The 72,089-nt window shown below is 27.6% G+C and overlaps 1 pseudogene across 1 annotated transcript; it reads right to left on the reverse strand.

Moving 5' to 3' along the window:
- Positions 1–1,519: 1,519 nt before the first annotated feature.
- Positions 1,520–47,256, reverse strand: LOC147816175 (serine/threonine-protein kinase mig-15-like; annotated as a pseudogene). Its single transcript, XR_015431218.1, has 13 exons — positions 47,234–47,256; positions 44,274–44,478; positions 41,821–42,039; positions 40,355–40,566; positions 38,690–38,753; positions 35,431–35,681; positions 29,009–29,087; positions 26,305–26,385; positions 24,946–25,085; positions 19,542–19,633; positions 13,836–14,018; positions 9,014–9,076; positions 1,520–2,061 (listed from the first exon to the last, which is right to left on the reverse strand). The product of XR_015431218.1 is annotated as a serine/threonine-protein kinase mig-15-like (transcript).
- Between the last annotated feature and the right edge of the window lie 24,833 nt (positions 47,257–72,089).

Consider the following 72,089-nt stretch of genomic DNA (forward strand, 5'->3'; position numbering starts at 1 on the left):
AAAGCTGTAACTTAAGCCATTTTTAATCTCACAACTAACATTAATTATTTATATTCTGAAATTATGTAATAAAAACCACACTACATAATTATAAAGTTATATATTTACATTTGAACTGAGTGGAAATTTAAACTTAAAATTTTTTTCTTCTTATAATATTAAAATAAAATTGTTCAGTTTTTAAGTGGTCATTTCTTGTAATAATTGACACAATAAAGAACAAAATTTAAAAATATTCAAATTACTTACTTCAACAAATTTACACATTTTCTGCCCCTTCTTCTTTCACAGAAATTAAATGTAGAAATACTTACGTAGCTTTATTTTTTCAGTATATGAAATTTTATTTAACAAAACACCTGAAACAAAACCCAAACACAACCTAGAAATTTTTCCACGGAGAGAAACCAGGAAAGCAACTAATACTATGAAAATTGTAAATATTTTTTTATAATGTAAAAATAACTTTTATGGGCACTTCAGAAATTTTCATCAATTCGATAATTATTTAAAGGTGCAAGGTGTATGTACTAAACCAACAATCTTTGCAAAAAATTTACGTAACAATTTAATTTAAAAATTGTCAGTAAATATTATGTTTTATCTAAATTAAATTTGTACTAACATATACTTGCATACAAGAATGAGACGAAAATATAATAACATTTTTTACATTATTTTTTAAAAGTTGCTTTCAGCATGAATGATCAAAATTTGACTACAATCCATTACTCTTTTGAGAACGTTGCTATAAAAAAATTCAGATTTTTGTTTGAAACAATTCCATTGCTTTTATTTCGCTGATTATAGATTATGCATTAGGACATAAATAGGTTTAGAAAAAAGCAGGTGTAATATGTAAACATTTTAAACAGAGCTTTTCAGAAAATAAATTTTAAAAAATTAAGCAGATGCTAGAGTCAATTTTCTGGTATTGATCAATTAGTCATAAAAAAAACTATATTATGCATTTAAAAACTTGCTTTGCAAAGAACCTTACTGATGAAAACTTAAACAAACAAGATTCTACTCTACGTTGGTTTAAATTTTTTGCTTTAACAATAATGTAAATAAATGTTCAGCTAAATTTTAAATATTAAGCCAAAAAAATTTTTACTATTATCATTATTTTAAACATCATAAAAATATTCACTTCTTATCTTAAATTTGAACTAAATAATTCAAAATTAAATTAAAAATACAATGCTAGTAGTATAAATGCTCATAAGCTAGAGTTAATGTTTAACAATGATGTTAAAAAAAAATTGTTTCCTAAATGTTGCAAATTTTAAAGAAACCGAATTTTAACTTCATCGAATTTCAAAATACTTAAACATTACTATCGTGACTATAAAAAAATTTCCAACATTGTATCTTACTAAGTTTTATTAATGAACACATATCTGCCTACCCCATTTTCTAAAATTTTGAAGATTTATTATAAAGTTGCTGTATAAATTACCCAATGCAGTAGTTAAGAATTAAAAAAATTTATCAAACCAAGTCATGACAAACATTATTTCACAATTTAATTATTTTATTTTAAAACAAAACACAATATAAACTTCACTCAACTATAAAAGCAATATATTCTTACTGTCATTGTTTAATATAAACATATAATCCTAAACATATAACATGACAAATATGTGTTCTTAAGAACACATATTTGTCATTAAATAAAATAATTTTTATTGCAAAAAGCAACAGTTGGACTATGTGTTATCATTTTTATTATTATTTTCTAATAAAAAGAATTCCAAAACTTTACAGTAATTTATTTCATGCAGTTCTTTTCTCTTCAATTGCAATTTTTTGTTTATGTGCAACTATATTTCAGAGCAATAAACTGATGAATCTGCATTATTGAAAGATTTTATAAAATTGTCAGCAACAGTAACCACACAAACACACAGCAGGGATGAATCACACAGAGATACGCCTTTCTTCAAACTTCTGCACAACAACAAGAGGACTTTCAACTCCGGCAGATTTAAAGAGAATCTAACAGCATATACACATGTCATTTTCCATTTGCATTATCCAGCAGCCCAGGCGAAGCTAAAATTATAAGAGAGAAAAAGTTAAACTTTACATTGAAAACACTAAATTTAAAACTATTAGCATTGAATATTTCTTTAAGACTTAAATCATTTAAAAAAATTTTTAATTGGTCTAAAATTTAATAGGTAGATTTCTGTAACAATACCTAAACCAAAAAATCTCAGTATCACTGAGCAAGAGTCGAAAAATATTTCATTTATAACCACTCTTAAGTAATAATTTTATTCTTTCCTAATTATTTTTTATTAAAAAGAAATTATAGTTCAAAATCCTTAAGCCCTTCTGAATCATTGGAGTTTAAAAGATAATTCCTTCTAGAAATGTTGTTCTTTCTTTCATTTTTTGAAAGAACACCATAATTTAATAAAGAACAGGAAAGGAAAAAAAAAACATTTTATATCTTATTGAAATCTGACTGTGAGTGGGGATTTTGTTACTAATTCAGATATTTGGAGCATAGGAAATCTGTGAAATTGGGGAAGGGGGATTCCGTTTTAAAAAATAAGATTTTTTGGCCACCTAAATCTATGAACTTTCCATGATTTTTTTTTCTTTTAAATAGTTAAAATCATGACATTTCATGACTAATTTTGTTCAATATTGAAATGCCAGACTTTCCTTTATGTAAATTGACAGAGATCTAGTCTAGAATGGCCGGACACAAGATATCAGGGCAGTACTATGAAAAGTTTTAACAGAGTTCAAATACTTTAGGATCTCAGCTCAAGTCATCCATAACCAAAATTGTTCACAGTCAATCATTTGAAATAAATAAATAAATAAAATAAAATAAAAATGAATATCTTCATGTACAAGGATGGCTATTGTACAAGTGAGATATCTTTGTTTCGATTCAAGATGAAAGTTATTTTAATTAATTAATATTATTTAATAACGTAATTATGGCTCATTCTTAATGATACAATTCATGGATTCAGTTGGCTGGAGTTCAATTAAAATATCTTAAAATACATTAAAAATAGTTTGCAAATTCAAATATATATATATGGATCACACTCTAGAACAATGGTTTCCAAATGATGTTAGGGGTTCCGTGAAAGAGTTCTGACAGTTGAGACTTTTTGAACAGTTTTTGAAATCTGTAATCATATTTAAAGTAATATGCCAAAAAATGGGAAATGAAAATTTTTAAAAAAATATATAATTTTTCTAACAACAATTTTATAAAAGTATGAAAAAAACATGCATTTATAAGAATTTGCAATAGTATTTAACATTGCGCTTTTCAAATCAAAATAAAATAACAGAATTTTTTTTAATAAAGAAATATGTTTCCCTAATAACTATTTTCAACATTTAAAAACAGTTTTTAATAGCAATATAAAAACAAATCTTCAGTTAGACTAGATTCATCTCTAAGACAGTGTATATTCAACTGTTAAACATACGAGTAAAACCTAAATTAAGATTATTAAATATAAAACGATGAAAAAAATTTATTTCTCCTTTTAAATATTAAAAGTTCAAAATAAAAATAAAGTTTTTTACCCTAATTATTACCGGACTATTTAATCATTTAGGGCTTCATAGCCAAAAAAAAAAAAATTGGGAACGGCTTTTCTGGAATTGTGCTATTTAATGTCCTGTTAACAGAAGACACAGAAAGAAGTATTTTAATCTAATTTCTGTTTGTATTTATTCGTCATTTGCATGCACTTTACAGAGCTACATGCTATCTTCCTTTAATCAGGATAAATATAAATACTAAAAGGTCTTTCATGCTCTATCCATTCCTTAAATAAAAATTAAAATTGATCATGAAGGAAAAAAAAACTATGATTACCACAAATATTAAAAATATTTTTGCACTGAGTTTGACTTCCTAGCCTTTTCAACAGTTTCATGGCCACTAGTAACTCATTTAGCACTTATTCTCAGTGGCTCTAACGTATAACGCTGTATAGAATTTTTTCTTCTTCAAATATTGGAGTGTTGTCAATAAAAAAAAAAAAGAAAACACTTAGTGAATAGAAAAAATGAATAGCAAATCCTAAAACATTATCAGAAATCAATCCTTTTAAGTTTTTATATTAACAATCTTGTGAAAATTACTTATATCAAAAACTATGGTTCCATAATCATCTAAATACTATATAATTTTTTAAAACCATATTAAGAACAATATATTAACTTTCAAACTAAGAAATATCAAATGAATAACCACTTCAAAAACTAAAGGATAAATAAAAGTCTTCAAAACACACATTAGTAACTCTTGTTTAATTACTTTGGAAACAAATTCGAAAAATATTTCATTTGATTGAAATATTTATTATGAACAAATTATTGCAAAATAATGAAAGTGTAAAAGATTTAAATAAATAAGTTTACATACAATATAAAATAAAAACTTTCAGCAAGATCTAAAGAATAAATGAATTTTCAAAATAAAATTAAAAACTTATCAACACAAACTGCAAGAATTTTTTAAAAAAAAAATCCAAATGATAAAAGAAAAAAAAAAGTAACGTAAACAGCAGTATTAAATTATTAATTCAATGTATTAATACACAAAAAAAAACATACTTATAAAATGAAACAGCCAAAATCTAAAAATATTCAATTAATTAGACCAAAAAAATAATAATAATAACATCTTATAACAAAAACACTTCTCGAATTGGCAAAAAGCTATGTGATGGTTCAAGAATATCTTTTTAAGAAAAACAGTGCTTTTTTTATTTATTCATAATTCATTTTTGAGAAAATTAAATGATAATTACACAGTGGTAAAGTTATCTGAGATCACAGATTTCATTTCATAAGTATCTTTTTTTCCTAAGGGGGTGTATTAATAAATTTAAGTGATTCTAAATTTAATTTTCTGTTAAAATTATAGAAAAAAGCTTTTAAGCTGCTTATTGAAAAAATTTTATTTTACTTTTTATTTTTAAAATATGTATATGGAGAGATTGTCTTTTAGAATGCCTTTCATAAACTACACTTTTCTCTTATTTTGACAATGAATGAGTAATATACACATAAAATAGTATAAGAGAGTAATTTAAAAGTAACGAAAATAAAACAAAAAATATTATTTTTCTTAAAGAAAAAAACAGTGTGAAAAGGGTTAACAATAAATGAAATCTTTTTACAAATCATTTATTCATAATTCTTCCCCTTAAAACTGAAGGGAAACTAATGCCAATTTATTTTTCGTTTTTTGATTTATTTCAACAAAAAGTAATCAAGACAGAGAGTGCACTGGAATAGGTCTCAGTATCCCAGTCCATTGCTGTATGAACTTTTTAAATTCTTAATCTATCAGATATTATTTTAAAGTTATATAAGTTAGGAATAAAATATATTTTCAAATAAAATTCAGTTAAGATAAATTATGTATATTTGTGTGCTTTTGCTATCAATCTCACTTGCTATATCCTAATTAGACTTAAAATCAGGTCTTATTAAATAATTAATCATTAGATTTATTAAAAACATCTTTTTCCAAATCAATTTTATGTATTTAAATAACAAAAAAATTTTTTTTTCATTCCTGGAAGTATAAATAAGTTTTAGTTCTCTAAAGCATTAGGCATAGTAGAAGTTATATATTTTATTTATTTATTATATTTCATGTAATAAATAATATATGCATAGCTGTCAACATGGATATGAAAAAATCCAGCAGATTTTACGAAATAATATAAATTTCATGGTAATTGTTGCACAATGTACTAAATATTTTACCCATAGGGAATTTTAGCAATTTTTATTATCACCAAAATAAAAAAACTGCTATATTTTCCAGTTATGATTGACATTAAACATACTTTAAATGTTATAGATTATGTTTACACATAATTTCAAATATTATTGGCATTTAATTCCTCAAAGATAGTTAAAAGATGTTTTTAATTAATTTAAAAAGAGTGTTCTAAATAAAAATAAATGGAACCTTTTAAAACAAAAACAGTTTTGAATTGATTTCTATAAGTGAGGTTCACTTTATTATGTATTAGTAATACTTATTTAAATATTCAAGTAATAACCTGCGCAAAAATATATTTGAATTGGGATTTTTTTTTAGGAAACTTGCTCAATTTTAGCAAATCAAGAGAATTTTAATTAAACCAGGAGAAACTGCCAGTAGAGTTAGCAGCTATGTATATGTAAATCTTTGTTTAGAGTTAAGCAATTAATAAAACATCCTTTAAATGTAGAAAAAAATAGCAGTTCCAAAGTAGTTTTTTTTTATAGGGAAGAAGTGCAACAACATATCAAGCACGCTAAAATATTGAAACATGCAAGCTAGCATTAGCATATATTTTTTACTCTATTGAAAATCTATTTAATATTAAGCTCTATACTTTTCAATCAATTACTAATGATTATATAAAAACTCAAAAATTTACAGCCAATTTTAAATTAACACATTAAGCACTATTATTCAGATATCATCACATCACAACTAAATATAGATCCGAGAAGGATTGAATAATATTCATAAGCAGCGAAAGTTTTATATGATAAATTTTCCAAAATTACTTAAATCTGAAAAAAATTTTACAATTCAAAAATATATTTCTGGCAAAAGATTTCTACATTAGAAACCAAAAATATTGAACCAAAATGTAAACTTCAGGATGATTAAACCATAGCCACTCTCAAATAAAAACAAACATTCAATGATTTCAATAATTAATATGTTCAGTTGAATGAGTTTTTCTTCAAAATTAATAATGAATAAACTAATTACAATGTAATTAAAACTTAATTGTACCTTAAATATATATAATTTATTAATACCCAAAAGAACATGATCGTTAAGTTTTCAATAAAATTTATAAATACTCGGGTATTTATGAAACTGAGGTATTAACCCGGGTAATTAGCAAGTTTTAAAATCTAAATATATGAGATAGTAAAATAGAAGATAAAATAAATGAATGAGAAATAAGGATTGAAAAATACAGTACGCAGATCCGGCTTGAAATTACTTAATTATTTAAGGTAGTTGATAAATATTCATTTTATACATACTAACTATTTATGTTTTTAAAAAAATATAAAATTTAAGTTACATAAGAAAATATAACTTATAAGCAACTAATCTTGAAACACAAATTTTACAGTATCTTATCAGCTGTATCATATTTTACAGATATGGCTTGAAATTCTATTAAATTATTTAAGCTAGTTGATAAATATGCATTTCACAGTGCTGACACCTTACTTACAACAATTCTGATAGTACATTTTTTATTCCTGTTATAAGAAATAGGGAAGAAGAATTTAATACAAAGTAAAATTAATGATAGGATAATTTTAAACAAGGGATAAATGTGTAACTAATACTATTTAAAAAGTGTTTACATAAGAGGATCTTAAAAATATAAAATGTAATGTATGGTAGTTACAGGTAAGTAGTAAATGAAACATTTATGTGACCTCATTCTTTATTAATTGATAAATTTAGAGTTTGATTTCAGTAGTTATCCTAAATTTTGAAACATACAAGAGAAGGAATATTGGAAGTTGTTTTTCAATTATTCTTTGCAATGTAAATGCTTTTAACAGCCTACTGTAAATTCTAGTGAGTAGTTTTTTCCTTCTAAGCATTCTCCTCAAGTAGGAAAAAAAAGTGTAGTAACAGGAAAAATTGAAAAATAACTTTAGAAAATCAGAAAGAATCTGGCACAAATATTTAAAAAAAATAATAACTTCACATACAAATATCTAAAAACTATTATATTGAAAAATAACTTTAGAAAATCAGAAAGAATCTGGTACAAATATTTCAATTTAAAAATAATAATAAATAAATAAATAACTTCACATACAAATATCTAAAAACTATGTTATTTTATAACCAATAAAAATAAATGTAACATTGTTCCTATGTCCATTCATAAGAGCATAGTCACGGAATGTAATTAATTTTATTGAAATAAAAAAGTTGTACAAACTTTCAGTGTTATGCTAATGTCATATAGTTGCTTATTTGCCTTTAGTTAATATTTATGTTCTCTCATAATAGAAAAAAATAATTAGTAGTAAGTAATTTCAAAAACTGAGAGAATAATATTAACATGTTAATGTCTAGGATGCATTTTTTCTTACATTGATCAAATGCTACAATGTAAAGTAGAAAGCTAAAAGTCCTGCCTGATGATTTCCTTTTAAATTTGTTTAAAACATTTCTGAAATTTATCAATTTATAACAGGGTTAAACTTTTATAAATAGTAAGCACCTTGCATCCTACCTTTTATAAATAACATACCTTGCATCCAAAACACTATTTTTGCACATTCATGATGTTCTCTAGCTTGGATCTTGCTTACTTAGTTTACCCTTACAAAAGTTATGTTACATATAAAGAAATTTTTTTCTTCTTTAACATGAAAATAAGGTAGGGGTGCCCAACCTTTTTAAGTGAAGGGCCACTTGCACGGCAGGTAGATAATAAAGGGCCGCAAGCATATTTAGTCATGTCAGTTGCAAATATAATGATTTTAATCTAAGCATTATGAAGCACTAAATAGTTTTATCAGTAAACTTAATAACATATTTGCAGAAAATTAAATACTTTTAACGATTTTAATTTATTTAAAACTAAAAAAAAAAAAAAAAAAAAACTAATACTTTTTAAAAAAAAAAACTTTTTCCATTTTTCACAATAATTAATTTATCAAATATATATGCATACATAAATATTGGAGGGGGAGATACAAATTCTAACCAAAAAGAAGCTTAAAGAATGAAAGATCAAAAAATATATGCATTTTATAGAGTAATATAAATTTGAATTAAATATTTTAATTAAAGAAAATTCATAATGTTTAAGCAAAAACCAAATTAAAAGAAACTTTTTATTGCATTCAGAAGCTACTGCAGGCCGCACATCAACAGTCAGCAGATCGCAAGTGACCCACCCCAATAATTAGACTAAAGAAAAAAAATTCTACAAATACACATTTTACATACCACAAAAAGAATTCTGTTGTAGAGTCTTAGACCAATATGGAGCAAGCACTGAATGAGCAGAACCTGCAAAGTAATTTAATTTTAATAAAAGGCCAAAACATTTGATTAAAACATGAAAATATGATTAATTTATTTTTATTTTTAATTAAAACAATTAATACCATAGAATTTAAATTAATCTGAACTTGAACTGGAGACAACATATACATAGAAGCAACAGAGTTTCCAATTATACAAGGCAAAAAGGTAAAAATCTTTAACATTCTAAGTTATTGTCAACAATTTAAGATTAACAGAAAGATATATTTAATTGAAAAAGTTACAACCAGGGCTCAAAACTAATGATGGCCCGAGACCATCATCATAAATCCAACCATCATAAAATAAATAATCCATGGCCTCCCTGACCAGCAATCATTGTTAACGAATGGTAAGCTGTTTTAGTTATATGATTTGAAATAATAAAAAATAGCATATAGTGCAAAATAGAATATTTCTTCATTGTTAGGAATGAAGTTCCATTTGACAATTCCATATTCTATTATTGTCCATATTCTACATTATATCATTACAGTGTTTCCACTACAAAGCGAGAACCTCGCATATTTTTTTCTTTTCTCGCATTAAAAAATTATTACCATGAGAAATTCACGCATTCTATACTTCAATTTCAAAAATCGCGAATTTCTCGCATTTTGGAAAAAGCTCAGAATTACGCCATTTAGAATAAAATCCGTTTAACTTTTCTTCCTGGATCTTTCATTATTTTCAACATCTGCCCCGTTATCTAGCTTCCCTATTTACCAGCATTGTTCAGAACTTTTTCAAACAACAGAACACAACCACAGAACTCCTTTCAGAACACATTTCTCTGCAACCACGTGTTTACCGTAGGTTAGGTTTCCTCACGTAATATTCAAATATTCAATGCTTTATCAAAAATATTCAATACTTTAAAAAATAGAAGACGTTAAAAATGTATTATAATTAAAGAAATGATTTTTTTTTCAAGAGTTTTTGTGTTTTTTTAGTTTTTAGTTCTCACCCTGTTTTTGAGAAAGGGTGAGAAATTCTCACCCATTTTTTTTCTATGATGAAAACACTATATTATCCTATCTATGATGAGAACACTATTTAACATTCACACTATTAATTTAAAATAAAAATTCAAATAGAGACAAGCAAGTAGACGATTGAAACTGCGTATGAATTAGGTAGTAATATATTTTACAGGGATGAGAGTAGTCAGAAAGTAAAAAAGAGGAAATCCAAGAATGAATGAATATATATATATATATACACACACAAAAATTTGACAAAAAGAGTGAGATCTTTAAACTTGTAAACCATGTGATTATAAATCCTGATGATTAATTTTAATTTGTATGAATATATAAATATTAATCACATGCCTTAATTTTAAATAGAGAGGATGTGAATCCGGATATGAGGCTTTTAAATCACGTGAATATGAAACTCTATATAGAATTTTAAAATATGCAGAAATACAATCATGATGCGTAATTTTTAGAGCACATAAACATGAATCACGATGCATAATTTTCAAACTGCACAAATACAAATCACAATGTCTAATTTTTAAAGCACGTTTAAGCACGAAAATCGATGTTTGATTTTACAACCGTAAAAACATATCACGACAGAATTTTAAGCTCGCATGAATACCAATCGCTACATAGGGTTTTAAAAAGCGTAAATACAAATTACTTTATTGGATTGGATTTCGTATAAATACGAAATTCGATGTTTGATATTACAACCGCAAAAATGAGTCACGACATAGGATATTAAGCTCACGTGAATACGAATCGCTACATAGAGTTTTAAAACCGCGTAAATACAAATCGCTATATTAGATTTTGAAATCTCGTAAATAAGAATCGCAATGTACGATATTTAAATCGCCTGAATAAGACTCGCAACGTTCAACTTTTAAATCAGGCAAATACGAAAATCGATGTTTGATAATAAAATAGCGACTTTAAAAATGCATAAATGCAAAACGCGATATTGGATTTTTAAATCTCGTAACTAAGAATCATAATGTGCGATGTTTGAATAGCGTAAATAAGAATCGCATAGCGCAACTTTTAAATCAGGTAAATACGAAATCGATGATTGATATTAAAATTGGAGAGACTGGACTTGGGATTTCTAAAAAGCTTGTTTGTATTGTTTTTGTTTAGACACAATAAATGAAAATTTACAAGATTAAGTGAATGAGCAAATAAATATTTTCACCCCAAATCCACCTCTATTTTTTCTTTTTCTTTTGCTTTCACGCCAGAAAACAGGGTCATGACGTCTGAATTGCAAAAATACGAGCTATTCAGCGGACGAATAAAAATACGGAAAATCTTATTTTCTGTGAAGAGAAAATAGCTAAAATAAGTAAAAATACGGAAGGGTTAGCAGCTAGGATGTAGTTTGAATTTTTTGTTTATCTTTGAAAATCGTAAATAAATATGATTATTTTATTTTAACAATTGAATTTTCAAAAAAAAAAAAAAAAAAAAGCGGGATATTTATTTAAAAAAAAAAAAACGAAACTTTTAGAGAATCCGAGTTTTTGATAAAAAGGCTGAAATTCGAAAGGCAAAAGCGAAAAAATATCATCTCTGTATAAAGGTCAACCAGTTTTATCCCAAGGAAATGATTTTTTGAGAAACTTCAGAGGGAAGAATGAGGATTCCAATGCTTTCGCTCCGCGGAAAATTAAATTCCTCATAAAATATTTTAACTTGTTCAAAAAAAATTCCGCGGAAATTAGCGGGAAAAATGGAAAAATCTAAAAAAAAGCGGAAATCCGCAAATTTGCGGTAGAATCTCATCCCTGATTTTAGTTACTTGTTCATTGTACCAGTGATTATATTTCCTTAATTTCTAACCATGATTGCAATAAAGTATCAATCAGAACAAGTTGGAACTGGAGACAACTCTAGAACAATGGATAAAGTGAATAAAAGTAAAAATGATTATGGTTCTAAAAGAAAGTAAAACTTCAGGGTTAAAAAAAAGAAAAAGAATTAACGAAACTAAAATCATACATCTTTTTTAAAAGAAAACTAATTATTATTTGCCTTTTAGTTAATATTATTTTTCTAGCAACATCATCTTAATTCTTTAGTAATAAAACATACCAAAGATGCAAAATAGAAGTGTGTATTCATATTTCACAAAAAATATCTCAAAATTTTTTAAGCAAGCTGTGATGGCTCAGGGGATAGAGCGTTCGCCTTCCAATGAGGTACACCAGGATCGAATCCTTGCAATGGCTGGTCGATTCAAATTCCGCATTCGGCTTGCACCGACCACAATGCTGATGCGAAATATACTGAGTGGCAGATGAATCATGGGATATAGTCCCCTTGCCATCAGGTTAAACGTGGGAGGTTTTACCCTCCATGTAACGCAAATATGGGTTAGCTCCATCAAAGAGTCCTCCAGAAAAGCAAATCTTTCCCAATATTTGATCCAGTAGTTCCCCTGTCTTCTGGGTTGGGTTCAAAATTACAAGGCTACGGAGTTGAACATTAGTAGTCCTAAACCCAAAATTGAGTAGGCTGTTCAACAAGGGTTAAAAAAAAAACTCAGGAAAAAAATAGGACTCTTAAATTTATGATGAAAAGATAAATTCTCTTATAAAAAGATCAAGCAAATAAATAAAATATTAAAAATTATTATCTTTAAATAACCAGACCTCAGATCCTTCACTTCAAAAAGAATTCTTTTTAATCCTTCAGCACCCAAACTGTTCTAAACATTACCCATTTCCATTACCCATAATATGTTTCTCTAGATAAAATTCCTATGCTTCCATCTTTATGACAACCAACATTTAACAAAACCTTCCCCTTCGTTAGTTTGTGGTTGCAAATCATTATACAGATAGTAAATACAAAATACAGTAAATGCAACCAATACTTGTCATCTGCATATTTTTAACATTTACAGTTGTATTATTTCAAAAGAGGAATTTGGAAAAATCAACTACACTGGGTAAAGCTTAAACAGCATTGCATACTATACGAAAACGGAACAAACAAACAAAAGACATAAAAAAGGGAATGAAAAAACTTTAATAGCTTCTGTGACTACTCATTTTATAATAAATCCAAGTAGTAATAGAAGCAATAATATATGTTATACAATTAAAAATAACAATGACCGGAAATGAAAACAATGGCCCTCAGCAGCCAAAATTAGTGAAAAATTGAATAATTTACACTATTACAGAAAAAACCAACCTTATATGTCGGCCTCTCATCTACTCTCTTACTTTCTCAAACATTTAATTCAGTGTGCTGTGACTCACTCATAACACAATTAAAAATTGTTAAAGTATTAAAAGTGACATGTTTTGAGCACTCAAAACATAGCCACCCATTCTCAAGACCCACCAGAATAAATGAGGAAACCAAAAAATTTTTTTTAAAGGAATAAATGTCCAAAAAAGAAATTCATAAATAAAAGTGAAAGACAAAAAAATTTATGGTCGACAAGAGACAAAACAGATAGATATGGGTCTTTATCTGATTTATCTAAAGGCTGGTAACAAGAGTACTAAAATAATTTCAACTTTTCTTATTTTATATTTAAAGGTAATAAAGTTTTTTGTTGTTCATTATGAAATATATTTTCTAGCTTCTGTTTCTTGAGATTATTTATTTTAAAAGAAAAATAGATCAACTGAGGCCTGGTTATATATCATCAAAAAAGCAAAAATTTCAAAATCTCAACTTTTTATTTCATTTTGCATAATTGTAAATTTAACGTCAAATAATTAAGATAAGATAAATACCAGTAACTGGGTCCTCAGTTACTCCCAACCAGGGTGCAAAGTAACGGGATATAAAGTCATACTGATTCCCAGCATCATCTTTGCAATCGAATTTGCCTCTTGCTAGTCACTATCACACCAACTACCTCTGAAGATGCAGATAATAATTGATTTTCATTGCTTTTGAATGATTCAAACTCATGCCTGAAAATTTAGGTACAACATTAATTTGTAACAGAATCATAAAAACTTACAGAGAATATCAAAATAAGTATTTTCAGAATGTTTTTTCTGAATTTAGAACATTAGTAAATTGTAATTGTTCTTAAGATTCTATGAAAATTGCTTAAATAGAACTACTATTTAAAAATATTGATATCAAAATTTTTACTTTAATAATTTGATCTATATTTTATTTTTCTTGAAAAAAATAGATTAATATGGTATAAAAAAATTTTCATCTACAATTAAATAAGAAAAATAATAAACTATTAAAATTTTTTTTTTTGCGTGAAATTATGTTTGAGTAAACAGGTTTTATGAGTGGGTGCAATTTTTTTAAAAATTTCCTTAGTATTTTTGAAAATTGATTAAAAACACAAAAAGTGAAATTAACATTAAGGGGTCCAAACTTTGAAGCGCTCTCCTGGCCAAACTATGGGGACCCTATTTTCTAGACAGGGTTGCCACTCAAATCTGGAAGGAAAAAAAAATTCCCCGTGTTTTCCCTGCACATATACGCAATATATTAAGAGGAAACAACAATTACTGCACTCTTGTGTGAGCTACATGAGGCAAACTATATTTATTAGTTTTAATTGCTGGCAAAACAGCTGAGCATACATAAATAATGCTATAGTATATGAAATAGTTTAGTACAGCTGAAATATCATGGTTAAATATCCCATAGATTACACTTTGAGTGGTCACCATTTTTAAAAGATAAAAATAAGAAAAAAAATTCCCTGTATTGTCCCAGTTTATAAAGAAAAAATAAAAATTCCCTGTTATTTTAGGTGATTTTAAAATTTCCTGTATTTTCCAGGTTTTCCCTGTGGAGTGGCAACCCTGCCAGATTCCGGTTACCTCCTATATTTGAAAGGTTAAGAATCCAAAGATGCAAAAAAACATATATGTTAATGCAGAGAAAATACATTTTTGTGTTTGATTCATAACTTAATTAATGGTTAGCACTTAATAATTAGCATATTTGAGGTTACCCCTAGAAACCATTTAGATTGACACTAAAAAAATGAAAATTTGATCATTAGAACAAAAGCTATTTATCGTGATATCCTTTTTTTGCGCACCTGTACATAGAAGATATTTAAAAGATGGTAATTTTAATGCACAAAAGTAACATTTACAAAATTAAAAGAGATAAAAATTTTTATACAATATTTTTTTCTTATCAACACAGAAAAAAATATAGATATTGAAAAAATTATATAATTACTTCTTTTTCATACTTTATGAGTCTTCATGGCATTAAAAGAAAGATAAAAAAAAAAAGAGGATTTTAAAAACCGTGAAATTTAAGGAAGTAACTGAGATTGATGGTATAGCCATTCATTTGTATTTACTACAAAATCACGTGAACCGATTCCCTTTAAGAAAGGGTTAATTAAATGTATGCAGTGTGATTCAAGTATTGTAATAAATAATATTAATGGGTGCCACTCTAAAAAACTTTCAAGATAAAACTTATTTTTTGACCAATTAACACAGTCTGTTAAACAGAATATTTCAAAAAATTATTGCAGCTCACTTATCATGAGGGTGGTCAGTTTATTATATCATTGAGTATATCAGCGGATATTTCATTGCCAACTTTTTTAAAATTTCTTCAACAAATAAGGAGAAATTTGAGAATATACATGTAAACAGGAGACAGTTGTAAAATATAGGAGTCTTTGTTAAAAAACAGAAGACTTGGAACGTATGTAATTTTACATTCCTTTTTAATTTTATTTCCCTTTTTTTAATAATTTTAAATAAATATTAATAAATTAATTTCATTATTAATTTTATATCCCATATTTTAATTAAAACTAAAAAAAGTGATATTAACATACATATAAAAAGTTTAAAACTATAACGAAATATACTGCAGTTTTAGTAGAAATCATAGTAAATATGGAATATATAGAATAGAGAATAGAATTGAATAGTTAGAATTGAGGTACAATTTACTGTAGTGCTTTTTTTGTAGCCAGAGGAAACATTTCCATGCATTTCACATTCCATTCAAAGTAAAATTTACACAGTAATGCAACATTTTCCAAAATTACTACACTGTAATTTTTTGAAAATGTTGAATTTTTTTCTCGTTTAATTAAACAAGTTTCAAAATTAACAAAATAATTTTTAAAAATTTAACCAAAGTCATTAGGCTTTAAAATAATTATTAATGAAATCTAGCAGGCTTACCAGGAAAAAAAGTTAGAATAAATATAATAAATAAAATAATAAAAAAAAAATATAATAAATAAATGAAGTAAAATATTTCAGTTACTATTCTTAGACTATGTAATATTTTAAACTTAGGTGATCAAGTAACAACTTTAACAGACATATGATTGCTAGAAGAAATTATCTTAAATTTTTTATTCGCAATGTATATTTTTTTTGTATTTAAATTCTTTTTATCCTTTTGTACAAGGATAAAAAGGAAAATCATTATTGATACATAAAAAAAGTATATGTATTGAGAAAAACGACATATTACTCCATTTTCGCACTTTGAAATCGTCAACGCATGAAAAAAAAACTTTAAATTTCCAGGAATAACTGAAAAAAGAATGATTAACCCGAGTGTATTTATAACTAATCGAGAGCGACAAAAAGGGGTTAATTAAATTTATGTTTTGAGATTCAGACATTATCTCGATATTTTTGATATATTTAAAAACGTATTAAAATAAACGAAATTTTAAAAAAATATAAAAAAATAAATAGTGATAAATGGAAAATAATTAGTGGAAAAATTATACAATTATAAATAAAAATACTTAAATGTGCGATTTAAATTTCTCATACTACAATAATGTAGTGATTTAAAAAAAAACGTGAAAATCAACAGCATTGATTTAAAAAAAGAAAAAAATATTAAAAGGTTGCTTGGATTTAGTGATGATCAAATGCGTTTGAAACTAATTACTCAAATGCGCATTCTAAATAATATTGTATGTAAAATTATATGGTATTGCATGTAAATTTCATAATATGAATTAAAAAAAGCACAAGAAATCAGTAGCAATAACTATGACTAAGTCAGTAAAAAAAATTGTATAAGGGACTAATAAATGCACCAATAGAATTTTGCATATCATAACAATGTATAAACAATAAAGGGATTAAAAAAAAAAAGCATTGAGAAAATTTGCAGCATTAATGGCCGATAAGAATGATCGAAGTACCACATGGATGTTATAGTATCACAGTATTTATGATAGTATTCACACAAATCAAACATATCAAAAAGTGATTACTGAAATGTGTGATTTAAATTTTGCGTGTCGTAATAATATTGGAGTTTCAAAAACTATGAGGAAATAACTTTCATGAATTGCAAAAGAAGGGAGAAAAAAAGAAGATCGAAACACAGATTTATTGGGGGATCGCTCACATTGAATGTCAATTGGAAATTTCCATGTTGCGTGATCATATTAAAAATTTATTCAATCTGATTGTAGGCGAATAAATACCATTGAATAGATTAATTCTTCTGTTACAAATCGGAATTCACAACATAACTGGTACTCGTTAAAATATAAGTTTTAAAAACAATGAGAAAGAACTTCTGAATGTTTGCTATTTTGGAATTACTTTTTAGAATATCAATTTTATATTTCAATGCTTGCCTCACTAGCTCACCAATTTGAGACTAAGTTATTATGGAATTTTTTTTTATTACACTCGTGTTCTTCTAAAAAAAAACAAAAGAGGATACTGATAAAGACAGAATAATTTTACTTAAAGCATACCTGTCAATATTGGAGAAATAAAATAACAGAGATTTTACTAGTGACATTTTTTAGGCTAAGAGTAAAGTTTTGATACATCATACATAATCATGTAAGTCAAAAAGAGAAATTCAAAATTGGAAATAATATAAGCACTTACATTTATCTAAGTAAAAAATATGTATATAAATCTTAATCTAAAGAACTTTTTTTTTAAAACCATTAATAATAACTAAAACTATAAATACTCAACATACTGCAGAACAGGCAATAGCACTATTTGTTCAGGAATAAGAAAAGTATTTTCACCATCAGCGGATATTTCATCACCGAAGTTTCATTTTTTAATTTCTTCAACAAATAAGGAAAAATTTTGAGAATATACAGGTAAACAGGAGGTAGTTGTAAAATACAGGACCCTTTGCTAAAAAACTGACTTGGCATGTATGCGCAAGTAACGAAATGTAAATTTTAGATTAGCAGTACTACCATTTTGCCAGAATATAAATTATGGATTCACAGAATTCCGTGAATTAGCAAAAGAATCACATGCCTGGCTCTAAGGATTGATTCTCACGACTCAGCATGGTGCCAAAAACAAAATTTCCGATTTTTAGCATTTCATTAATTGCCTTCAAGACTCAAAGATTTTATTTGTCTTACAGAAAATGTAAGTAAAACTTTGAATTTAAATTAACATTATTTCAGTGTCTGAAACACGGTTTTTAATTTAAAAATTTAGTCTATTTTGAGTAAAATAAATTTACGATTTACAGCAGTCAATATTACAAAATAAAAAGATATTCTTTTAATTAAAAAATTACAAGAGACCCAGCTTCAGCTGTTTTAGGTGTTCAACTCATATTTTGTTTTCTTGTACAAAATCTATAAGATTTAGAAAATTGAATTTGCAGAGGTGTGTAAAAAATGTACAAGGTTAACAAGGAATTTTACATTTGATGCTTAGTTTGAAAATCAGTTATTGCTATATTTGAGTAAAAAGATACCCTTCAAGTTTCTTTGCAACCCTCAGGTATGCAACTAAAGAATTGAATTTTGACATGCTGAAAGAGGCAATTTATTTATGAACTTGAGTTTTTTTCATGAGTTGAGTTTTGAGTAGTTTCTTTTCTTCAAAATTCCAATTTGTTAAAAAATTATAGCAATTTTAAATGCTTTTTTAAAGAAGTTTCCGTTAAAAAACAGGAGACTTGACAGATATGAATAAGCAATGAAGACGCTAAAAAACTTTTTGTTCGTAATAATGTATTATACAAAATTATAATAGTTTGTCACCATGAATAAAGGAAATTCAGAAACAAAAGTGGATTTAAAAAAAATATTTCTAAGACAGAAATTTTAAGTTCCCTAACTCAGACATCCATTTGACAACATTCCGTTTTTCAAATCGCGTTTTCCCGATATTCCCAGTACGTACAAACTCTGATATTTCTATAAGAAAGAGTGCATTTAAAACACACACACATACATATATAAATTTGCAATTACATAAATTATACGCATGAACAATTTAATAATTTGTCTTCGAATTTGACCAACATAAATACATTTAGCAATCCACAGCTCATGGTTAGTAACTGATATCAGGTTATAATGAAGTTAAACTAGCACACTATATATAAAAAAAGAAATAATTAAACAAATAATAAATAAATATTATTTCAAAAAATATATTTATTGCTAATTAGAAGGAAAAAAATATTTAAACTTTTATGTAAAAAAAAAAATGAAATTGACATACTTAAAGCAAAGAATAAAATGGCTGAAGAGTTGCATGCCCACAAAGGTTAACTTCACAGGTTGGAATAAACCATTCCAGACCACACTCATTGCCTAAAAATAAAAAAATAAAAATAAATTCTAGAAGAATAAATAACATGAATTTAACACTTTTTAAAATTTAAATATCATTATAAATTATTATTCAGCATAGGTACTTCCATTAATATGTCAAGAAATAAGATCTATTTATGCAAGGAATAAGGTGCACTACAGTGATTTATAACCCGGCGTTGAACAGCTGACCCAATTTTTTGAGTTTATGACTACTAATGTTCAACTCCGAAGCCTTGTAATTTTGAACTCAATCCAGAAGACAAGGGAATTCCAGGATCAAGTTTTGGGAGAAATTTGTCTTTGTGGAGAGCTTTTTGGTGGAACTAACCAGCATTTGCTTTCATGGAGAGGAAAACCACCAACAGTTAGCCTGAGGGCAAGTGGACACTCAACCCTTTGCTGTCTACCACAGAGGATACTTTATGTTGGTACTGTGGTCAGTGCAAGCCATATGCGGAATTTGTATTGACCAGCTGATGCTGGAAGGCAAACACTAACCCCTGAGCCATCACGGCTCACACAACATTGATTAAACGTGTATAGAAAATCGTTTTAATGAACGACTTAGTACTATTGTACCTTCATATTTATTTTATCAGTTCATTATATATTATTTTATTTTGACTTTATTCTGTAATCAGGGCTTAAAATTAAAGGTGGTCGATTAATGTAGAATTATACTCATTTGTTTAACTTAGACCCTTGATGAGAATAACTATTTTAGTCATATTTCTGCCATTTAAATGCACAATAGCATAATTATGAAATTGCTAAAATAACTCTTTGTAAAATGCAAAGCATAATAAACAATATAATTTGCTTTATAGTTAATGAATGGAATTTCTAGATGCAATGTATACATTCATGAAATTAAATATACATATCTGTTGAAGCATGTGGTATGTTCATTTCTATTTATTAATGTGTGAGTTTCTTATATGTTTTAGAAAGTACAAAAAAAAAAAACTTTAATCTTTATTAAACCATTATAATGCTTTTAAAATGAAGAAAAATCATAATAAATTTTAAATGTTTGTTTCGAAGCATTTTAAGTAAATAGTTAAAGATTTTAATGAACATGCAGAGACGTTCATTATAACTAATAATTATGTATGAATTAAGATATCATGTACTATCAATATCTACAATATATATTTTCATTCCATTAATAATAATTCCATTATATATTCACTATATAATTCAGGGTTCCCACTCATTTAACAAAGCAAAAATTAAGCACTTTTAAGGACTTCTTTTTAAAAAAATTAAGGACTTTTCTGAAAAATTAAGAACCTTAAAAATAGTATTGTTTATTATTGAATATTCATATACCACCAGTGACGAGGCAAATCATTTAACTTTCTTAAAAACAAAATTCAATAAATGGAAGGAAAAAAAACAGTAAACAATTTTACTATGATGTAAGTAATGAAATAATTGTATTAATTAACATGGCTTGCCAAAGTAGGAGTAAGCAATTTCTGCAAACTCGGGTCATTTTTTTTCCTTTTTTAAATTTTTTTTTCCCGATTGAAGAGATCTATTGAATATTCGTAATACAATTTTAATAACTTCATTAAATTGAATTGTAAAATTAAGTGTCAAAATTAAGATTTGAAATTCTTTTCATATATTAAAAAGAAAAGAGTAAATAAAAAAATTTAGGAGAAACAATGAAAATATTATTACAACAATACTTTGCTACTAGATAGGCATTACATATTCAGTTGTGGGCCAAGTTTGCTAAATATTCAGTTATGCCCAAAAATATTCTTTCTTTTCTATTAGTAAAATGTTTCATTTATACAGGAATTAAAACAAAAAGTTGAATTAGAGTTATGCATGAGAGTAGTTTTCTTACAATGTCATGTTTAATTAAGTCCTATTTCAAGTAAAAACAGGCCATACTAACATTCAAGCACCTTAAATTATTCCACTTTTGTTCATTAGGCTTAATTTAATATATTTTTAAAAAAAAATCATTTAAATAAATATTTTTATGAAAGTTTTTATAAAATAAAAATATAATTACGTTTGAAAAAATTTTTACTTTTCAAACCAATGAGTTTTATTAGTTCTCAGTGAAACACATAAATGAAAGGGTCTAGAACGACTTTTCAAAGGTATCAAAACATTTCTATGGTCAGAAAATTGGTAAGGTTCCTTAAGTAACAAATACTGATAAGTTATTTATTTTTTTATCCTTCATAGGTATTTACTAGTAATATTTCTTTATAATCCGCTATGATTCTTAATATTATTCTCTACTATTATTATGATTTAATATTTTATTTTTAACGCAAATTAACAGTTTAAAACTGAAAGCGGTGTACTTTTATTATAAAGTAAGCCAGTAATATCACCTTTATCAGGTAAAGTTTTGTAAAAAAAAATTTAAAAATATTATCAAAAACATATGTCTTTTTTTTTTAAATGGTGGGCACTTGAGGGTTGTCCCATTGGCCACAGAAATGCCGGAACTGCTACTCTCTTCTCGTTACCCAGTGGGCACCTGTGGCGAAGATTTTTGCAAAAGTTTAAAAATTAAAAATTTTCCTTTCGAATTTTCCAATAATTTGAACATTGGAAAGAAAACTGACTTTCTCAAGTTAAATGTATGCATTAATTTTAGTATTTTCAATTTAAAAAAAATCTTAGTTTAGCATAAGAAACTTTAAATTAGGTTCAAAATTATGTATGTATATATATATATATATATACAACAAAATAAATATATACAAAAAAACATGAAGAAAATTAAGAAAAACAATAAGTTTCATTTATTGCGCATAAGCTGCAAGTAAACAGAACTCATTAGATAAGTTCAAAATGAAGATAAAACAAAGGAAAATTACAGACATATGAAAAAAGGGGGGAATAGAAAAATAATAATAAAAAAAAAATAACAAACAACTGGGGGAAAAAAAAGGATAAAATTTGTTTTAAAAATACGGAAAATAAAAGATATAATCGTTTCATCAGCCCACACGATTATATCCGCAAAAAAGAGTGCTTTCTGATATTGTATCAATATAGCCAAAGCAAAATATATTAATACAATAGTGTGAGGAGCACTCAAAAAATTTTTTTACAAAAATTACAACAAATAAAATAGAACACAATAAGTAAAGTAACATGTAAAAACAGAAAAGAAAAAGAAAAAACAGAATAAAACAAAATCTATAAAGCGAGTGGCGAATTCAAATATACTTACATGAACGGGAAATTTTTCAAGAATGATTTAAAAAATATTTTCGCAACAAGATTGCCAGACTGCAAAATATGAAAACAAAAGTGCAAATTGAGCGTAACTAGAGGAGTTTTGTTTTAAAGTGCCGTTCTTACTGCATTGCTGAAGTGCGTTTGATTTGTTAGTTACCAAGGATGGGCCCGAAATGGATGTGTGCAAGGTAATATTATACTGGATAATTTAAAGAAGTTGACCATAAATAATTTTAGAAAATAAATATTTATTTAAGAAAAAAATATGAAATAGAAAAGAGAAACATGAATTGCCTGTTTTGTACATAATTTTAGCCACGGATTTGCCGGAAATGGATTTGCACATAGAAAAATTATATAAATTAACAAAGAAAATTTTTTTAGTAGATAATTTTAGCCACGGATTCGCCCGAAATGGATTTGCACATGGAAAATTGTATAAATTAAAAAAGAAATTTTTAGTGAATAATTTTAGCCACGATTGGCCCGAAATGGATTTGCTCATGGAAAAATTATATAAATTAACAAAGGAATTTCTTAGTAAATAATTTTGACCACGGATTTGCCCAAAATGGATTTGCACATGGAAAAATTATACAAATTAACAAAGAAATTATTTAATAAATAATTTCGGCAACGGATTTCCCCGAAATGGAAATGCACATGGGAAAATTATATAAATTAACAAAGAAAATTTTTAGTAAATATATACACAAAAATATATGATTAATTCAATGATTTTATATAGAATTTAATTACTTAAGTTAGGTATCCATTGTTTTTTTTTATCAAATTTTGAAAGAGTTTATCGATTTGTTTTTTGGATAAATAAATATTACTACATATTCTTTTAATTCTATTCATTTCATTAAAAGTGGTATTACTTGGAATTCTAATGCTTCTAGGAGCATCTATTTAAATACCACTTCTAATGAAATGAATAGAATTAAAAAAATATGTATTTATTTTCAGGATTTTTAAAAAAAAATTTATCCCTTTTTTTCCCAGTTTGTTATTTTTTTTATAATTATTTTTCTTTTCCCCTCTTTTTTCATATATATATATATATATATATATATATATATATATATATATATATATATATATATATATATATATATATATATATATATATATACATATATATTTGATTTTTTGCTATTCCATTTTAAAGGGTAATAAGTTAACTTTTATAATCGGTCCTATTGTTTTGAAAAAATAAAAATCAAATTTGATTATAAACTTTCAAAACTTCAGATAATTCAAAAATGTTAATCAGTTTGTTATATATATATATATACAGTCAGACCTCAATATAAGGTCACCCCCCATATAAGGTCTCTTTTCCAAAGTCCCGGCTCACTGAATAGGAATTCTTTGTTACAGATTATCGGATATATGGTCAAGTTTTAAAAATCGTTATCGCTTATAAGGTCATTAATATCTGAGGCGAGGGGAGCTCTTTTCTAACAAAAGCCTATTTAACCTCTTTACAAGGCAAATAAACCTCTCGAGTTCTAGGAAAATGTTGCAACCTACGAACAAGCTACAATTTCTGTAATTGTTTCACATGTTGTGGACAGTGAGTACAATGACAGAATTAAAAAATCTAGAAAACATTGTTCGAAAAATGAAACGAAAAGGGAGACAGACCTGCATAAATGATTATTTTAAATAAGATAAGATGTAATGTATGTATGTACACTTTGAATAAATTTGTAAACAGCTTTATTTTAAGTTAAAAAAATTTCTTAATTCTTTACTAATTTTATTAAAATTTATTGACATAAATATTTAATTTATGGGCGATCGTTTTTGTTTGTTCGTTACCATTTAAAAAAAATCATAATGTGTACTATTTACATGCTTAGTTACGAACTGCTAATGAATCGGTTAAAAGGTCACCCCGCTTATAAGGTCACTTTTGCGATGTCCCTTAGGGTGACCTTATATCAAGGTCTGACTGTATATATATATTTATAAACTTAGAGTTAAGTTAAAAATATTACATTTCTATAAATACTTTAAAAAAATCAACAAACATTTTAGTATCAAAGGCTACTAAACTTTCATTTGTAGAAACTTACTTTATCATTTCTTTCACACAGGAATTTCAGCTTTTGAGTTTTCTTATGCATAAACACACCATCCAAATAACCAGTTTCTACATTACATATTTCTATCGTTTTATGGCCCCATCCCAGGATATGGCCTGTCCAAATGTACGCTACAAGGAAGAAAAAAATATTTAAACAAATGGAAGATTAAAAATAAATCACACACAAACTTAAAACTACTAATTTTAAGCTACAACCTGAAGTTGTACTTTTTAGATGATAGTAAATGAAAGATCAATAACATAATTTTTAAGAACAAAAATTTGCAATTAATTATTATTTTAAAGGTTTATTTATTGTAAATAAATTCCTTCAAATATTTAGCTTTAACTCAGTTAAAGATGCCAATTTTTTAAAAAAATGCTTCAAAATCTTCATAATGTATGTGTATGTTTTATCATTCTATAATGCTAAATGCAAAAACTATTAGTAAAAGAGATGTCATGTTGTGTTCATTTAACTAACTTTTATGTAAATGACCATACTTAATATGAATAGTAAAAAAATTTTAAAAAAAAATAAGCTCATCCAGTAAGAATTTCATTAATGTTAAAAAAAGACTACAGATGCTAAATTGACTTGATCTGTAAACTTTTCAACTAAATTTAGTTGAAGCTCTGAGGAGCTGCATATTTTAAGCATAATCTAATAAAAAGCAATTTTTTAAACTTCACACTCAGAAACTGTAGCTACTACTCTTGTTTGGTAGTTAAGAACATCGTAAAAGCATAATCTAAATAAAAAGCAAGCATATCTTTGATTATAATAGCTTCATTCCTTTTTCGTCTGTATTATCATGCAAAAATATTTCCTTCAATTGATTAAGAATTCATTTAATCCTCCTCTTTATAAATCATTAATATGTTTTTCTTAATAACTTAGGCATTTGTGCAGAAATCAAATTATTTAAATAGATTATTTGACTACAATTGCCTAAAACATTAACATAAAACTCAAGAACAGTTCAAGTTTTATTACAATGTTTTTACCTTTATAAAATAGCCATTAACTTCCCACTGCTAAAACTGTTCTGCAGATAATACAATACAATTGAAAGAATATTTTTAAAATAGCTTTCAAGATTGAAATTTGGAAATATAATTATACAGGATAATATGTAACTGTTCCTATCATAACTGAATAAAATGTTACATTTAAATCCATTATTTTTTCAATTTACAATAATAATATGTATTGTAAATAAACATTTATAATAATAACATTTATAATAATATTGTAAATAAACTGTTATACATTTCAAACTTGATAATTATTTCAAACAGAATAGATAAATAACGGTAAATTCAAAAAGAAAAAAAAAATTCTTACCTACAGATGTTGGCATCTCTCCCCACTGAAGAACAACATTTTTATTAACTTTCCCACAAGAATTTACATAAACTCCTTCATCTAGAAATAAAAATAAACAATTTATTTTAACTCATAATAAATAATTTCAGTACCTAAACAGAACTACTCAAAAAATAGGATGGAAAAAATTCTACTAAAAATCATTATCTTAAAAGTTATTTCAAAATACAGTAAAAGATAAGTGAAAGAAAAATACATAGCAAATTTTTAAAAAAATGGAGATGCCTTAAGTTTTAAAAGATAAGTATGTTGAGTTCCTTAAATATAACAAAAACGTTAAAGTGAGAACAAGCACTGATCTTGTGACAATTACTAAATATAGTTAATACCACTTTAAAATATAATTATTTAAAAAAAATTGTAAAACATTAAAAACTATCAACACCTTCTTGAATGTTCTGAGTAAATTTTCCATTCCAACTGTTATGCTGCAAACAATTTTTTAAACATCTTAAAACATTTAAGAATCAAACTAATTTATGTACTACTTTGTATTTGCATGTTTTTATTGCTAGAAAGCTAATTATAAACTACTAGCTTATTGCTAATTAGCTTATTGCTAATTATAAACTACTAACATTTTTAAGGATGTTTGGAAAAGAAAGCTCTTTTTCTGTTCAACTCTTAACAAAGTTGTAATTCTTAAATAAAGAGAAGGATCTTGAGAAATCTTATTTTTCGTGATCAACAGTCAGGTTGTATTTTTCTAGCAAAGAAAATAAAGCTCGAAATGGATATTTAAAAAAAAAATGGACAAAATATTTCAAGGAAGATAGGCATTTAAACAACTTAATGTGAGTGTCGAAGAAAACAAGCATTTAATTCAGATTTTTATACTACTGTTATAATTATTTTTCAAAAGAATTATCTGGAACTAAAATAATTTCATAATGCATAAATCTCTGCATATGTAATTTTAATTGTAAGTAATTATTCAACAGACTTTTACAAATTCTCAAAATAGTTGAGTGATTTTCCGAACCTCAGACTTCAAACTTCGAGAAATTAAAAGGTTTTCAAAAAATATATTTGATTTTATTTTTTAACTCACTGAGATCATCTGAAAAGTTACATTTGCAACTTTTCAAACGATCCTAGTCAACCTAACCTAGCAGTCCAAAATCTTAATCCATAAGGATTATTCCTAGTGCAGTGATAAGACATGTGCCTATAATACCAAAATATGATGGAAGCTTAAAGCATTAAACAAATTCTCAATTTAACTTTTCATTTATAACTACTACAATATATTAACATTATCAATGATATATATTTAAAATGAAAAACTAATAAACATTAAAAGTAAATAATAAATTAAAAGAAATAAATAAAAATAATTTTTATTCCCTTTAAGTTTCTTTTTTCCTTTCTTACTGAACACTACTTTTTAAATTTTTTGGCACATGTTCCATCACTGTTAATGTTTAAAATTAATTGAGTGTAATCCAAATTGGTTTAGTTTTATGCCAGAATTTTCGGTTCCATCTTTAATATTGAAAAGAATCATTGTGCTTAAACACCTATTTTGTAAAATGTTTAACACTTATTTTGAGCAATATCCAATTTTGTAAAACATGTCCATCAAATTATGTTCATTTTCTTATATATGTTTTTTAGCTGTATCCAAAACAAACAGCTCAACAATTTAATCTTTTTAATAAATTGCAGATTAAAAAAGTTTTATTCTAATTTTATCAGTTTATTTAATTTTTCATGAAATTCATTATTTTAATTAAATATTTAAGAAAGAGTATGTTAATAAATATCTTTTAATAAAAATTGACCTTTTTTAAAAAATAGTCTGAACATAAAAATTGTCTCTTTATAAAAAACAAGAATAAGAACATTTACATATATTTTTGTAATAAGTATATTTGTATAAGTACATTTAATGTTAATATTAATGGCTCACTATACGTATAGATATATACAAAATTTTTAAAAAAAGTAAAAACTTTCATAATTCATCACAAACAACTTATTCTATACAGGATGTCGGAAATACAACAAATGTGGCATGCATACAGAATTTAATGGTGGGATCTTTCCCAAGTTTTCCTTAAGGAATGCAGTGCCTTGCATTTCTTCAGTTTCAGCTGAAACTGTGCTGACAGCAGGTTCAATACATTCAAAGAAATGAAACTGCAAATTTCAAAAAGTTCTGATTTTATAATAATGAAGACACCACAGAACAATTTAATGTACAATGAAATATTTTAAATAAATACTAAACTTTTATATGTGTGCTGTAAAATACACAAATTAAACTCAAACACATATTAATAATTCAGTTACTTTTTAGTATCTGCTCAACATAGCACATTTTGTCGCATTGTGTGAAAAATTATGAAAATTAAGAAAACCATCATTTTTAACCAAATTAACCTACACAAAAATTATAGAAAACAGAAAGTCTTCTTAATGGAGAACTAGTTGCTCGAGGACATTTTTAAACTGATAATGCAACATATGATTAGCAATAATTACAATAAAACTATAATCAGTAATTTTAAATCTCTAACAATAACAGTTTATACAGTTAGAAAATACTTTTTTCTTAAAAAAATTTGATAAATTCTTAAAATGAGCAGTAAATAGCTGGAATCAAATGTAAAACAATTTATGTTCAGTCATAAATTTTAAGCATTGAAATTATACTCACTATCATAACAAAGAAGAAGTTGCAAGCCTTTGGAATTGGGAAGAGTGACTATAGTGTGAGGTGTAATGAAGCCCTGAGACTAAAAGAAATATAAACATGAACATTAAAAACTTTTGAAATGCTTTGGACAATGACTAAAATAAACTAAACAAAGGAGCAGACTATATTATATATATATATATATATATATATATATATATATATATATATATATATATATATATATATATTCTGCTCCTTTGTTTCTGACACAAAATTACAAAACAATTAATTATATCTATAAAAAATCATACACATAAAAAAAAAGATTCTGCACAATCTAGCAGAAAATATATTGTGTAAAAAAAGGCCCATCAGCAAAAAATAAATAAATATAAAATAAAACAATAATACAATACCAATGTGTAAGATGCAGCAAGTATATAAAAATAGAATAATAATAATAAAAAAAAAATACTTGTATAAATGTCTTTCTAATTTAGGACCCAATAAATGTTTCAATGATACTAACAATTCTTTTTAGTTGTCACACACATTTAAAAAACCAAATTAGTTCATTTTAATATATATTTCATATGAAAAATCACATGTATTCCAAATTAGTTTAAATTTCCTGTTAAAAAAAGTTCTTTGTTACCACTGCAGCAGAATGCTTTAAAATTTAGTGTTTAATGTTAGTATTTTAAGGCTTTTAAAGACAATTTTTGAAGAAAAAACATTATGAATGCAATTTTTGATTATAAAACAGATTTTAATAATATTTTATAAAGTTTGATAAAACCTTAAATAACCCAAGAATACAGGGATTAAACATAGGAACTTCGTATATTAAAACCAAAATTTTAAAAAGTATATATTAACTGACATTTATTATTCTCTATGCATACATGCACACTAGCAAACATTTCAGATTATTTAACATAATTGCAATGAAATACAAATCATGAAAACACTTAATCAGGGAGCTACTTCAATTCCAAACTTCCTTATGATTTTTGTGTATTGTTTACTACAACATTAACTGCTTATCATATCATACTTATTTATTAACCTTTTCAAGAAGGATCAACAAGACAGCTAGGTCTGTAGGGGTATCTTTTTGCGACTGGAAATTGTAAAAGAAAGTTTTTGTTCGTAAAAAAATGGTGATGAGAATGAAACAATTTTATACTCCCACTGTTTTTCTTAAACACCGTTCACTACTTCTTTGACTATCGTATTTAGGGATAATACAAGGGCCACCAGAGAGGGACTCTTGTGCTTTTGTATCACTTTATAAGTGCAGAAATCCTTTTTCAGTGGTTTTATTAGATTCAGCATAAAAAATTAAACAAATAATATTTCACATATCGTTTTCTATAATAAATTATCAGCCTGTCCTATGTTATTATAACTTACGCACCTTCAAGCATTCATTTATTTGCATCATGTAACACTTTGTCAATCTTTTTGTTTTGAAGTTTATCAATGCAGAATCTCAATAAATAATATTTCAATGTCTATACGTACATTTATGTTTAAAAAAATTAATGAATGGAAAAAATAATAGAAACAGCTTTTTCTTTTTTGCTGTTATATCAATCCCTCATTCGCAACAATTTCTGCAAAAGCAAAATTTAAAGAATCAAGTCTTAGTTTACAATAACATACAAAAGTTTTAATAGCTATAATTATCAGTACCTATAATAATAACTATTTAATACATTACAATTAATGTTTGTAATTTTAGTATGTTTATTAAGCATTTCACGTTTAATTTCTACCAAAAAAATTTTACAAGCTGTTTTTTAACATATTTATATTAAAACAAATTTTAAACAATTTGTCTCTGTTCTACAATAAGTCTGAGTAAAAATAGAAGAAATTTAAATAATTTCTGATGCACGAAAAGACAATTTAACTACAAATATAACTATTTGAATGTAATTTTTATCTTTAGAATTGTTAAATCTTTTCAACTTATGAAAATACGTCACTTCAATCAATGATAAATAGTTTTTACCACTTTATTTGCCGGTTTTATGTTTTCACTATTAATGATAACAACAATAAAAACAAGAGGGGGAAACGAAGATAATTCTACTATAATTCCTGGCTAATTTGATTGATCTGTTCTTCTCAGTAAGAATGATCGTTACTATTGAAAATTATTTAATCAAATAAATTCCCTTAATCTTATTTACAATATTATATTAAATAAATTGTGTGATGCATAAAAAAACTATTATTACAATAACTTGGTTAATCATTGACAAAAATTAATACAACATTTTTAATTTAATTTAATTTTCTAAATAGCATATATCGTAATTTAAATCACTAACTCTAAAAAAAAAAAAATGCTTTAGCCAGTTTCTAAATTTATTTATAACATATCACTCAGACCCTTATTCCTCTAATCTCTCAGTTCGAATCAAATATGTGCTTTGGTTTTCAAAGAATTTTCTTTTAAAATAGATCCCCAACAAGAACTACATGAATATTTCAATTATTGTGCTTCAGTTGCAAATGATTCATATAAAATATTCATATTCAAAACATCATGCCATTTTCTTTTTGTACCAAATTTCATAAATGAATGCATCTTACAGAAACTATGTAGAAACTATAATAGAAATTTTTTTTTTTTTTAAAATTCAGGTAATAGATTTATGAAATTTTAATGTTCTCAAAAATTTAGTTCGATCTTATGAAGATAAACCAACGAGATATTATTAGACTTCATAAAAACTAACTTAAAATTAAATTGTATCTAGCGTAATGAGAGGTGAGGAACACGAAAATTGTCAAAAGAAAAAAGATTAGGAAGAGAAAAAAATACAATTTATGATTTCATTACAAATAAAGCATTAAAAATACAGTATTATAAATTACACTTTCAAAATCCGCAATCTTTGAAATCCTTATATAGCCAAAATCATGGATGAAGTTACAGCTAAAAAATGTAAATATATATATAAATTTTTCCTACAAAATAAATATTTTTATTAAAATTCATAGAAAAATATTTTCTTCTTGTCTGCAACAATTACAATCAAAATTTTAAAAAAACCGATAAGCACCACATTTATACCAAAAATAGAATAGAAACCTAAAAAATATTATTTATTTGAGTTTATTTAAAATATTTTACTTCGATATTTATTTCAATTTAAGATAATTTACTTTGACGGCTATGATTACTTGATATTTTTATGTATAACCAAAATTGCTATTTGTTAAATTAAAATAGCAATAAAGAAATTATCTTTGAAAAATAACTTTAAAATATTTTTTTTAAACAAAAAAATGTACAAAATTTAAATTAACTACAAAAAAAAAAAAACAGGAAAGAAAACAGTAGATGTATACCCAAACTTATAATTGATATTTGAAAGTAAGTGGGAAATGTAGAAAACATTTTCTACCCTTATGAGAAAGTGTTGCATAAAACAATAAAACACATCCCACAGCCACCCCTTCCCCCAGAAAAAGGTTAAAGCTGAACTATCTATATTAGAGGTTTATACTTAAAGAGTTTTACAACAAATAGCTTCACAATTGTATAGATTAGGGTTGTAGTAGAAAAATGTGGCAAAATAAATTGCAACACTTAATGAAGTTTCCATTCTTATTCTGCTTAAAAATCCACATTTCATTACTTTTTAGTCAAAGGATACATATTTACACCCCAAGTTGCTTAAATTATTGAATAACTGAGTCAGCTCGTTAAATATAAAAATTAAAGTTTATTTTTAGCTAATTCGCAAAGTTTTCTATCAAGAATAACTTTTTGGTAATAAAACTAGCATTTGATCAGAAAATTATCAGTTTATTTAGGGGAAGTCATAAGATTACAGGGTGGTTCAAAACTATACGTCAAAAATGTGAAGGCAGCTAGAGGTGACCTAAATAAACTGATTTTGTATAGGAATGTAGAATATATGCTCAAATGCAGTGTTAAAAGTGCTAGCATGTAATGCAGTATTACTCCCAATAATTGAAAAGCCAGTTATACAAAAGATTTATTAACAGTTCCTAATATTAACAGATTTATTAACAGTTCCTAATATTAACTGATTTATTAACAGTTCCTAATATTAACAGATTTATTAACAGTCCCTATTAGCTTGCAACCAGTTTACAATTAAATTATAGAATTACTTGATAGAGCGAGTATCAACAAGATTCAAAGAAGTGGCGCATGAATTGGTGTACATGAGCAAAAACAGTCAGCACATTTTCAGTGGCAACCAGATCTTTAGATGCTTCAAGACTATTGATTGTACAGGTTACTTGTTTTATATTTGACCCCACATGAAGAAATCCAAGCACGTCAAATGTGGAGAATGCGGTGGCCAGTTCAGGAATGTGAGAAGAAATATATTAAAAGCAAGCAACAATGATAGTTTTGTCTGCATCAAAAATTAGGATTAGAGCGCATGAAGCCTACTAAAAGCTAAATAATGTATCCATATTTAAAACATACTCAATTGCGAAACTATCCAAAAGGAGCGCAAGAAAAAGATCAACGGAAATATTATTATTCAATTAAAAAATCAGGAAGGTGCTTAATGAAGTGGAAATAGATGCAGAAAATGTTTAACAGTGACTATAAGGCTTTTAAAATGTAAAACTATCATTTAATTTAAAGAAAAGAGCTTTGAAGTAAACTAAATAAAAGATTTAAAAAAAGTTAATTTTATGTAAAATAAAAATTTATTTGTTCAAGTGTAAACTATCAGCAAAAATAAAATACAAAACTTTATGCAGAAAATTTACATTTCCTTGAATCTCTTACAGATTAACTATGTCATCATCATGCCATCAAACCCGACAAAATTAACTCCAATGAATTTTTCCTATGATTTATCTTGGTGATAAGAATTTGTGTGACACCTCAAAATTTTGGCACGTCTAAAAAGATACTTGTATAAGGAATGGGGCAAAATATTAGGTGAACTGCGCCATGCATACATATAAAATTCAGTGACCTGCATACAACTCTGCATTAAATGCAAAGGTCTTTACTTTGAAAATTTGTTATTATATTACAGGCAATAAAGTTTTCAAACTCATTTGAAAGTCTGGTACTGATATTTTGCTACGCATTAAAGTTGTAGAGCATGTGTGTCAACTTATCTCTTAAAACCCTGTAATTTTAAACTATGCAAATTTTCAAACAAACCATGGAGTGAGGGATATTTGTGTTGCAGTATGCCACTTATTGTAAGTTTTTAAGACTAATTTCGTATAATTTATAATAAATATCTTCCACGTTATTATGCACATCATGACAATCAGCCACAAAATGTCAAGATATGAACTAAAGTGATCTTCAAGAACACAGAAACAGATTCCTGTGGCTAAATATTATATTAAAACTATTAGTCTAGTAAAAATAGCATGTAGTCTAGTACTCTAATAAAAAGAGTACAAGCTTTACTCACTTAACTATACTTTTACTCTAGTTACATCAAGAAAAGAATAAGGTAAACTACTAAGAAAACAAAGACAAACAACACACAATTCAATGATGTCTTGATAACTACATGCTTGAGAACTAAATTTAACATCAATAAAACAGGTCCTAAATAAAGCAAAGAGAAAACTTTTGTTACTTTTAAATCTATTATGTGTTATTAACTCAGAAAAAAACTTCTTTTTATTTAACCAACATATTAGTCATTGTGTTTCTTTGGATTATTATTTTCTTAAGTTTACTAAAGTTGCAATTTTTAAAATACCATATTTATAGCAATATAAGCCACCCTTTCCTTTTCAATGATACTGAAAATCGAATGCAGCTTAGAGTTGAAGGTGTAAAAATTTGTTGAATGGGAGAAATTTAGTTACCCCTTTCAAATGGAAAAATGTCACGATCCATTCTGGTCACTGCACTAGTCACGTTCCATAGGTATATCTTTAGTGTTCAATCTATCCTGAACATGATTGCCTGCATAACAAATGCATAGGATTTCATAATAGACAACTCTTTGTAGGAAAACAGCAACACCAGCACCAATTCCAAAGTCAGTTGCAACAGTGGGAGTGACCAATCATTTTCGGAGCATGATACAGTTAGAACAATTATAGTTTCATGTGTGTATTTAATCTATTCAAAAGTTTTTAATTGTGAAAATTTAAGAAATGAACAATTAATTTAATCAATCATTCACTTATTATTACTTCCTATTATTAATTTCAGAAATATCTGTTATCAATAAACCTTTTTACGCTACTTTTTATTTTTCACAAATCTGTGTTCAAAATTTGGAGTACAGCTTCAATTCAAATAAATACCATACAATCATATTAAACGGTAGCGAGTCAGATATGAAGATCTATCACCAGATCATAGTTTAGAGACCCACAGAAAACTCAAACATCAGTTACAAAAAAATTCATTAAAACTCAGAAGGATATCAAAATAATTTACTCACATGAGCGGGTATATAAATATCGTAGACTGCACCAGAATCCAAATCTAGAGCATGAAAACCTTCAGTAGAACAGTACACTACTTTGAGCCAAACACCCTCTTCAATCATCATATCTATTAGAGCAGGCCAGTGAGCTAAGTCTGCAAAAGACTTGAAGGCCATGAATTTGTGATACGGTATTGGTGCCCATTAATAAATTTCTAAGCTTTCTTTCAAGGCGATCAAAAGGAGCTTTATTCTTTCAAATTCGACTGGGAAAAAATTATAAAAACAGTTACTCTTTGGTATAGTAGTGATATATTACTCATAAAGTTCTTAAAATTATAAAATAAAGAAATCAAATTCTGGTAAGAACTGGACTCTTAATTAGAATAATTCATCATTACAATGCTGTGATAAGTAGTCTAATGAAAAACCTACAAACAGGTTTATAAATAATATTTGTTATGCTTTGAAATGGATTTACGTTTAAGGTTATACATATTAGAATTGATGTAAATATAAAATTCAAAATGAAATTTTAAATATTAACATCACTAAACAAAGAAATCATACTTTTGTCAAAAGTAGACACTTTACAAGAATTCATCACTGTTTGAGTCATTAAAATGAATAATCTAAATATAAACACTGCAAGCTGTTTTTTTTAAAGAAAAAACACACTTATAAATACACAGTGGTACCTCGTTAACGTGAACATGCTTAACATAATTTTTTTAACAGGGTATTTAACCAGATTTTTCAACAAAAAATAAGTACCTTTTATATACTTTTTAAGCACTCTAATTAGGATCTTTGCAGTAATAAAAATATTTCTTTTCTATTGTTTAAAGTTCTTACTTTATAAACATAATAAAATTCAAAAGAATCAAAATTAATTTAAAAAATTTAAAAATCATGCCCTTTTTTGTAATTTAGAACAAGAATCGACAAGGCAAAGAAAAGAAAAATCCCATTTTAAAATATAGAAAATTATGCACTTTTTACAAACCCGAAGTAAAAAAAAAACCACCTTTAAGGGCGTTTAAAAAACGCAAACAAAAAAATAAGCAACTTTAAGCACTTTTTAAAAATGCTACGCACCCTGTTTAACATGAACTAATTTTTTATTCTCTGCACAATTGAATACGCACATAATACTTTAAAGTATTTTTAACATGAAACATCTTTTAAGGTGTACTTGAATTTCATTGCCCTTGGATAAAAATGTACTTTAAATGTGAACAAAAAATTCAGTTCCCCTTGAACAGGTAAGAAAACTAATCATTCACAGTTCTAAGAGTTTTTTAAATGCTTTGTTATCGAGTTATTAATTACAGCAATTAAATTAATGAGTTGTATGAATTAAATCTGTTGAGAGAGCATTGTTGTTGAGAATTACAGGAAACAAGCCTTTTGTACTCTAATGTGAAAAGAGTTTTCTTTTACCTCATGAGTGTGAAAGTAAAGAGGCATGCTTTCTTGAAAAACCCATATTGATCCTTTGTTCATTATGAATAGTTATTTCTCCACCACTCTCATACCAAGAAATTGATATTACTGAACTGCATTTCTAGAGATAAATATGTGTGTAGCTAAGATTTTTCTTAAATTTCACTAACGAATACTTTCATTTCATAACGAATACTTTCATTTTTTTTTGTAATGAAAAATGAAAGCTTGAATAATTTTTTTGGATACAGTTGATAAGTTAGAAGACTTTTGGAAAGCGTGTGTCAATAAGAAACCAAAACAAGATATTACCAATTATCTTGTTAGTAATCCTCTCTAATTTGTGCAATGAATAAATTTTTCTCAAATAGTTACTTTTAACCCACTGATGGCTCTGCACAAAAAAAGTTGACTTTGAACCTGCAGTCTTCTCCACATAGCAAAACGGGTTTTTTCCATGCTAATAGATAGGAGAATAGTGCACAGGTGAGAAACATTCTTCTAATTTCACCTATTTGCTAAACAGCCAGTAGCATTAGTAATTTTTTATTTGCTTCAACAGATTTAAAAAAAAAAAGATAGAGCACCTGAAGTAAGAACATTTTTTAATTAAATTCATCTGAACTAAAATATTTTTAGCTTCCTTTATAACTTTATTCTATTTTTTGAAGTAATTGGTTGTATTTATTATGAGATTTAAAGAAATTATTTAATATAAAGCGGAAATAAAAACTAGATATATATTATAGTACAATTATAATTATATGTTTCACACATAAATAAATATGAAATCAAATATATATTAACTTACATATTTAAAATGGGGATATAACAAAAAGCTTTTTTTACTACAAAAAACTAGTTTTACAGACGCTTTTAATATGACAAGGCAATTAGGAGGGTTTATACTAGACTTTAATCTTCACTTTTCTTGAAAATATAGTATTTGGAAAACTGAAATGTTAAGCATTAAAATTTTCTTTCAAAAATTACGATCAATTTTCAGTTTTTCTATTCTGCTTTTGTGTATAATCTTTGTTTTTTATATGTGTTTTTATAATAGCGCTGCATTCTTTAAAAAGTTTCAGATAGACATTACCTCTTTTAATGTTTTATGCATAATTTTTTTTTGCAGAAAATATTATTTTTAACATTAAAGTTTTGTTTTAAGAATTAAGAGAATATTCTTTTTTATTCACCTTTACAACTTTAGCTTTTTTTTTCAATAGCAGTTAGTTTTTTTTTATCTTAAATATTTCTAATTATTTTAGTATCTAATTATCTTTACTAACTTAAACATTTCTATTAAAACTTTTTCCCCTTTACCCCATATCAATTATACAGCTAAGTTTCGATTATTTTTCAATAATGACTAAACTTATTCCAATATAAAAAATATTTATTCATGTTTTTTAATTAAAAAAAAAGTGTTGCTATTCGGTCAATTTTGTTTGGCCAAATATTTGGCCACTACTCGATACATTTCTAATTCATAATAGAGATTTAAGACTTAACAAGATTAAACAAGGTTTGACTGTATGTACATAAAACTTGAGAATAGAAGAAAATAGAGCTACAAGTATGCTACGAAGCATAGTAAATAACAGTTTTCTTCTTTCTTTTTTTAAAATTTGTGATAAGTTAATTCATACTAAGAAGCAGTGCATAGCTGAATAAAATTTTGATACAGTGTTAACTTTAACGTGTGCCAAATAAATATCTATCTAGTATTTCTTTTGAATTATAAGCATAAACACTACACATAAATTTATGGACATAAATACAAAATTTAGATAACATAACACTTATGCATTAAATTCTTGTTTACCTATTTTAAAATGGATAGCACATTGAAGATCTCCTACATTTATCCAACCACTTCTTTTTTCAATCTAAAATATGATCACAGTTTTGTTAAGTAAATTGTTTTCATCAACTATAAAAAAAAGAATGGGCAAAAAATTAACTTCTTAAAATATTAACTTAAATAAAAAAAACTCATTTTAGTAATTTTTTTTTTTTTGGCTTTAATGCTATTGTAATGAACTTGGGGCTTTTCATTAAGCATAACAATAACTTTTAAATAATTTACCACTAATATAGCAACCACTAGAAAAAATGGTCCAAAATACATTTTTTTAGACCTAAATAAATCTAAATAATCAAAAATACAAATTTAGGTATAGGTGTAAAATAAAAAATTATTAACTTAGTCCTAACTCTATACTATAGACAAACAGCATATAGTGAGCATTTATGCAAAATTTCAATAAGATAAGGCAAACAAATATTTAAAATATCACACTTACCAATAGAGAAAATAACAAAACAGGTTTTTAGCTGCAGTAACTGCACTTATATTTAAAAAAGAATGAAACGGGGAAGAGAAGAGTAAAGGAATGGAAACAAAAATTGCTGATGAGTTAAGAAAAAGTATTGAATACAGTTATCATTCAATATCAGTTTAAATCACTGACTCATTAACCTTTACTATTGAGAGAATAGCTGCAGCAAAATTTAAAAAAATAAACTAAAAAAAAAATTAAATTCCTAAAATATTTAATGAGATAAACACATTTAAAAAATATTCATCATTTATTAAATCAAACAAAAAAGTGGTGCTAAAATATCGAAAAAACGAGTAAAATAAAAACCAGTCTGTGCTCTTTTTTTATTTTATTTAGACACAATAAAAATAGTGGGTACATTTAATTAAATTTGTTAACTAGCTATATTCTCAACATTTGAATGTCAAAGATAAATTTGACATCAATTCCAATTTAACTCTCAATGAAATAATAAAAGTTATAAAAACTTTTACAAGCCTTAAAAGAGCTGAATCTTTAAAATGCTGCTTATAAAATAACAAAATCTTTAAAAAAAATTGAAGCTATTTTTTTAATAATATATGACATTTAAATTAAACAAAAATACAGAAATTAATTTAGCCACTGTAGTATTTGTAAAGTTTAATATTGAAACCCTTTTTTTTAAATTTAAATGTAGAATACCAGTTAATAAAATTAGCCACTTAATACAATCAAACTTCCTAAGAACGAATGATGCTTTATTAAGTGACAGGCACTGTATGTTATTAAAAGGCAAGTCTTGCTGCAGCTCCCTATAAGAAAATGGGTTTTTAAAACTTTTATAACTTCTTCTCTAACTAGGACAAAAAAAAAGTTTGGGAGAGATGAAAACGAATTTGTATTTAATATTGAAATCTGAAATTTAATGATTTACTCATAATAAGCTTAAAAGTATATTTGGTTACTGTTAATAATAAAAAATAAATGAAATCAAATAAAAATTAATTACATTGATTAAAATCAAAAGCTGAATCATAAAACATGCATTAAAAGCTATTTCAGTTTCCCTATAAGCTAATAAAAAATAATTCATTAATAACTAAAATATAACTGTAAGGAATATATAAAAAACAATCCTGAACTTGAATATGTGTTAAACTGATAATACACTAGCTAATACTCACTCCATCAGTTCTCAATATTTTGCTCCTCAGCCAAGAGAGGTAATATATGTGTACTCTACATTTTTCGCCAGACACTGTGACAAGAATATTTTGGCCATCTAGGACTTCCATTTGCCGAAATTTTCTCCTCAATATTAACTGATACACCTTACCTTGACCACTACGGTCAAGAAGCATGAGTCCATTCTCTGTACCAATCAGTAGATTTACTCCTAAGTAACAACAGTTTATATTAAAAAAAACAATAAAATAAATTTTAGCTACAAAATTAAGTTCAAAAAGAAATTAATATAAAAAATGATAATTCCAAGCAACAGTGTGATAAAATATTGCTATCAGCAATGTAAAAATTCCACCTAATGCTTAAGTCACAGTTAGTAGCACAAACAAATAAATAAGTAAATTACACAATGCAATGAGTTTAAACCAGCTTTTAATCTATTTTAATAAATGTTAACCTGCTTTAATTCCAATTAATATCAGCAAATTACTAATTAATTTTTTTCTACAAAATAATTTATAATTTTATTATGCCATATTAAAAATTTAATGTCCTTGTTCGTTACCCACGAGAAAACTTAGAAGGATACACAATAAAACATTTAAACATCGTGTTGCAATAATAATGAGTGATAATTTATTAATAAATTAATAACGTAAGGTTTACTGTTTACTTTTCACACTAAAAATAAACACCATCAAAGACTTTAGAATTATTAAAAAAAATATTTCGCTATTGAATGCTTGACTTTCAAACAAATGGCATGTTTTTACAGTTTTTTATTTATTTATTTTGATTTCTTTCGTGAGCAGCAGAAACGATCATCGCCTGGTAAATTACCTTGAAAAGGCAAGATCCGCTGCTTGAAGTGAAATTATTTAGTTGTAAGTGAACTCATTTATTTAAGAAGGTTGAAATAACAATCATATTTTAAAATAAAACAATTTAATTTGATAACTATTAATGAAAATAATAATGAAATTATTAACGAAGTTAAACTCATAAAATCTATATGAAAAATATCAATGGTTAAAAGCCTAGTTTTTAAAATATACAAAACAATGCCATCCAAAAATTTTTAAAACAATTATAGTCTTTTTCTTTGTAAAAAAGCCAGCAGTTAAAATATGCAAGTACATACAAACTTAAGTCAATATAAAGGGCTATAATGTATTCAGTCTTGTTCTAAATGTATCACGGTTTTTTTTAAAAAAACTCACACCTAATTTAATCACTAATCTAGCACTAAAACTAAATCAGGTAATTTGGATATAAACTTTTGATGTTTGAGAAAAAGGATTTTGTTTTCAAAAGGAAATGAACACATTATGAGGAGTAAAATAAGAACTAATAAGTAACAGAATTTAGGTTTCAGGAATAATATTTACATAATTTACTTTGCTAAATAATCGTGTATCAAAAAAGAGACGGAGAAAATATTTTTGAAAAAGTGCTCGATTCTCACTCCATAAGGCAGCACATAGAATATCAGAGTTGAATCGTACTTTCTTATTTCTGGAGTGTCATCAGATGACTCGTGCGATGTTGGTGTAACATTGACACTAACATGGCTCTCTCTCCTTGGAGATGGAAAGGGACCAGTACCATCACCAAACCCAAATGTGAGAAAAGAGCGCTGTTTGTGTTGTAGTTGAGGAGGGGCCTTTCCAACAGCTTGCCTATACTGTTACATAAAAGAATAAAGTTATTCAATTAGAAAAATAAAACTAAGAGGTAAACAGACAATAAAGCAATATAAAAAGCAAGCATCAAGAAACTATAAATATTAATTTATGCTGTATTATTTAAAATTAGCACAAAAACAAAGCCAATACTTATTTTAAAAAAAGTGGTGATTTTATTTTAACATTTAGTGCAATTGCAATAGCACATAAAATTTTTTTTAACACTTACTTCCTGATATATCTGCAATGAAAATTAAGATACTTTTATTATACTGATTTCTTTAGAATATTTAAAGCGAAAGTCAAATTTATACATAAGTAATATTACTTTTCATTTCAGTTAAAATAAAAACTAAATATTTTCAGCAAAAGTTATGTAATGAATGTATATGTAGTTACATATGTTATAGTGAATGCTAAAAACTTGGTAATTTCTCTTTCCAATAACCTAACTAATTACTATTAAAAAAGATAACCATACACAAAAATTTTAATGAGACTTAAAACTGGAATATTATATTATGTTGTTCCATTTAAAATATGTTATTTATAAATTCTAAAAACAAACAAAAAAAAATTATCATAATTCCTACTTAAAAAGCATAACTCTCTCAAATAGAAACACATAAAATTTAAGCGAATATTTTATTAAAAAAAAAAATCACATATTAATAGCACATGTGGGTATATTTTCTGATAATTAACTTTAAAAATCATTAATGTTTCAGTCACCAGAATATCTTACTTAAAATACATATTGAATGAACCAGCTATACAAGTCACAATAGGAAAAAAGGAATTTCTTAATTCTAACTAATATTTTGCAGGGGTGACATTAAAGAAATGGGGAAACAGAAGGGAAAAAAAAATATTATGCTTTAAAAACAAATAAGAATATTTTAAGTGCAATAAATGTATCAAGTAACAAATCAACTAGATGTTTCCAGGGGTCTGTCCAGACATTTTGTGAAAGGTCCGTTTTTGTAAAATTGTGAAAAAATTAATCGTAATTTGTGAATAAAAAATAAACATTAAGTCACATTCTTTCAACCAGGGTCCTGCTTTTGTGAATTTGTGCAAATAGGGTCCTGTTATTGCAAAAATTCTTTACAATGAGTTTTTAAATTGTAAATGGATACAAGATTATGCTCAACACTGTAAAATAATAATAAAAACAAATTAAATTTTCAAAAATAAACAGCTATTGCTGCTACTAAATTAGAAATGCAACACACAAATATTTGGTATTCAGTCTATACTTAGTTCCTTTGCATTTGTCTTTCTCCCCCCCCCCCTCCCGCTTCCTGGGAAAGGTTCATTCGATTAGCAAAACAATAATGAAGATAAACAAATCTGTGAAGGGTCCACTTTTAAGTTAAAATATTTTGTTAAGGGCTTGTTAATGGACCCAAATTTCTTCTAAATAGACCTTAATTTTTGAAACCAATGCCATACAGTATACTTATTCACAGCACTACCCCCTGACACTTGACATATTCGGAGTTTTCATGCAGCTAGTGATAAGCAGTGTATGGTGTACCTGCTTTTATAACAACTAATATTCCTACTCTGAACCGACAGGATTTTTGTCCACTTTACACACTAATTTACTTTTCACTCAATAGCAAAGCAAAGACAGCAAGAGCTTTATTAGTTACCATATATATATTATATTAAATATTAACTCATGCATGCATTTTAAAGTTTAAATTATATACACACTTAAATATAGTAATATAGTTAACAATTATGTTTAAATTGAGATTATAGTTCAAAATTAACTCTTACTTTAATTTAAAAAATCTGTGTTAAAATATAAATTTTAGTCAGTAATTTTATAAAAAGAGTTTTCAGAAGAACTTTTGTTTATTATACTATGGTCAATACTTAAAAGTTTATTTATATACACTGGTTATTTTAGATAATAGTGCATAATAATGGTGAAAATTTTGTTTTATATAATTTGAATTCTTAACTGTAACAAAAGAGGAATTTTTTAATACACTTTTTCTCATAAGTTTAGCTATTTAAAATATCAATATTAATGTTATACCAATACATAAAAGCAATTCTTAAGGTTTTTGATAGCTTTCATTGTGATGGTTTCACACACAGTAATCTTAAAAAAGCTAAAAGTGCAAAAAAAAAAAAAAAAAAAAAAAAACTCGTTCACAATAATTAAGTCTTACTACAATTTTAGTAACACAACAGTTATAAAAATCACAAGTAATACCTCATCTGATATTGTTGAGTCTTGAAGCCTATGCTGTGGTGAAGACTGATGATCAGATGTGTTCGAAGCATGCTGCTGCAAGAGGTCAGGTACAACACCCATAGAACGTGCTAGCGGTCATCCCTATATTACCAGGAGAGCTTTGAGTCCAGGACCTCGATCACAGTCACCACTTGATGAACTCCGATCCGTTGGCTCCCTATCACTGCAAATAACAAAAGAGCTTTAGTTTTCAGAACTAAACACAATTAAAAAGGAGAGAAAATTTAAAATCTCTGGAATTTAAAGTATAGCAGATATGCTTCTAGTCAGCTACACGTTTATGCAGATTTTATTGCTATTACAAGAGTAATACTGTTTTACTACAGTGTGTTCCATAATTCAAGCAGGAAATAATTTTGATTGAAAACACAAGTTTTAAATCAAAAATTGTGATTTTAAAAAAAAACCAACAAAAAACCAACCTAGAATTGCATGTGTGATAGCGTATTTGAAATTTTAATAGTCTAAACACTGGCATTTTATTTTCAATATCCGCATTTTATTAATCAAATGACATAAAACTCAAAGATTGGGTGACTTTTAGAACACTCTTTATTGCAAACAAATAGCATTTTTTTCAGCTAGGAATACAAGTAATATTATGTAATTTTTTTAAAATTGTTAATACATGAATTAGAGTAACAAACCATGCCACAAAAATTTGACATCCTTAAAACAACTGACAGTAACAAAAATGACTACTAAAATTGTTCCCTAAGAGCTATCTGCTACTCTATTAAACAAGATTTGTCTTACTTATAGTTCTGAGGATAATATTATTTTTAATTTTCACAAATAAACTTGAAACTTATATATCATTCTCTGGATAAATACTTTAAATAACTATAAATATATTAGTACACGAAACAATACTGCATTAAAATGATAAGCAATGCATAAAATTAATGTTAAATAAAATGATACATTATTGCATTAAAAAAGAAATGTAAAAAGGTTAGCAATGTGTAATAAAGTAGACATTATATTAAATCATTTAAGTTCTTGTATTTTGAAGAAAAAATAATTTTTTTAAATGCAATGCAAAGATAGAAAATTTTAAAAATAGAAAGGTAGTTTAAATAATAACTAACCATCAAATCAGCTAATCTGTTTTGTTTTTGACAACCAGTGATACCACCATCAATTTTTTTATATTTGTAATCTCAGCCTCCAAAAAGATGTTCAATATTTTTGTCATCTGGAAAGAAAAAACATTTTAAATTAAGTGCATAAATAGGCACAGTTACCAACATGAAAATAACAATCCGAGGATTTTATAAAAATGTAAATTTCATACCAATTCTCAAGTCATTCTAGAAAAAGGAAATTTTAGAGATTTTTTATAATAAATTTGAACATTTATAATAAATTTGAAACTAAAACTAGCTCAAAAATAACAAGTGCAGAATCTACCTAAAAAAAAACAAAAATCCATAAGTTTTTCGATCTGATGATATCCATATACAATTTTTGTACACATACCTTTTACTACAGACTCCTCCTTAAAAGTAATCAAACAGTAAGTATGACGTTTTAAATTAAAACGGCTACTCGAAATAATAATATATTAAATTTAATAGTAAATTGAAAACGCTTAAAACAAATTTCGTTGGATTTAATTGACGTGTTTACATAATTGCATAAACAAGCAAATAAATTCATTGGGGTAATAATAATTCATCTTCTACAATTCATCTACAAGGAACATCGAGCAGAACAGGCACAAGGGCTTTCACACCAGTTACGATTCATTCAAAAGGCACATTCAACAGAACAAACAGCAGAACTTCCACACAAATTAACATTAACAGGGCAATTACAATTCAGTTAAATTTATTCATTCACAAGGCACATTCAACAGATCAAGCAAAAGAGGCAGCCAAATAATATGCAAATATGTAACTAAGTCAACTCATGTGTTGAATTTAGTGTCAAAATCAATATTATTTATATAAAAATTACAATAAATGTCGTCAACATGCCTAAATACTCGAGCATGCGAACTTTCATTAGTTAACCAGAAATACAAGTAGCCGTGAATTTAAAAATGATTGTGTACCCTGAAATAGGTAGGGGATACTATTAAAAAAAATGCATTTCTATTTTAATTGAATTTTTTAATTTAAAAATCCAAACTAATAGCAAATTTAAATGGTAAAAATAAAGTATTGGTTTAAAACCAATTTCCAAAGATTGTGCGAAAATATTTTTACGCTTTTAGCTTACTTGTTTTCTATGACGTTTTTAGTTTTCCTTGAAATTCAAATTTTATAAGGGTGTGGCGTAACTACCACTATAAATATTAAATACCAATTCACTAGTATATAAGACATGTTAACTTGATTCACCACCTTCTTCACTTTTTCTTCTCTTCCCTCTCTTCTAGGCTTTTCCAGTTGACGACAACCTAACTACGATCTACAACTTCATTATGGAAAAGCCTCGGACAATCCGCGATCTCTCTTGAGGTACCTTTTGATAGATGAAAGTGGGCATAGTCTAAGATTAATTCCCCCTCATTGGTGACCTACGGACGTGATAAGAAATTGTCAATATTGATGGATGAATCCACATTAAAAACAGTTGATTTGCTTAAAAAATATACTGCTCAAAAAAAAAAAAAAAAAAAATCCGGTGAAGTAAATAAAGTCTCCCGGTTAATAAATTATAATGAGCGAAATGCTAGAAAAAAATAATAATAGCGAAAAGCTATAAAAAAATGATGGGAAAAAATAGCGAAAAAGCTATAAAAAAATGATGGGAAAAAATTAAATAAATAAAATTAAAAAAAATGTATATAATGAGCAAAAATTGAAGTTAATAAATTAACAGCATTAATCAACTAGTGGTAATTGTTCATCGAATATACCAATTCACTAGTATATAAGACATGTTAACTTGATTCTATCATGAGGTACCTTTTGATAGATGAGGTTGGCATAGTCTAAGATTAATTCCCCCTCAAGGGGTAAAATAAAAGCGCGCAGCAAACTATTAAGTAAACATCTTGAAAGGGAGCAGAAATAAGAATAAATCGCTTTATTCCATTCTAAGCGAAGAGGTAGCTTGTCGAATCCCACTTTTACCCTGGATTTTATTCCAAATATTCCTATTTCCTGGTATATATAAGTCCCACAATGAACGGATCGTAAAGACACGGTTCCCAGCAGATAACCGAAATCAAGCATCACTGGTTGCGGTCAGTGTGCGGGTGGGTGACCACTTGGATATGTCTGCGTAGGGACCGAGGGTGTGCGGTATTGGTCCTCTCGTTAAACTGTTCCACCGTAAAGTGCTCGACTTTGAGTGCAGGTCATCTGGCTACCGAAGCGGGGGTGCCATGCCCTCTGCAGAGGATCGAAATTGTGATGGTATGTCTTCGGGTCATCCTCAGGGATGTTTCCTAGACAGTCGCCAATAGCCCATTGTGCGACGTAAAATAAACTACAACAACAACCCGGTATATATTTTTTATTATACAGTGAACACGAAAACCCTGGATATTATTATGTGGCGTCCTTCTCTGTTAAAAGGGATACTACCGTAATGTGATCTGACACGCCAACTACAATTGCAGTGGCACCAAATTGATTTTCCACAGGAAAATTTCAAAAAAATAAAAAAAACATGTAGATGTTTTCCCGGAATTGGCTGCAAGATTTAAATTTCGAGTAGGTTTATTTTCTGGGACATTTCTTGTGGTTTCTCGCTGCCCTCTGCCCGGAAGTTGCCAAGACTTGGCAATTATTCGGCTACAGATCACTGTACAGAAATCTTTCCCTGCCTAAATTGCAGTGGAGTTGATAGTTCAAATGTTCGAATATAACTCCAATTTTCCTAAACAACTCGTAAACAATTTTGACTGAAATAAAATTTTCGCCGATTCCCAGAAAAATATTAGTTGCTAAGATATCACCTTTGATTATCGTTTTTGAAACGTTATCAGTATTCAATTGATAATAAAAATTGCTAATCTAATACTAAAAACCATTTTTTTAGTTATCTGCTCTAAGTATTCTGAAATTATCTGCTTTAGTTATCTGCTCTAAGAATTCATAATTATCTCTCATCTATAATCCTTGTAAATTCCCTTTATAACCTTCACTTGAACAGTCGATCCAATTTAGGGTTAATCCAAATTAGGGATTTTGGACATAATCTAGAAAACAAGGAAACTTCCTGGATCAAGTTTTGAGAGAAATGTGCTTTCGTAGAGAACTCTTTGGTGCAGCTATCCCACATTTGCGTAACATTGGAGTGAAGAAACCACGAAAACCTATCTCGGTTAGTCTGACGGCAATGGGACTTTAACCCATGATCCATCTACCACTGAGGATATTTTACTGAGGATATCAGCACTGTGGTTGGTGAGAGCCGGGTGCGGAATTCGTATCGACCAGCCATTGTATCCTACCAGGTTTACGTGATCGGGAGGCGAGCTCTCTATCCCCTGACCCACCACTGCTCAATACTATCATTTTTATTTTATGATCGTCGTTGAACAGCCGACCTAATTCTGGGTTTCGATTACCAATGTTCAATTCTTTATCCTTGTAATTTTGATCACAATCCAGAAGACAAGAGAGCTCCTGGATCAGTACCCCCAGAGGTATTGATTTGTTATGGGAACATGGAGGATTTTGTGACCTGAGAGATTTATTGTGCATCAGTCACTATTTACTACCCTACGAACTAGGCCATCCTAGTCCTCTCTTGTAATTTTATTTTATATCCGATTTTGGGTCCTCTCTTGTAGTTAAAATTGGGGATTCAAGGTCACATTTACTTCCTTCGTCGTTATGGTAAAAATGCGACTGGCAACAATTCCACTATTTTTATTCAAGCCGCAATTAAGGAGTATCTATAACTCATAACTGTATATTATTATAATTACGGGGGTAGGGGAAAGTAAGACATGCGGATACTGTGGTGACACAGTGTACAATCACCGCATTATGTGGCTCGGGCAGAATATCGAAAATACGATATTTCATTTATGAAAAACATTGTTATTGATTAATACGTTTGCTATCATAGAGTCATCACTTTCACGAGGTATTTAAGATAATCTACGCAAAACCACACGAGGAAATTAAAAATTCTTAAAGCTCTCTGCCCTTATTGTTTAAGTACAGAAGTAAAGAGTGATAAATGCTGGCTTACGTAAGTTATTGAAGGAATAAAGTATATCCCCGTCACTGGTAATTTTAAACATAACTATTCTTGTTCGTCCAAGCCGTATTTTAATTCCAAATTATGATACTAAAATATTATATATATATATGTATATATATATAAGTTCAAAATGAAGAATAAAACAAAGAAAAATTATAGACATAAGAAAAAAAGGGGTGGGAAATAATAAGTAAAAAAACAACAAACAACATTTTATTAAAAAAAAAAAAAAAAAAAAAAGTGAAATGTTAATTAACTTTAACTTTAATTAACGTTAACTTTTTTTTTTTTTTTTTTTTTTTTTTTTTTTTTAAATAAAATGTTGTTTGTTGTTTTTTTACTTATTATTTCCCACCCCTTTTTTTCTTATGTCTATAATTTTTCTTTGTTTTATTCTTCATTTTGAACTTATCTAATGAGTGCTGTTTACTTGCAGCTTAAGCGCAATAAATGTTACTTATTGTTTTTCTTAACTTTCTTAGTGTTTTCTTGTATTTATTTATTTATATATATATATATATATATATATATATATATATATATATATATATATATATATATATATATTATATATATATATGCTTATGTGAGTGCCCAGATAGCACAGACTGTCAGAGTGACGTCACAATAAAGTCAAAAACTGTTACAGTAGTCAAAGTCACACTAAATAACCGCTTTATACTACTCCTAATAGGTCTTAATGTGACTTTGGTGTTACTTTATTTTGCGACATCTCATAAGAGACCTCAGTGGCTACTTAATTACTGACACTTTGCAGTCACAACCATACATAACTAGGACTAAAGTCAATGAGAAACGTTGTCGCAAATTTGTTACCTTTAAAGTCACATGGGATCCCTTTCACATCGTTGTGTTACTAAAGTCACATTGATACTTTTATGTGATTTGTCTCACAAATTATTAAACTCACTATAAGGTTCTATGTAAAATCTTAATTATCAAGTGATACTATACAGCTTTATTGTTTTTATGTGACTAAAGCCGATTTGTTTATGTTCGTGTATCAATTGGTTAATGTTGTAATACGTTAAAAAATAAATATAAATAGGAAGAAAATCTCCTGAATAAAAACCCATTACATGTATGTTTAAATAAAAAAATATTGCCTATAAACTCGTGGAAAATATGTAATTATTAAAAAACTACAGTGCGTATATTTATTATAATATACTTATAATATATTTATTATAGTATACTTATACTACATAATTTCGTATATTTATTATAATATACTTATATAATACCTGATGTAATAAATATTCTATATTTATCTAATATATCGTCTAATTTATCCAATCGTTCAATTTGCGCTATATATCGCCTAATTTAACCAATGGATACACTGACGTAAACAAGTGCAAACGGGTTTTAGTCCCGTAAAAACAATAAAGCTGTTTAGTATCATCTGGTGATTAATATTTTACATAGAATCTTAGAGTGCGTCTAATAGTTTGGCCAGGAAATGTATATTATAAGAAAAGAGATTGAAGTACCTTCAGAATACAATAACTTACTGCAAATTATTTTCAGACTAGAAGTTAATGTGCAGATAAATATAATTGTTATTGCTAGCTAAATATGATTGAAATGATAATTTGCAAGATTAATGCCCTTTGAAGGTGCTCTTTTTTGTCACACTACCCTTTTTAATTTTTAGGGAGATTACTGTAATTGTAATTATTGTCTTATTCTTACATAAGCATATTTTAAATGTTCATGTAGCAGATTTTTAAAAATTTTCTACCAGTGCTAAAATACTCCTTATCAAAATAAAAATGGTACACTTTAACTGGACCATCCCTAGTAGTAAAATAACTTGGAAATTATTGGACCAATATTATCTTGGCTCCGATTGACTCGATTTTTTTTTCAGTCACCTTGCTACGAATATCGGCCTACATAGAATTGCCAGATTCACCTAATATTTTGCATGCATTATTTAGCTAATATAGGCATCAGGCCGGGATAGCTTGGTTGGCAGAGCGCTGGACTTCCGTTCGTGGGAAAGGGAATTCGAATCCTAGCGGCCGAAGACTCCCTGTGTAATAAATGGTAACTGGTGCACATTAAATCTTTCGTTTTACAAAATCCTTCATATTACCATAACAAATTATATCTCTGGTGGTACTGAATTGGGGATTGATCGTTCTCTGATTCAGGTCAAAATTACGATCAGTCGATGAATGATTGGATGGATGGAAGAATGGTTCCACCTTATAAATGGGTGTGACGTATGGCAGTTGCAGAAGTCGAATTCTTGGCCATAAATGGGTCAACTGAAAAACAAGAACAATCCCACCCCTTGAATTAAAGGCAACAACAGACAATATAGGTTCTATATAGGCCATTCTTGGACCCATATTGCATGTTTTCATAGGATCACAAGTTAAGCCAGTATTTAACCTAACTGCAGTTGGGTTTCATGGAGCAGGGGGAAAATCGTCACTAGGGATGTAATTCTGTTCTATGAGAATTAGTATTACATAAAACAACTTATTTATTATCAATTGTAACGTTGATGTATTTATAAATGAGATATTAATTTGTCCTTAATATCTTTCACTATGCTATATCAAGAAAATACTTTGCTTTTACATTGATTTGAAATGAAATTTCTAAGATTTACTTTTTGGGAAATCGCACGCTTTCTGGATATTAGAACTTACATACAAAATGACAACTGAGGAAAACGTTATGAAGATTGATTAGAGCAAAAGATATGAATAAATCATCGAAAACTCTTTTGTCAAATGAGACTGAAACGCGATGCCCAGTGTGAGTAATTGTATTTCAGCTGCAAATCCGATTGCTTTTTATTGATTTCAAGGCACCTTTGCTTTAATTGTTCTCGATAATGATTCGGCACAAAAGATTTTTCCCATTGATTGTCACTTTTATTCTTATCATTTTTTACAAATATTCTAAAACTGATATGACGGAACAGTCCATTGTTTAAAAAGACTTTGGTTAACGTAGATAACTCATAATTGGTTTCATAAAGTTGTCCCATTATTTGACTCTTTTTGTTATTCTTCTACTTTTAATTACTCGTGTAGCCATTAAAAAAGTATTTTTTTTACCTTATTTCAAAAGTTGAGTCTAATTGAGTATTTCATCCAGCAAAAGTTGAAATTCATAGAGCACATCGTCTTAGTGGTTTCCCTTTGCGTGTAATGCATATTCCGGTTATTTTCTTAAAGTTTCCTCAATTGTTATTTTACGTCGTTATTTAAATTAGGCATTACATTAATTTCTGAATCGGGCTAGTGTCTACTATAGTTTCTGAGTATGAATCCACTGAGCTTCGAAAATAAAGACACCGCACTATATAACAAACAAGAAGGAATCATTTTTTTAATCAAACATTATCATTTTATTAAATGGACAATGACAAAACTTTTGACACAAATTAAAATAATTCGATATTTTCAAATTTTAAAGTGTAAAAACATATTAGAAAAACATACAAATTCAGGCTACAGCAGGCAATCCAAAATAATTATCTTTAACTATGAACTAAATATAAAAATTGAAACATTTGAACAAAATCATAATAGGTTGTCAGCATTTCTCTTAAAATATCTTAATAAATGTTTCTGTAATTAAAATTTTCAATTTTTACAATTTTTTTTAAATGCATTGTTTTTTAAAGTTTTATCAAGAAATTTATTTGTGCAATATATTATTTATATAAAAATAACTCTATGGATGTATTTACGGATATATTAATTAAACTATTTTAAATCATTAATTTTATATTTATTTAATATTTATTTAAAATGAGTCAGAATCAACTAAGAATAATTTTCAATTGGGAGTCTACTGTAGCCTAAAGTGAAAATTAAAATTTTTTGTTATTTACAAGTCAAAAATACAGTTTTTAATCTAAATTCCATTATAAAATCAGTTACCATCAGTATACAGACTTATGAACTTTCCAATCTCGCTATCATTTATCAGAAAAACCATAACAGAAATATATACATGTCAGCCTTTATGAAATTTAAACTTACTCACATTTACAGTGTATTTATTCTTTAATTCGATATAGATATATAAAATAAATTAAATTATGCATTAATTTACTATTGAATAAAATAAGTAACACTTATGTAAAGATGCCAAATTACGAAACAATTTACAACATCAGTGAATGAAATCATTCTTTTGAAGGTTTTATAAATCATTAAAGTATTATTTAATTAAAAATAATAGTAAGTTAGCAAAGCATTATGTGCTGTCATACAGAAAGAGATTGTTACGAAATTGTCAAAAACTGCAATTTTTGTTACTTAATTTTCAATATAAAACAATAATAATCATGGAAAACTCGAAATGTTTGACACTTCTGAGTATATCACTTGTATACAATCACCAGTTCATACAATCACCAGCATGTGCAATCAGCAGTAAGAATTTATCATACAATCGTGTACAAAAACAGCTGAACAAAAAAAGTTTATTTTCTAAATAAAAAGAAATTAAAAATAGCCCAGGATTCAAAACTTAAATTTAAATGAATAACAATTATTTATGATCCGGTTTGTCATGAACTTTATGTATAAAACTAATTAAATTCAAGAGTAAGGTAAAGCTATGAGCAAGCTATAAAAGGATTTCAGCAGCATAAAGCTGGAAAAGGATTTAATTTTGATTGCAATTAAAACATTATAGAAGTGTAAGACTTGAGTAAAAAAATTATTCTAACAAAAAGTCAAAAAAGCAGAAAAAATTAACTCTTAAAATGAAATAGTCTTCTAAGTAACAGACGACTATCTCCTATTTAGTGATTATATAGTCTTTTTGTTTAAACACTAATCGTTTTTAGAGAGAGAAAAAAGCGTAGGTTTGTTGGCGAAGCTTCTCAGAAATAGTTTCATTTAAAAGTAGTTCATAGAACTGTCAGAGATTTTAGTAAAATAAATTAAAAAAGCTTTATATCTGAACAATCAATTTGCTCATTAAATGAAAGAATTCTGTTGTAAAACTACTGGAATAGTATTAATATTCTTTCTCTCCTAGCTTTACCTTTTACAATGGAATAATATAATATTACACTAAGTTACCAGTTTCAAGAAATTTATTACTAAAGGGGAAGACAGTTGTGAAATTGTACAATAAATAAAGCACTGAAGAAATATCGTAAAAAAAAGCAGTCGTAATTTATCGAGATGTTTGTAATTCCAGATCCTCTTTTTAATATATATAACTTTTTAAAATACTTCAACTTTTTGAAATGCTTTAAATGACATTTTCGAAAGAATTTTTCTTCCTCTTTTCCTTATTATTTGGAAAGAAGATTTTTAGATCACAAAGCAAATGAGATGAAAAATCAATAATAGGATAAAAACTGGAATTTAAAAATACGTAGCAAGTTTTTCACTGTTTTGATACAAATTTGAAATAGCAAAAATAAGAAATATTTTAAAATTGCTCAGATAACAAAATATCTAGTATTAAAACATCTACACAACTGCCTCCATTTAAAAAACACTCCAGAAATAAAATGAAATCAATAGTTTATATTCTAAATTTTTTTTTTTATTTATTGAATTTAAATAACCAATTTTACCTTCATAGTTTTTCATATGATTCATAATTTCATCGGGAAGACTCAATATTGTTTTTAAGTGTGTTCAGTTTTTACTCAAAAATTTTAATTGTTAGAAACAAATTATTAGATGCTTACACATTGGCTGCTTATTATTTATCTAAAATCAATATTATAACAAGTTATCTTGCGCGACGGAACATGCAGGCGAGTAAACAGGAACAACGAGTTTCGGTGGGAAACGCTGGAACATCCACCGTACTGGCCAGATCTTTCACCGTGTGTCTTTCATGTTTTCGGACCTATAAAACAAGCTAATCAAGGATATCAATTCACAACGAACGGCGACGTGTGTGACTGGGTCCAGGCCTGGATCCGACAGCAGCCTACTAGCTTCTTCAAAGATGGAATAGACCAGCTAGTGTCGCAATGGGATAAATGTGTGCCAACAGTTTTGGCGACTATTTTTGAGTATGTGTACTGTGCATAACTACATTTGTGAGATAATAAAATCGCTACTTTACACTAGTCACCAGGTTTCATTTGAATGCCCCTTATATACATAACATAACCAAGAATATAAACCGACATTGAAAGGAAAATTATTTTAAAAATTATTCAGCAAAACGTCATCACATTAAAAAAAATTAATTTTAATACATTTTTACAACTTTTTTTACAAGAAATTTTACTTTATCCTTATCGTGATGCCGCAAATTGCCTTATCTTTAAATACTCTTCATATTATTTTATGTATAACACACAGAAAGAATAGTCCTTTGTTATCATCTATGAAAAATATATTTTCTTATCTGAAAAATAATATACTAGCTTCTTTAAATCTTCATAAAGGTTTGTAGAAATTAAATTTCTTTCCTTCTAAATCCTCCTTCGTAGAGCTACTTTCTTTTACTGCATTCTATTTGTATATATACATTTATTGAAGAATTGAATGAATAATAAATAAATAAATTTATGATCGAACATTTACCTGAACCCTGTCAGACAGGAACCAGCCACCTTATTCATGAAATTCATTTCTACAAATATTATAGAAAATGCATTATAATAACTATAAATACAACTTTATTATGATTAAATAAACTAAAACGGAAATATATTTGATTAAAAAAACTTCATTCTCTTCAGAAAATATACAGACTGAAAATAACAGTAGACATGTTTCAAAAATAAGCTTCAATTTTCAAGGCTTGTGACTTAACCCTACGAAGTTTGTTACTTTACAGAATTTTCAACGCCATTTTTTTTACAGTTTATTATAAAATTGCTTCGATCCTCTCCAGTTTTGGTTCATTTTGAGGTTTGATAGGTCTCTAAAACACTCTATCAGTTTTGATAATAAGTTGAAGGCACATTCCTTGCTGTACAAACGCTTTAAGACTTGATTGAAAGTACTCGACAGACATTATCAGGAATATGAGAAATCATCAATTGCTGCCTCATGGACCCGATGCGTCGTCGCTTTCCAATGAAGTAAAACGAGTTCGAATCCAAGCGATATCGGATCGATGCGAATTCCTCAACCAGCTGGCACCGACCACAGTGCTAACTTAGAGTATCTTCAGTTCGTGGGTTAAAGTCCCTTTGCCATCGGGCTAACCGTGGTAGTTTTTCTCCTCATGTAAAGTAAATTTGGGACTAGTTCCATCGATGAGTCCTACATTAAAGCGAATTCTTCCCAATATTTTATCCCGCAGTTCCCGTGTCTTCGAGACTAGGTATAAAATTACAAGTCTATGGAGTTGAAAATTAGTAGTCGTAAATCAAAATTGGGTAGGCTGTTCAACGATGATTATAAAACAAAATTGCCGCACATAAGAGGATAGAGTGCTCGACTCAAAATGAGGTGATTCGAATACCAGCGAGGGCTAGTCGATACGCATCCGGTTCACACAAACCACAGCGCTGAAGTGAAATACCCTCAGTGGTAGACGGATCATGGGTTAGAGTCCCCTAGCAGTTAGGCTAATCGTGAGAGGTTTTCGTGGTTTTCCACTCTGTAACTCAAATGTGAGTTAATTTCAACAAAACGTCCCCCACGAAGGATCCAGGAGTTTCCTTTCTTTCTGGATTGGGTTCAAAAGTACAAGGCTACTTATATATTAGAAGTACACCTTAAGAATGTTTTTCCCTTAAAATAATAAAAGCCAATTTTGTGAATTGAAGGTACAATTTGAATAATAGTAAAATCATCGTTAATGATACTGCTTTCCAGAGGTATATTACTTACTTATCAACGAAACACTGAGTTTAATTCAAGAAGATTTTCACTATAATTCTTTTTCTTTTCTGGTTTATCCATTCAATAATTATTTTTTCTGTCTACAATATTATGAATTCTTATTTATCATTATTTTTTAATATTACTTATTGCTTGAATTTATCGATTTTTTTAAAAATTTCTTTTGTAAAAACAATTTCAGTTTACAAATGGTAGTAACTTAAATAGGAATTTGATTTACTGCATTTTTATTGTATTTTTTTAGTTACTAGATATAACTTCATTAACTTATTCGTTATTTAGTTTATTTAGCTGATAGCTTTAACATTGGTATTTATTAGTGATGATTATAAATATTAAAGAGTTAGACTTATAATGAATTCTCCATAAAGCATTAGTTTTGTACAACTCTACGACGTTTATTATATAGAGGTTAAATATCTTCAGAAATTTATAAAATTCTCAATTCCAGAAAATTCGGAACTCTTTGTTTGATCAAATTAAAACAAAACTATCTTCATCGATTTGAGAGAAAAAATTATCATAAAAAAGTGAATTTCTCTGAAAAATAATAAAGTTTCGTTAAAAAAATATCAAAAACATGTTATTTTAATTTCTTTTTCTAGAATAGAAAAATTAAGCAAAAAGATATGAATATTGAACTCTGTGAAATAATTGAAATTTTATTTCCTATTTTTCCTTAGCAAACGGAGAAGGAAGAAGCACTTTGCCTAAACTCGAAAAATATACTTGACAAATCTAGTTTTCGTTTTTTTTAAACGTTAAACTTAATTTTATTTAAAAATTCATCTCAAATCATCTACTGTATTAAAATGTTCGCAAAAGAAAGAAAACGAAGCTGCCATACTGACCCAAAACATGCAAAATACTACTTTTATAACCGTCGTTAAACAGCCGATCCAATTTTATGGGTTTACGACTACTGATGTGCAACTCCGTAGCCTTGTCCTTTTAAACCCAATCCAGGAGACAAGGGAACTCCTGGATCAAGTTTTGGGAGAAATATGCCTTCTTAGAGGACATTTTGGTGGAGCTAACCCGCATTTGCGGTACATGGAGACCATGAGAACCTCCCAAGGTTAGCCTGACGGAAAGGGGACTCTAACCCATGATCCGTCTACCACTGAGGATATTTTACGTAAGCACTGTGGTCGGTGCAATCCGGATGCGGAATTCGTATCGACTGGGATTCGAACCCAAAATACTACTTAGCAAATCCCAAATCTACACCCCAAAAAAGCAATAAGCATCCCATTCTTTTCCATTCCACCAAAATACATAAATAAAACCCCAGAGCTCAGTTATTCATCAGCGATATTCTGTCAAAAAAGCCAAAAACGTGCAGATATTTTCATGCTTAATTAAACCGGATAGAATAGTAATAAATCAAAACATTGAATGTCAACGCCTGTGAGAGATTAAACGAAACTTCAACAGCCATTATGAAAATTTAAATAGAGCTTTCCAAAGTGAAATCACGTGTGCTTGACTATGGGCTACTGGATTTAAAAAGGCTCGTCTCATGTTGTTCACTTCATTTATATGAGGATTTCATAGAAATAAAAACTAAAATCAAATTTATAGAAATTATATTTATATTCATGATTGGATTTTTATACTTTAATCGAAATTTCCAAGCAAGGTGCTTTAGAGATTATTCTATTTAAATTACGAAAAACCGTTGCAGAAAAAGAGAAAAATTTAAACTTCTTGTATGAGTTTACCTAAACATATTATATACCTAAATATTCAAAGGAATTCATTGGTGAATATATTGGAATTAAGAAAATTATTACAAATAAAACTTTCTATTCATTTTCATTATCTTTCTTTAATTAACTTAGGGGAATGAATTTGGTTGCGCTGAAGCAAACCACTGAAATCAAACATAACGATGAAACAGTTCTACAAGCTTTTTTCCTGCAAGAAGTGATAAAAATGCGAGGTCAGTTTAAAAGTTTGCTTTTCCGCAATTCCATTTTCCACTCCTTTGAGAAACGTATTCATTGGAGTCTCTTTTAAGCTTTCCCATTATTTCAACTGTTTTCAATTCTGGAATTTCACAATTGAAGTGAAAATTCACGATTTAAATGTAATCTCATTTAAGGCTTTTATTAAATTTTTTTGTAGAAACGCATGCCAACTATCCAAGTTCAAATGTAAAAAAAAAAAAAGAAAAACTTTTTTTAGTTGCTTCACTATGGCCAACATTCTAGGAAAAATAACCACAATTTTGATCCTATGCAGAAAAGACGACTCTCTTTTTGATAGCCTATATTTGAAGTCGAGCACTTTAGGGTAGAACAGTGCGCCCTCTGTTCCTTCGCAAGCTGATCTACTGAATCGCGTCTGTAAGAAGCTTATGAAAAGGCGAAATTTACCTTCACTTTTTTAACGTAAAAAATTCGATACTTACTTTGAGATCTTTTTCTTCGTCGAAGAAAAGTGGATCTCAGAGTACTAATAAAAAAGTGGACCTCAAATATTTCATAGCTTCTAATATAAATTTGATTCAACTAAAATTCATATGTTATTTCTTTTCGACTCTTCAACGTCTAAATACATTAATATCTAAATTTCGGATTTTATAAAGATTGCGAAAATTCCAAACAGAAAATAAGTGGGGCTTAAAAAAAACTAAATTTAGGAAACTGTAAGAAAGATATGTTAAGTTTTGATACTACACTGACAGAAAAAAAGCTTAAACTAAGATTTAATTATTTATTAATTAAACAGATAGAAATATGATTTTCGGATGCCTTCTAATTACCGGACAAGAAAACTATAAAAGGTCATTATATGAACAGGGCTACTATCTTCCTACGCTTTTTGTAAAAATTTATTCTAGTGGTAGTTTTATTTATGTTTGAATGCATTATTTTTTATTTATTTTTTTAATCTTATTTTCCGCAAAAATACATGTAAATGAGAAATTCATATGCAGCACTTAAAATGTTGATTTTATGTTGATTAAATGTTGAAAAATTTGGTTTTTAGATGTTCACCGCTCTATAAAATATTTTGCAAAAAGCGTAATAGTTGGTATGCGTAGATATATTTTTTTTATAAAACTAAATTATTGAGGAATATTCTCACAGATTTGCTTAGATTAGAAGATCAGTTTGTATAAATTTGCGTTAATTTTGCAAAAATTCTATACTGATACACAGTAACTATTAACTTGCCGGAAATTACATGAAAGATCAATTTTTGAACTTAAATTTCTGCTTAGTTTTTAACGATAACTACAAATTTTAACTACAATTTTCACAAAAGTTTTAAACTGTAAATTTCAAAAAAGATCAAAATAAGGATCAAATAAAGTTAAGAAAAAGCATTTGCTAACAGAACATTTATTTTCAGATTTAATGCATATTGTATTAAAAAAAATTCACCTCTAGTAAAATGTTAAATGTACCTACTCACTTTAAAAAATAATTTAAAGTTTCGAAAATTTTAGAAAATAATCAATTTAAATAGTTATATTGTTGTTGCTAATTTACGTCGCACTAGAGCTGCACAATGGGCTACTGGCAACGGTCTGGGAAACATCCCGGAGGATGATCCGAAGACATGCCATCACAATTTTGATCCTCTGCGGAAGGGATGGCACCCCCGCTTCGGTAGCCCGACGACCTGCGCGCGAAGTCGAACACTTTACGGTAGCACAGTTTAACTAGGACCTATACCGCACACCCTCGGTCCTCACGCAGACTGATCCAAGTGGTCACCCACCCGCACACTGACCGTAGCAAATTGACTAATACATATTGCATTTATTTATACAATATTTTTTCATATTTTGATTGGAAAATTAAGGAATTTTTATGAAACAGCTATTCTTAATGGGCTCTTAATCTTGTAAACTGCTAAAGATAAATGTCTGTTATTTTATACAAGAGAAATATAAAAGTCTTTTCAATTTTGTTAGAATTCTGTATTAAAATACATAAAAATCATATTCTTAAATTGTACTTTCTTTAAAATTTTCCTGCGACGTTGAGAGGGACATGAACATCACAAGTATTTAAATAGGGGTCTCTAGTCTATATCAAAATAAAGTTGGGAATGTGAATTCATGAGTTGCGGACATTTTAAATTTTCTAAATATCTTTATCAAACATTCTTACCGAAATGATCTTAAGAATTTATGTAACTTTTTTAGCCTTTTGGATTTCAATTCCTACATAACAAAAGAAGGCGTCAAATTTGATCAACACTCTGAAATCAAAGTTCTCTTTGGTCTTGAGTTTGGTGACCGAGTAATGGATAAAAACAAGAAGCGCAAAGTAAAAGGAGGAGCAGAAAGATTGGAGAAGCAGAATCTTTTAGAAGTCCAAAAATGTGTTAAACTGATCTTTGCATGTCCGCAATCGCACTCCTCTACATCAAATGATGCAGTGGAGGAAACAGTGGCGGCAGCTGAAGAAGTTGCTAATATAGTTCATATCGAGATCAAGAACAACAGGAAAATGATCAGAAATTGAACAACAGGAAAATGATCAGAAATCAGAAATTGAGCAACAGGTGGATGATCAAAACTCAGAAATTGACCAAAAGCACATTAAGAGTAACGCCTCTGATCTTGCTATAATCGAACTACAAACTGAGCAAGACAGCAATTTAATTCCCTTGTTTAATTATTTTGTACATACTGAAAAGAATCAACTCGATTTATTTTTTAAGTATCATCCGAAACAAGACGTCAGTATTGAAAAAGGCAATGTATCGGAAAGACATATAGCGACAAACAAAATGCTTTGTTTTGTTTAGTATGTTTAGTGTTTGCTTCACCTTGGGTTGGCTCATTTCCGTTTTTACGAGGCATGGAAGATAGAAGGCATGTTCATGACATAGTCGATGAACATGAGCGAAGTGTTTCACACCATAATTGTGCTGAAGCATATTTTTTAAGAGATAAAGAAAATCTTGTTAATTTGCTATTCTGCAATCAAATGTCTTTACATCGAGCACAAGTACGGAAAAGAAGAATCTTGAAACGAATAATATATATTATTAAATTTATTGGGAAACGAGGATTAAGTTACAGAGGCGATAAGCTAGAAGCTGCCTGCCTATACTCTGGAAGACATGTCCGTTGATCATGGAAACTTTTTGGAACTTGTTGTTCATCTTAGCAAATATGATATTACTTTAAAAGCCCATTTGAAAGATTGTATTGAGAGCAGTAAAGACCTTCACGAGTCACAAAAGAGTAAAAACGGAGGGTCTTTGTTAACGTTTCTTTCTAAATTCACCATTAATAAAATTATTCAATTAATTGGACAACTTATAACACGGAATATTAATATGGAAGTACAAGCAGCTGGTTTGTTTTCTTTACAAGCAGATACAACACAGGATATTTCATGTAAAGATCAATGCTCAATTATAGTACGATATGTGAAAGACGATCGTGTATATGAAAGACTTCTCGCTGTTGTAGAGTGTAAATCTTCAACAGGACAGAATATGTTTTCTTTAGTGGATTAAGTTTTAAAGTCTTGTAGTATAGATATAACAAAGTGCATCGGTAATTCAACTGACGGGGCTGCAAATATGCAAGGTGAATATAAAGGATTTTCTTCATGGCTTTCAAAAGAGTCCCCTGGTCAAATTCATGTTTGGTGTTATGCACATGTCTTAAATTTAGTTTTAGGAAATATCACGAAGGCACTAATTGAAAGTGCATCGTTTCTCAGCCTACTAAATTGCGCAGCAGTATTTTTCTGTTAATCATACCAACGTATGAACATCTAGGAACAAAGTAACAATCACGGAAATAAAAAAAAGGCTTGCAACTATTAGAGAAACACGTTGGTGGTCCAAAGATTCTGCATTAAAGAAAATTTTTGGTTCATTTTCAAACTGAGATTCAACTATAAAGCCGTTATATGTCACATTGATTACAAGTTTATAAACTATACAACAAAATTTAAATTTCAAGCCAGATATCCTTGCAAAGGCAAAAATATTTTTAGAATCATTTTGCAAATATGAAACAGTAATCACCACCAAATTATTCTCAAGAATATTTTAATTAACTACACCGCTCTCCCAATATTTGCAAACCTCCGGTTTAGAAATCTTAAAAGCTTTTGGAATGGTATCACAAACGTGTTCAGAACTTAAAAAAAATAGTGAGAGATTTTGAAGGTGTACAAAAAGTTACAGATGATTTTATTATTCGCGCAAATAAGGAATTTGAAGAAACTGAAGTTTCCACAAAAAAGATTGAAGCAAAGAAAATTGATGCCGGGTGAGACAGCGTCGAATGAAACAGTTTTTGATGAGGAAACCACTGCATTTAAGATAAACGTCCATAACATTATTTTCAGTACAGTTGTAGCGTCCATGTAACGCTGGTTTCCCGAAAATGGTCCTATCTAGTTCCGAAACATTTCCCTGAAATACGTTTTAACAAGCTTCAATCTGGCGAACTAAATGAGTTAAGCAAACTCTTGCTAAAATTTGACGAAGCAGCTATAGGTGAAAAGTTGCGGATTGAACTAAGAAATTTAGCTTCACATTGGGAAAAACTGAAAAATTCAGACTTAGAAGATTATAAAATAATCAGAGAAGATCATTCAAATGAAGATGATAACGACTTTACTTTGGAAACAGAAGAAGTAAGTCTAAAATGTGAGACACGCAGTGCGTGCAAAAATTGTGTTATTTGTTGCTACAAGATATTACAGAGATTCAATTTATTGACCAATTCTTATAATTTAATTGGTCCAGCATCAAAATTTTTACTAACATTGTCAATAAGTCAGGTGGCTTGTGAAAGATCATTCTCCCCATTTAAAGTAATTAAAAATCAAATGAGGAGTACTTTATCTTCGGATAATTTGAATGCTCTCATGGTAATGGCAATAGAAAAAGATCGATTAATGACATTAGATAGCGACGACATAATAAATAAATTGGAAAAAAATAGTGAGCTTCTTCAAAAGTCATTAAATTAAATTTTAATTTAATGACTTTTGAAGAAGCATTAAATCTATTTTTAAAATTTTTTTTTATATAAAGCATTCATGCATGTGTAGTATAATAAATATTTTTATTTACTCTTCATCTTTCACCTTCTTTTTGATTTTATCAACCTATGTTTCCTCATAAGAACTATGTATTTTAAACTGAAATATATTCTATGAAGGATTATTAAGCAATTTTTGTCTACTTTCTTACTTCGATAAATGAACTTACGTTCATGAGAATTTATAAGTAAAAAATGCCTAAAAGTGATACATTAGGAGCCGCGTACACTTCGCGCACGCGGTGTTTATGTGAAGTAGAGGGCCAATATCTGTAAATTCCGCGGGCTTATTTTAGATCCCAGTCCGAGCCTGTATTAAACCCCCATTTTTATTAAGTGATATTAGGGAGCAATTTTTTATACGCATAGTTTTTGACCATCTGACATAGTTGGATTTAATTACGAAAATTCAAACGAAAGCAAGAACGCATTGGCTCTCACAGCAAAGCGATTGTAAGCGAACGGCAGATGGACACGTGTGACGTCATGTCGTGAATAATCACGTGACTCCCAGTTTCAAGTGAAAGCGAAAGTAAGCGCTTTTTTTTAATTTAAAATAACTATATAAATAGCCTTCTTAGGAGAGTAATAAACTGTTTTCTGGGAGTTTTGAGATATTCTGAATGCATTAAAAATTTTAAAAAAATTGACTGTAATTGTCCATTGTCCTAGAGATAAAGTTCTAAAAAAAAACTTACTGCTTGTGGTCTCCGCTCCGCTGTGATGCGCTGGGCGCAGGCGCGGTCTATTGTTGCTGTTTGTGCAGCCAGCAACTGCACATCTACATTGGAATCCGAAGAGGATTCAGAACTGGGGGGCAGACCTCTGAAAAGAAATTACATTCTATTAAAATACATGGTCAGGATTGTGACAATTCAATTATTAATAACATAAAAAAAATTCATGCGCAACAATGCTGGATTATGAACTTGGTAAAATTAAACGAACCCTCAGTAATTGTGAAAATTTTAAGGTTATAGCATGCAGAGTCTCTATTTATACGAAATTTTCAAAATCTTCCAATATGAAGGTTACTTCTAAGTTCAATTAAAATATATTAAATTAAAACTTGAAATTAAAATATAAAAATGCTCAGAAAATATAAACTTTGAAGTTTATAATAATTTTGGAATATACAATGCGAATCGGCATTAAAAACATAAAAGTTAATGTTTGCTAAAAAGATTTTTAAGAGTTTCAATGCTTCCAATATTAATAATAAATCAGATATTATATTAATAATAAATCAGATATAATATTAATAATAATTGATAATAAATCAGACATGATATTAATAATAAATCAGATGATTACTTACTTGTACTCAACATTCTTCTTAAAGCGTTTGACGCGCCTCTCCTGAAATATAATTTAAATTTTTTAGATAATTAAGCAAATCCTTTAATGGTTTATTTTTTTACTAATAAAAAGGGAAAAAGAAAATTAAACTCTTAAGTACATTTTATTCAGTTGTTGCAACAACTTATAAAATTATTTTTGTTAGAATTAGTTAATTAAATAGGAATTATAAATGTACATAATGATTGAGGACGGTTGATGTAATGTAAGCAAAAAAAAAAAAAAAAAAAAAAGATATCGCCCTGTATAACTTTTGTTCTAATGATCAAATTTTTACGAACTTATTGGTTCCTGGGGGTGTCCTTTAATATCCTGCAGTGCTACCTATTAATTAAGTGACGAACATTGAGAACAAAACGTACTTTCTTTAAATAAACAATTTTTTTTTTATACATATTTGGGTCTTCAAAGTATAGGGGGTTGTCTGGGAATTATGTTCCCCTTATTTTGGTGAAGAGGGCAATCCAAGGTTCGGACACCTTCATGTTAATTTCTTTTGCTGTATTTTAAGTTTTTAAATCTAATTAAACAATTAAAAAAATTGCATAAAACCAGTTTACCCAAAGATATTTTCATGCAAAAATAATTTATAATAATTGTTTTTTATTTCTTATAATATAATTTAATTGGAAATGAAAAAATTTTGAATTAAATTTTAATATTTCTCATAATTTTCTACGCTACGCTAATTTTCCATTCATATACTAATCAATTGTTTTAGTACTTTAATTACTAATTCTCCTTTTAAGTAAAATTCCTTTTCAAGTTATTGTCAAATTTTTATTGAAAGAAAACTTAAAATTATTGTCATCTAGCTGAGAATTAAATCTTGTTAAAAAGTTAAAAAATATTCCGCTGATCAAATTTATTCTATTCAAAACAGCTGACTATTTACCATGCATACTACTTTTTTGAAAAATGAAGATTAATTGATTGACTTTTTTATTGTTTATGTTGTTAGTTAAGTAATAATTCGAGTAATAAGTAAAACGAAAAATAAATGCTTGTGTATGCACAGCATTTATTTTTCGTTTTGTTTTTTAAATAAACAAAAAATTATGGACATACAATTATATTTTGTAGTTTAAACTTATTTTCGCTCACTAACTTTAAGATAGTTGCACTTTTCAAATGTTCAATAAATTTGTCTATAAAGTTGTTTATATTATTTCTCAATTTAAGCAAAATTCAAAAAAATATTTTCATATCTGAAAAATGCTCGATTTGTCTTATTTTGTTAAACAGAAAATACAAAAAATAAGAAAATATTAAAAGATTCCAAAACCATGCTATTTTTAGAATCATCATCTCAAAAAATTATTCTTTTTCCAACTTTAGAATTTCCTTAATGATACAATATGATATATTAAGAATATTAAAAAGATGTATTAAAAATAGAAATTGTTTTTTTATTTCTCCGTAACAAGATAAACATGTTAACGTTTTTTTAGGCTCAATTGAAACGTGACAATGATTTAATTAACCCCATAATTGAAATCTGTTGGAACCTTACATTTAATTGCTTGAAACAGTTAGAAACAATTAAATTAATTAAATTATTGGAAATTAAACTTATTTTATTATTTTGTTGAGAGCTGCAGGAAAAACGAGGAAAAATAGCCTGGTTTACCTTACTATTCATACATGTAATATAACTTGAGTTGTTTAAGCAAAAAAATAAAATAAAGGGTAAAATATAAATTCTACTGAAATATGTCCTTAAGCATGCACTAAAACATTTGTACGATAGATTTAAGAATCGATGAATAAAAATATATATTTTCCAAAAACTTCGAATTAGCAGGAAGACGATAACTTGTTCGAAATAATTGATTTGTAACTACTTAACTTAGATTCCAGGGGAGAGGGATCATTCCATTAATTCATTAGACTTTTTAAATTTTACTTGTAGACGGAATTGTTTAACATCCTAAAAAATGTTTTTCAGAGAAGCAGTAAAAAAATAAATAAATGAATAAATAATTGAAACAAAATAAAAATATTTTTTAAAAAAATTAACAAATAAAAAGGTATTGCTTTGAATTTTTCAGAAAGTTTGATAAATTACATATGTTTTTAGGAGGTTCCAAAGGAGCCATAGCCATTATCTTACCTAAAACTAATTTTAATATCACATAAAATATTTCAGGGGGACATAAATGAATAATCCCCAAAAATAAAGTGAGAAATTGCATTATCGTAAAAAAATATAAATAAAAGTCGACATATTTTGAACATTCATGAGGGCAGTCATTATTTTCCACCGAGCTCTGAGAATGGTACCGTTTGAAGCAAATGTTTAGCGCGCTCTAACTAGGTCTAAAGGAGTCATTTAGAGTAAAGGAACACATTAGATAAGTCCATTCACAAGAAATACGATAAATCAATTGCCACAAATTCGAATAAATTTAATCTCGATAATGTTAAAATTCTAACCACTCCAGCCATTCTAAACCAAATTCTAACTTCCCTAACCATTTCCGAGTATCAAGCTGAGCTGATGTGCTCAACTTGATAACGGGGAATCTCATTTTGTTCATATGAATGCAGATTCTCTTGTAAACTCTATTAGTTTCACACCATCTATCCATGGAACGTGAAAATACATTTCGCCCTGATTTGCTTTTCCCGGAAGTGAAATTTTTACCATAAATTATAAATTATAAATCATTATTTTGATCAGAATATTATATTGAAAAAAGTAAATGTTTGTATATTACTATTTCAATAAGGTTCATTCGGTCCTTAAAAAATTTAAAAAACTGTGGCACCTATATTGAAATAAAGAAGTTATTTTTAATTTAAAATTTCAAAACTTAAGATTTTGTTACCAGTCTGTGAAGTTATATATTCAAATTGATTATTTAATACTGTGGAGAATATAACCGTAATAAAATAAATTTATCTTCTTAGTTTTGCTACCACTATTACAGCTTCTTAAGTTACCTCACGAATGCTGTTTAAATAGAGGCTATCGTATCAGATATATATGTATGTAATGACGGTAAGAATCGTTAAATAAGTTTTGAATAGTTAATAAAGGAATTAAGCAAAGAAACCATATTAACAATATTTAATGATTGTAACTATTGAACATGTTGAGCGACATTTTATGAAGATCCGTTTCAGAATGCATAAAAACATCAAGATGCTATTTGCAAATTATCTTTATGTAAAGAAAGCTACGTAAATCATGTATTCAATAGAATGAAATGATTTTTAAAAAATGAATTATACAATATTCTTAAACATAAATTTTTCAATCTTTTTAAAATGTCACGTGACATTCACTAATTCCTTCAATTGTAAAAAAAAGAAATATTGCCGTATAAAGAAATAAAAGAAATATCGAAAAATTTGGTTTTTGTATAAAATCTTCATGTTTAAAGAAGTTAAAAACAACTTAAATAAAAATGTCTCATAAAAAGCTTTTGTGCCTATACAGAATAAAATCAGTAAAATTATAAATAATTTATAAATCGATTCAAATTTTATTTTTAAAGAAAATATAAACGAAATCAATATTTGGCTTTGGGCAACTAAAAACAAAACTATTGCCAAGAAACTTCCAGATATTTTCATTTTAACAATTTTTTAAAAAAGAGCCTTTCTGACCGGAGCTAACACAAAAACGAAGAATGGCTTCAATTTTCATTTCATTCTTTTTTATCCTCAAAGCTTGGTTGCTTAGCAACGTACTATTTCTCTCTTGTCATTTACGCTGCTAGAGTATAGTTATATTAAATTTCTAATATGGAGATAAGTTAATGCCTCTTCTTCCAATTGTATAAAACTTCCCAGAACCCTAAATTTCGATAAAATTTTTCCAAAAAAAAAACAAAAAAAACTAACAACTCAGAATAATTTTTGATCTATTGATTGGATTTTCACGCTCTGGGACTCATTCTTAATGGGTCGAAGAAGGAACCTCTAACATGCTAATTAATAAGCGTAGACAATATTTAAAATTACGAAAATCCGACACAGAAACAAAATTCCTCTAAATAAACATGTCTTTCTTTCGATGAATTTGGATTTCTGACTCCCAAAATATAGGCAATCTGAGAAATATATTTCCCAAAGTTTGGTCAGGAGACCGATCCAAAGTTTGGACCTCTTATTGTTAATTTTATGTTTATCTCGAAAACTTTTTAAATGAATTGAGAAATTTTTGCACATGAAGCTCATTTATCTAAAAAATAAAGTTTAGTAAATATTTATTATTTTTATTATTTTAAATAATAGTCGAAAAAATTTTGAATTGTGATTTTTTACATAATTTTGAAATGCGTAATTTTCTAAGACAACACACAAAATTTGTTACTGAGTTGAATACATGAAAGTTGATGATGAAAGTAAAAGATGAGCCAAACCTTAGCACGGCAATTATCGGAGTAATAACTCTCGGAGAGAGCTGATTTTCCACGTTGTAGATTTGTTAAAACTTTTCAATCCTTGAAATGTAACAGATGGCGTTCCAAGCGTTATTTTTGTAAAAAAAATTAGTAGAGATCATTCTTCCCACTTGATCTTCATAAAGGATAATTAAAAGTTTTCTTTCATCCCTCAAACCTTTTTTTGTAAAAGAATATTCGCCTGAGTCGAAATGAATAATCGAAACAAAACTGGTGAATGTGAGAAATAAGAACTACACATTTTTTTTGAATTGTAGTTTCATGTTTTATTTCATTTTATTACCGTAGTTGAACAGCCAACCCAATTTTGAGTTTACGGCTACCAATGTTCAACTCCGCAGCATCGTAATTTTGAACCTAATGCGAAAGCAAAGGATAAGAAGAAGAAGACCACGGAAACGTCTCACGGTTTGTCTAAGTGCAAGGGTACTCTAGCCCGTGATTCGTCAACCACTGATGATCTTTTTCGTCAGCACTGTGCTCGGTGCAAATCGGGAGTAGTTACATATTGTAATTTTTCCAAGATTTAATCCCAATTTGTTGTCTTTATGTCTAACTTGATTGCATTTAAAGGACCGAGTAATAGAAATAACTATAATTTGGGACTCACTTTTCAAACTCTGTGTGTGCTTCCTTTTTTATTTTATGATAAGCTTTTGGTTTATTTAAAGCTACATTTCTATTACTAAAATTAAATATAATTTAATAACTGAAGTTGATAATTAAATTGTTAAGAATATTAAACAGAAAAAGAAGTGAAAAAAATATAATGCCATTTATAAAGCAATAGGTGTATTCCAAATTTTTGAACACTTTTAAAATATGCACAGAGTTTATTTATAAAAATTTGAGCAAAAATGTAAACTTCCGATAAATTAGTTTTCGCTTCGGATTTGCAAGAATATTATATACAATATTCTTTTAAAAAATTAGGCGCAGAAAAATGTAAAAAAAAATTAACTTATGATTATTAGCACTTTATTCTTTCATACATTTATTAAATTTCAAAATAATAAAGGTTGAAAAATATTTTTAACGTTGTGCCTTAATTTTCACGATTTTAAGTACTTTTAGGAACCATAAATTGAGAGGCCTCAAGCCTAGTCATCCTTTGGTTTAATCTATCCTAGATTATTGATTTAAAAAAAAAAATCAAATTGCATCCTGGATAATGTGGGACCTGAAGGAACTTCTAATTAAGATAATTAATTATCTTTATGATGCAGAGAGTGAATGTAATAATAATAAATACTAGATAATATGATGAATGAAGTGTTTTAAAATAAACATATCTCAACTAAGGAAACTATCCAAGTATAACCCTCGTACTGATTTTACGAAATTTTTGAGCGAAAATTTCGTTCAAAATTTTTTTTATTACGAAAAGTACAATTTTGCTCTTATAAAACATCTGATATTGCTACTTAAGAAAATGAGGCATTGTATCTTATGTAATGTTGTACGCTCAATAGAATGGAAAAGAAACAAAAATCAAAAATAATTAACCTCCTAATAAATGCAAAGAATTTTTATGTAAAAATGTGTTAATTTTTTTTAAGCAATTGACTTATAATAGTTAATAAGAATTATTTTTTTTGCAAGGAATCAGTATGCGTAAATATAATTACAAAATATATGTCAATTGAATTAATTACTAATAAACCAAAAGCATGAGTGGATGTCCCTATTTTAAGAACTTCTTTAAAAAGAGTATCAGCAAACATAAAAAGCTAGGCACACGAATATCCAATGGGCGAACTTGAATTATGAAACAATCCTAAAGCCTTTCGGGGTTGTTTTATGACCAGCTAGGTTTTGGTAATGAAAATTATAGCCAAGTATGATCTTATTAAGTAAAAATGAGAATTATAATAATTTAAAAAGAAATATTTTTTTTAGATATTTTTTAAGTATAATTATTTTACTTAATAATATTAAATTTACTTAATTA

Source organism: Parasteatoda tepidariorum, chromosome 2, assembly GCF_982258835.1.
Source record: "Parasteatoda tepidariorum strain Cologne lab strain chromosome 2, Ptep-v5.0, whole genome shotgun sequence".
Taxonomy (NCBI): domain Eukaryota; kingdom Metazoa; phylum Arthropoda; class Arachnida; order Araneae; family Theridiidae; genus Parasteatoda; species Parasteatoda tepidariorum.